The sequence below is a fragment of the Ceratotherium simum genome, chromosome X, assembly GCF_057802395.1.
Source record: "Ceratotherium simum simum isolate JZ-2026a chromosome X, ASM5780239v1, whole genome shotgun sequence".
NCBI classification, from domain to species: Eukaryota; Metazoa; Chordata; class Mammalia; order Perissodactyla; family Rhinocerotidae; genus Ceratotherium; species Ceratotherium simum.
The window spans coordinates 2948817-3020905 of NC_141940.1; the positions used below are offsets into that span (position 1 = coordinate 2948817).

The following is a 72089-nucleotide window of genomic DNA, read 5'->3' on the forward strand; positions in this document are numbered from 1 at the left end:
CTGGTCACCTCTGTCCTTCACTGAATCTGGGAAAGACAATACAGTGCTAGTGAAACGATGACAAGCCACTGACTGTGAACCTGACCTTTCAGCCTGAAATGCCACCTAGGGGTCTGTACCTACTGACTATCCATCCTTTGAGGTCCAACTCACTGCTGTCACCGCCTCCAGGAAAGCCTTTCTGATGGTCTTGGCTGGAGGCCATGTCTCATTCCTCTGAACTTACACCACCTCATCTCAAATGGTGTATCATTTCCTGCCTGGTATTACAAGAGCTTGTGAACATATCTTAACTCCCCTATTCTAAGTGTCTTATGGGCAAAGACTGTGTCTTATTTCTGTTTGAGCCCTCTGCCCCATCAGCTCAGTGCAGTCTTCTCTGGTGGGGGTGATGCTGCATGCACAATACCTGCACTTTATTCCAGTCTCCCCAGGAGCCTTGCCACCCTTGGACAAAGGCAGAGGAGAAAACAGACGTCTGTACAATTACATTTCAATTAGTCTGCGAAGAAACCAGGTTCTGTGGTAGAACATCACCAGAAGATACAGATCGCTGAATCATTATATGTGCTATGCGTTTTGGAAATTGGCCTGAAGGGTCTATGAGCATGAGCTACAGGGAAGTAGCCCTTTCTGCATCATCTTGTGGAGTTTCTGCCCGAACTTCAAGCAGATAAAGGAGGCTCTCTTCTCTCTGACCTCTCCGATGGCTTACTGTGAACCAGCCCGATGTCCCATGTTACGAGGGACTAAAGAGCTGAAATAGCATGCCACTGGGCAGACCAGCACCTTGCCACTAAAAAGGACAACGGGACTCTGTTAATAAAGAGAAACGTGTCCATGAAAGAATGTTTTACGAAAAAACAATGCAGGCAGGTACGCCAGCTGCACCTGAGAGAGAACTTGGAAGGATGTAAGGAGGTGAATGACCAGTAGTCCTTTTCCCCTTGGGATTCAGGGCAGGAGAGGGGGGAGGGCTACAGTTCTTTAAGCTTTTAAAAAGTTTTTGCTCTAAACTCTGTGTCTATTTGACATGTACATTTGAAGTCTCACCATGTGTTTATAACTTCTGCTTTTCTTCTAGGATATTTGTGTTCCCCATCCTCAATTAGCAAATGGGTTGCATCTTCCCTATAGCTTCCTTGATTATGTACAAGGACACTGGAATGTTACAGAACCCAGGAGAGAGGGGTGTGTGGGGGAGAGAGAGAGAGAATACGAAACAGTAGACTGTGAAGCTGCCTAAGAAATCCAAATCCAATCCTCTCAAGGAAGAAATGTCTGCTGTTTTCACCACCCTTGTGGTCACGGAAGGGCTGGGTGTGCTCTCATCTAACTGGCAGGAGGAGACCTAAGCTCAGAAAAAACTTGTTTGAAGGAGGTTAGTTTATTGGTCCACAGGGGAGAGTTACCACCTGGGGAATGCATTGAGAGGGCCCAGTCTCCAGGTGCCTCACTTGACCTTCTGCAGGTGGCGAAAGCTCTGCAGAGTCCTTTCCACGGCGTCATCCATGGTGACCAGGGGCTGGTAGCCCATGACCTTTTTGGCTCTCTCACAGCTGTAGTAGTGGAATGTGCCGGCCAGTGCGACCCGCATTGGTGTGAAAGTGGGCTGGAGCTGGATGAGAGGACTGATTACTGTCACCAGGAGGGACAGCAGGAGGGCCAGCCAGTAGGCCAGCCAGTAGGGGATGTGGTACTTGGGGGCCTCGTAATTGAGGCCTGTCAGGATGCGGGACAGGAACGTCCAGAAAGGGATGGGTTCATCATTGGTGATGTGAAATGCCTGGAGAGAGAACAAGAAGTTAGAAACTATCTCCCAGCTGGAGGGGTGAGCAGGCCATGCTTGGAACTCAGAGCTTAGCCACAAGCTGTGGGCTCAGCCCAGGACCAATATTTTGGGACACCAGCGGCCACTCCCTGCCTGCCCATCTCAGCTCCTGTGCAGGGAAGCTCAAAAATGAGGTGGATATTAAGCCTAGGCAGATCGCAGCATTTCAGGTGGTCCTCAAATCCATCAATGTCAGCTGATGGAAGAGCCACCTTTTTGATGTGCCGCTATGGGCAGCTTTAAGGTATAGAGAGGGAAGGCAAGGAAAGTTTTATCTATGGGCCAGGATTTTAAGTGAAGCTTAGACTGTACTTGGGAAGGCATGTTTGTTAATTTAATTTAATAATTGTGTTAATCATGGTAAAACTCATTTTCTTATCTTCAGATGCAATGAACAGGTCATATTATACTTCTCAAATGTGCTGTGAAATACCCACCCTCCCCCCACCACCCTAAGGGTTGCATGAGAAGGAAAACGGCAGAGGTCCAGGAGAAAAAAATGAGGCCCAAATGGGGGGATCCCAAAGGTAGGAGTGAGAAACAAGGAAGATGGGGGCCCTAGGAGCAGAAGGAAAGGGCGAGGGGGCCCGAGGGTGCTCTCCCATCTCTGTGTTAAGAGCTGACCTCTCCCACATGCCCCCCTGCCCACTGGGCGCCAAACACCAGGAGATTGACACATCTACCCCTCCGGAGGAGTGAGAGGTGTGAGCATGGGTAGGCAATGGGGGAAAAATGGAGACTTCTGGAATGACTGGGAGAACGGGTGAGTAGCAAGCACCCCGCCCAACATACATGGGACCTTGCGGGGAGTAGCCTCGTCCATGGTGGGCAGCCAGGTCATGTGCCACGGAGAACCGAGTCCTGAATCTCTGTTCAATCCCAGCCCACTGGCTCCAGAGTTTGGATGCCCCGAGCGATGGTGGCACTGCGATGACACCACCCTCCCTACGAGAGGGGCTCAACCTCGGCCCATCGGGATTCTAAAGCAGGTCCACCAGGACGCAGGATTGTGAAGGCAATTTGCCAGCCAATCCAATCACAGGGAGAAGAAATACAAAGATGGGCAAACGTGCAGGGGCAGGATGTGGCAAGCCAGCCACTGGTGCACCAGGGAGGCAGGCGCCTTACCTTCCCACCCAAGGCCGTGTCTTGGGAGAGTTGCTCTGCAGCCAAGATGTGTCCATGGACCACGTTCTCCACGAAGGTGAAGTCCACCAAGTTCTTCCCGTTTCTGTGGGCATACAGGGCATGGTTCCACTATGCTGGGAGCACTCAGCTGCACGCCCAGTGGAACCCCCGCACGTGGAACCAGGGCTGCTCCCGAGTCTCAGCATTTGAGAGACCGCTTCCTACAGAATGGCTGCTACTTGCCTTGGCAACGCCAGCCCCTGGAATACCTGGACATCTGCGACAGTTAAAGATGTGCAGGGGGCCAGGGGTCCTGGGGCCCTCGGGCAGTAGGACAGAGGCCAATCAATGAATCTGAAAGCCTGGTGCTCTGCCTGTCCTATCCCAGCATGGCCAACATTGGTGCTGTCTGCTCTGGGCTCTAATCTGAGTAGCAGCTCTTCAACTCCTTCCAGGATACTCTGGGCTCACACCTTGCTCTGGCCTTACATTTTTCTATCATCTCTTGCTAATCCCTCAGAGCAATAGGGCAGGGCAGCAGGGAGGCCGAGCGAGAGGCAGGGAGGCCAGGTGGCAAGGCACAGGGATAAGCGGGGGAAAGAGAGGGAGAAAAGGGAAGGAAGGAAGAGAAGGTGTACTGGGGAGACGGCCACACTCTGTTACCACCTGCAGCGGCCCCTCCATCTGCACTTTCCTCCAGGAGGAGGAAAGGCAGGCCTCCACCTGCCTTTCTAGATGCAAGGAGAGTCAGGGGCTTGGCCCTTGACCTGGGCCACTCTTTCCTCTCTGAGCCTGATTCCTCAATTTCCCAACAGGGACACAAATATTTTACCAGCCTACCTGAGAGGGTGTACTGAGTTGAATAGGGTCCTCCCAAAATTCATGTCCCCCTGTAACCTGCGAATGTGACCTTATTTGGAAATAGGATCTTTACAGATGTAATCAAGTTAAGATGAGGTTATATTGGAGTAGAGTGGGCCCTAAATCCAATGGCTGGTGTCCTTATAAGAAGAGGGAAATTTGGACACAGACACACCGGGAGGAGAAGGCCACGTGAAGATGGAGGCAGAGATGGAGTGATGTGTCTATAAGCCAAGGAACACCAAGGACTGCCGGCAGCACCAGAAGCTGGGAGAGAGGCCTGGGACAGCTTCTCCCTCAGAGTCTCCAGAAAAATCCAATCCTGCCCACACCTTGATCTCGGACTTCCGGCCTCCAGCACTGGGAGAGAATAAATCTCTGTTGTTTTAAGTGCCCCAGTTTGTGGAATATAGAGGACAGTAGAGAAGGCCACATAAGGAAAGAGCTGACAAAGCGCTCTCTGAACGTAACTGATACTTGTTGCAGCGAGGTCAGGGAGGCATGGAGAAGAGCAACCGACCTACCCAATCACAAACTTCATCTTGCCTTTCCGGGCTGCTTCGATGAGGATGGGGACCAACTGGGGGTCCCTTGGGCCGAAAATGCCATGAGGGCGGATGGCGGTGGTTAGGAAATTCCTCTCGGGATCATTGGCACCCAGGACTGCCTGTAGGAGAGAAGGAGCGTGTCCTCTGCAGCTGGCACTGCACCGGCACTGCACCGTGTGAGCAGCACCTCCCACAGGGGACCCGGATGCCGCCCACTGCCCTGGGCTACTTCTCTGCACCATTCCCCATCCCCAACCCCAACAGCTGAAAAGGATAAAGCTGACAGGATAAACAGCTGGGTCAAACCAGTGCAATCTAACAGAAAGGTGGGGGTTTGGGTTCAAAGACTAAAATGCACGAGGGCAGCCAGGGGAATATGCCTTGGCAGTAGTTTGTGGAAAAGACACGAGGGTTCTGGTTAATGAATTAGCCGTGAGCTTCCAGTGAGGCTGCTGCCGCCAAAGGGGCTCCTGATTGAAGCTCCATGTGCAGACTGCACTTTTCTACCAGTCCTGGGCTGTTCAGGTCAGTTCTGACGGACCCAAGTGGGCCAAGAAGAAGGGACTGAGAAGGTGAAGGGTCTGGGAGAAACAGGGCAGCGACTGGGGAGCTAAAGAGATGAGGCGATACAGGGGAAGTGCTCAGAGCAGTGCCTAGTAGCTAGTAAGTGCTCAAGAAGGGGCAGCCACTATTCCCATTATCCACTGTCAGGAAGAGAGGAAAGATGGTTTCCATGTGGCTTAATGGACAAAGTAGAACTTAAGGGCTTGAAGTACAGAGAAACAGGTTTTGCCTCAAAAGTAACAAAACTTCCCAAAGCATTTGTTATGTTATTGGTAAAAACAGGGATCATGACAGTACCTACCCCGATGGGGTCGTGTGCCCATTAAACGAGAAGGCCCATGTCAACTGTTTCGGTAAGTGTACGCTGGATAAGTATAGTTATTATATCACCTCACCTAGGATTTCTACCCTATGGTGGCAAAATTCTTATACATGTTTTGGTCCCAGTGAGTTTAAGCTACTTCTTTACTGAGTTTATAACGATCGGAGCTACCTAACAATGGAGAAGGGGTCTCGCAAGAGATTCCCAGAGCTGCCCCTCCTCTTCCTGCCAGGCCCCTGGTCCCCATGGCAATGGAGGAAATGACTAGATAAGCCTTCGAACGCCCTCTGCCCTCATCTCTGTTACTAAAGAAAAGAGTTGAAGGAGTCCTAGATCCACACCAGACTCTCTTCATTATTGGTCAGGAGGTCTGAAAGGCAACAGCAAGCTGATGTGCACCAACTGTGGCTCACAGGAGGTCCCAGGAGGGTCACAGCTGGAGGCATTTACAGACTTTGCTTATTTCCAGTTGAGCACTCAAAAGTCAATGTAAGCGAGACACTGATGGTCTGAGCCAAGGCTGCCATTTGGAGCCCTTGAGCCCCAGAGGGTTGGAGTCCCAGGAGCCTTAGATGAGAGTGCACAGGGCCCAGCAGAAGCTACAGTGCTCCCTGGGTCAAGTCTAGGAAGGTGGGAGCTCTGTGAGGCTCTCTGTGCTCCAAGGAGCAGGGTAGCAGAGACAGGTCTGGAGCTTGCAAAAGGCCAGGCCTGCAACCCCTGGACTGGGAGGCCCTCGTGTCTCCCCGCAGATGAGCTCTTCTGGGACTTTCTGAGCCAGAGTAATAGCAAAAAAATGGGAGGCAGCTGGCTCTCAGGCAGTACAGGGGGACTTAGGCCGATTCGGCGCTAAGCTCTGGTTCGATGTATAGCGGCTGTGAAAGAAAATCTCAGTGGGTGTGATAAGCTACAAACACCTGGAGCGGTAAACTCACAGCTACCCAGCTAAGGCGAGCTGGCTGCAGCCGATGAGTGTCCTGGCCTTCATTTGAGGATGTCCTCTGGGTAATGTTCTCTCTGGATGGTAGACTTGGAGCTAGCTGCTGTCAGGGGTCCCAGAGACCCAGAGTCTGAAGGCTCGGTGACTGTTACTCAACCCAGACTGCTGCTACAACCAGGCGCTCCCTGGTGAAGGCAGTTTGCCAAGTGGAAAAGTACTTTTCCTTAAAATAAAGCAAGATCCTTCCATTGTTTAACTTAAAAAAAGGGAGGGGGGCAAGAGCGCCACTAGGAAGGAGTGTTCAAATGAAAACACACTCGTGTGTTAAGCCCGAGTTCTGCCTGCATGCTTTGGATCATCATAAATTGCCTCTAATTTCTGATTTCTATAGCAACTGAGTAAGCCTGCATGGCACAGAGGCTGAGTGCAGGCTCTGGAGCTAAACTGCCTGGGTTCAGCCACCTACTAGCTGCACAACCTCAGAAATGTTCTGGATCTTTGTGCATCAACTGACTTCACCTGTAATCTGGTGACGATAATAGTACCCACCTTACGGGGTCATTGTAAAGTTTCAATGAGGCAGTTCCTGTAAAAAACTCAGAGCAGTGTCTGGCCACATTAAGCTGTTCTGTTATTATTTTTATTTTTTATTTAATTTTTAAATTTTTATTTATTTTATGTTTTTTGCTGAGGAAGATTTGCCCTGAGCTAACATCTGCTGCCAATCCTCTTCTTTTTGTTTTTTGCTTGAAGAAGATTAGCCCTGAGCTAACATCCATGCCAATCCTCCTCTATTTTGTATGTGGGACACTGCAACAGCATGGCTGGTGAGTTGAGTAGGTCTGCACTGGGATCTGAACTCGTGAACCTGGGCCGCTGAATCAGAGCACACAGAACTTTAACTACTCGGCCACGGGGCCAGGCCTTGTTACTATTTTTAAAATTGAATTTCATCCACAAATTTTACTTCCCAAGTTAGGTACCTAAGCCTCAGAATACTAACTTCATATGTTCATAAACATTTTTCTTAAGAATCTAAACCCTTCAGATGTTCACGGAACTTGCTTGTCACTCACTCCACCAGTTGTCAGGTACATACTCTCTCCTGTAAGATCTTTGTCTCCGTGTAGTAGTCAATGGGGTTCATGGCATAAGGGAGGTCTTCAGTTCCATTCTTGATGTCGACGCCCTCAAAGATGACACTGGCACTGCTGGTTAAAATGAGTTTCTGGCAGAGGAGAAAGGAAGATTAAAAAAGAAAAAAAAAACAACAACAACAAAAAAAAATGAGCCAGGAATGATCACTATTTAAACATTCTGATTGTCATGTATGAAAGAATATCAAATGGCACCTGTTCACGACACTCACATGCAAGGCACTGTACAAATTATTTGTTGCAATGCCTTCACTTTTCAGGCCTTCCTAAAATAATCCAAAGACCACCATATTTTGCAGCTACATAGATTCGAGACATATTACAGTATTACATTCTAACACAGTGGATTTCACCCTTTTTTTCTCTTCTACACAGCTGAGAAATAGAACAGACTTCCATTATCCACAGTTATCTCACTATGGGAGTGATTCTCCATGGGGGAAGGAGAGCTCACAAACTTCGAGGGAGGGGTCTGTCTGAAAAAGACCCATGGTGATTCTGATACAAACCCTGGCATCATTAGCTCCAATCATATCTTTACCACTTTCATGCAACATTGTACCAGAAGTCCTAGCCAGCGTGGTAGGATAAGAAAAACAACAAGGCATAACAATCTGAAAAGAAGGAACCAAACTATCACCATTCACGGATGTTGGAAATATCTACATAGAAAACACCATGAACATACAGAAAATATTAGAGTTTAGGAAAGTTGTTGAGGACAAAATCAATATACAAAAATTAACTGTGTTCCTATGCAATAGCAACTGAAAATTTAATATGAAAGATATTATTTCAATAACCAAAAATGAGGTACATAGGAATAAATTTAACAAAAGATGTACAAAACCTTTATGAAGTATAAAACTCTATTGAAAGGCATTAAAGAGAGAGAGAGAAATATATATTTACGGATAGGAAAACTCAATATTGGAAAGACATCAACTCTCTCTCAAATTACCTTTAAGTTTGATGCAATTACAGTAACAATTCCAACAGGCTTTATCAAGGAACTTGACAAGCTGATTTTAAAATGTTTATGGATGAGCAAAGGGGTAAGATTAGCCAAGAATTCGAATTCTGAAGAACATGGTTGGGAGGTGACTTGTCCTACCAGATACTGAGATTCATCCTGAGGTTTGCTTAATGGCAGAGCACACTGGCATGGGCATAGACAGAGACCAAGAAAGAGGGAGAGAGCCGGGAACAGACCCATGCAAGGCACAAGCACCTGAGATGTGCTGGCCAGGGTGCTGAACAGCAGGGAAAGGATAGATCACACAATAAATGGTGCTGACCAACAAAAAATTCGATCTCCACCCCATACCATATGCAAACATAAATTCCTGGTGGATTAAAGATTTAAATGTGGGAAGTAACACTTTAAATCTTTGAGGAAAAAACCACATTAAACAATCTTTTTTTGTGTGTGTGTGAGGAAGATCAGCCCTGAGCTAACATCCATGCTAATTCTCCTCTTTTTGCTGAGGAAGACTGGCTCTGAGCTAACATCTATTGCCAATCCTCCTCCTTTTGTTTTTTCCCCCAAAGCCCCAGTAGATAGTTGTATGTCATAGTTGCACATCCTTCTAGTTGCTGTATGCGGGACGCAGCCTCAGCATGGCCGGAGAAGCGGTGCGTCGGTGCGCACCCAGGATCTGAACCCCGGGCCGCCAGTAGCGGAGCGTGTGCACTTAACCGCTAAGCCACGGGGCCAGCCCCACATTAAACAATCTTTTGATCTGAGCGTTGGGAAATGTGCCCTAAATCCAACACAAAAAATCATTTCCGGCACAGTCACCCGCTAAGCTATTCTGCCCCTTCCGTGAATATAGTGGAGCTACATATATCAAGATGGATAAATCTCAAAAACGTAACACTGGGGACAAAAGTAAGTTGCAGGGAGATATATTCAATATGATATCATTTTTATAAAGTTTTATAATATGTACACCAAGACCTTATATTGGCTGCACATGGAGCAAATAGAAATAGACCCACATTCAGAACAGTGTTTCTCGTGGGTGGGGACAGGCAGCAACAGCATCAAGAATGGGTGCACATGGGACTTCAACTCTACCAGTGATACTATCATGTAAATGCTGTGATGAGTGTACTGAGGCTAGATTATTCTTCAATCCTTTTTGGATGCCTGGGATATTCCATTTAGAAAACAGCAGTGGTGTAATTCATAAGCTCCAGTTATACAAGCACGGTAGAGAGTAAGAAGTCTGGCATTTGGCATCAGAGGGTCTGATTTGAATCCTACCTCTTTCATTTACTAGCAAAGAGACATCACTTAGCCTTCAAAATCTGGTTCCTCAACTATTAAATTATATTAGTAATCCCGGTTACCTAATGAGAGGCAAATCATGTGACAAATGCAGGGCAAAGTGTCTTGTCATTTGCAAAGTGTAAGGGGTCCCTATCAGTATAACTGATCCTTTCCAGGGTGCTAAGCCCAGAAGAACTCTTTGCTGGCCTGTTCTTGCTCGGTCAGCTGATGATGCTGGGGCTGGCCAACGGCACCAGGGACTGCTGGGACAGAAACCTCTGGCTCACTTTGCATGCGTCACTGTGAGGGCGGTGTGCCTGGCTGACAGGGAGCTGTTTCGTCCAGTGGCTGGTGCCCTGTAAAGGTGATCCTGAGAACCGCAATTTATAACAACGCAGAAAGCTATGACATGGTAGGAATTCGTATCCCCTTAGGTCTGAGTTATAACAGGTTTCTATTGGCTAAAAGTAAATACAGTTTGTTTTTCTTTAAAAATATAAGAAAGGTCTGGAAAATAGCATGATGGTTCCTTAAAAGGTTAAACAGAATTACCATGTGATCCAGGAATTCTACTTCTGGGTATTTACCCAGAACAATTGAAAGCAGAGACTGGAACAGATATTTGCACACTCATATTCATAGCAGCCTGATTCACAATAGCCAAAAGGTAGAAGCAACTCAAGTGCCCATTGACGGATGAGGAGATAAACAAAATGTGGTCTATCCACACTGGAATGTTATTCCTCCTTAAAAGGAAGGACGTTCTGACATATGCTACAACATGGATGAACCCTGAAGACAATACGCTAAGTGAACTGAGCCAGTCACAAAAGGACAGATGCTGTATGATTCCACCAGTATGAGGTCCTAGAGGAGGCAGATTCATAGAGACAGAAAGTAGGATGGTGGGTGCCAGGGGCTGTGGGAGGCGGAGTGGGGGTTAGTGTTTCATGGGAACAGAGTTTGAGTTTGAGAAGATGAAAAGTTCTGGGGATGGATGGTGGTGATGGTTACACAACCATGTGAATGTACTTAACGCCACTGAACCGTATGCTTAAAAATGGTTAAAATGGTAAATTTGGTGTTATTTCTATATTTTACTACAATAAAAACCATAAGCAATATTTAAATTCTGTAGCTCTTTGATCAAAGATTAATACTAAGCCTTAAGGTCTTCAGATGGTCTACTAAGATGCAGCTAAAATATTACAGGTCAAACTGGCCCAGCAGCTCCTAGGGCTTAATTTCTAAGATCTTTGCAATACTTTAAGAAGCAAGCCTGGCTAGGCCCAGCAAGAGAGCAAGAACCCCGGACCCTACACACTTAGAAAGGGCCACCACACATTCCTGACAGCACTCACTCCAGCTTTCCCCTTACCTGAACCCCAGCCTCTTTACAAGTTTCAATGACATTCTTGGTGCCAATGTAATTCACTCTATAAAAGAGTTCCTTGTTGTCACTGGATGGTGGGGGCGATGCACAGTGGAAAACTGTGCTTACACCTTTCAGAGCTGGGTACAGATCCTGGAAAAGCAAACAGAGACAAAAAGATCACTCCTACTCTAGGCAAGTAAACAGCCTCCTCACATTCCCACTCTCCAATCCATAGGCGTAGCTGTCTCGCCCTTTTATAAGTCTACGATTAACATGGAAATACATTCTCATTGTAAAAGATTCAAACAATACAGAAGTACATGGGATAGAAACCATATTGTCCCTTTAACTGCCCCCTCCCCATTAACTAGTCCCTAATCAAAACTGGTTTGGGGCATTAAGAAGCCTGTGGGATCCAGACAGAGGCAACATCTGTGCCTCTGTACCCCATGGAGAGGGGTTGAGGGGGCACAATTCAGGGCACCTGGGGATAAAGCTCCTGGGGAACAGGAGCTCTCAAATACAAATTATGAATCATATGAACAAGTCCCACAGCATGAAAGACAGTGTAAGTTGCCAACACACAGGAGTATTTCTTTCTGTGAAACTAGACGTAAAACAGCAACCTGAAAAGGACTGAAAACAGGTTTGTTTACTTTACTGTTAAAAGGAACCAGAGCTCATGACAGCAATGGCTTATTGCTGATCCGGGGCAGGAAATGGACAACATGAGCCGGGAACACATTGTCAGAGCAGAAAGTAAGGAACCTAGCCAAGACTCCTGGGGTCCTGTTAAAAGGACTCAAGAGCCGACTTGAAGAGGCTCCCACTGGACAAAGAAGGGACAATTTGATCACGAGTAAGAATAAGAATTCCTTTTGCAAAATGGTAAATAAAGGTTAAGATTCAAGCATTTAATCTGCATAAGGTACAAAGATTTGAGCTAAGAAACAAAGAGAGAATGATACCATTTCACTATTTGCAAGACCTTAATTAAGTGATAAGATCTAGGAATGATCATCAATAGATGCTAATATTACCGAAAGAAAGACAACTGTGAATTATGTGCCTAGATTTACTGATTATTAATATTTTGCCACAATTATATCTATGTAGATAGACATACATAGACATACACACAGACATACGCTTTTTTTTCTGAAACCATTTGAGAGTAAGTTTCAGACATTGTGCCACTTTGCCTCTAAACTCGTCACCCTCTTAAATGACCACAAAATAATGATTACATGCAAAAAAATGTAACAGATGGGGACACTCATCTAATAATTAGTCTATATCCAAATTTACCCAATTGCCCCAATAATGTCCCTTATAGCCATTTTTACATTTGGATCCAGGATCCAACCATGGATCACACATAGTATTTAGTCCTCATATCTCTTCCATCTCTTTGAATCTGGAACAATCTCCCTATCTTTTCTTTTTTGTCTTTTGTAACACTGCCACTTTTCAGGTCAGTTATTTTGATGTCCTCATGATTAGATTCAGGCTTCATACTCTGGCAAGAACACCATAATGGTTACCGACATTATGGCCTTCTCAGGGCATCACCTAAGGAGGTGCAAGATGGCACTTTGTCCCACTGGTGGTCATGTTGACTTTGATCACTCAGTTAAGGTGATGGCTGCCAGATTCTGGCCATCAAGAAGGTACCTTCCTGGGGCCAGCCCAGTGGCTCAGCAGTTAAGTGCGCGCGCTCCGCTTCGGTGGCCCGGGTTTTGTGGGTTTGGATCCCGGGTGCGCACTGACGCACCGTCTGTCAAGCCATGCTGTGGCAGCCTCCCATATAAGGTAGAGGATATGAGCACGGATGTTAGCCCAGGGTCAATCTTCCTCAGCAAAAAGAGGAGGATTGGCACTGGATGTTAGCTCAGGGCTGATCTTCCTTACCAAAAAAAAAAAAAAAAAAGAAGGTACCATCCCCCCTGTAATTAAAAAGTAATCTGTGGGGCAATCATTTGAGACCATGTAAATACCTTACTCCCCAGCAACCTTTCACTGATTGATTTCAGCATTCAGTGATAATCCTTGCCTGGAACATTTATTAACGTACTAGTTGAAAAATGGTGAAATTCTAATTCTAGCATTCTTTTTACTTTTATTTATTTATTTACTTTTGTGAGGGAGATCAGCCCAGAGCTAACATCCATGCCAATCCTCCTGTTTTTTTCGCTGAGGAAGACTGGCCCTGGGCTAACATCTGTGCCTATCTTCCTCCACTTTATGTGGGACGCTGCCACAGCATGGCCTGACAAGCAGTGCATCGGTGTGCACCCAGGATCCAAACCCGGGCTGCCAGCAGCGGAGCGTGTGCACTTAACTGCTACACCATGGGGCCGGCCCTTCTTTTTACTTTTATTAGCTGGCATTTCTCTGTAAGGTAGACTTTCCGCTTCCTCCACCCTAATTTTCCTTTTTAGTATTTCTATGGATGCAGAGATTCTTTTTTTATTCAATGCATTATAATCCACTACTATTATTTTTTGAGGCTCAAAATGTCCCAAATTTGGCCAGTGGAGGCTCTTCAAGTTGGTTTCTGTGTCCTTTTGACATGTTCTCATTAGTTTGGGGGCACTTTCTTAATTTTGTCCTAATAAAATGTCCCAGGCTCACCTTGCACTACCCCTGCCCCAGAGTCCTGAATAGGCTATCTTCCCAAGGAGCCCTGGTTCTTTTTACGGGCAATGGTGTATAGAAATCAAAATCTGAGTAGTAGGTGTGCTTATTGCTATTGGGATATCAATCTATGATGACCCAGAGGGAAAAACTGAACTAGAATCAGATCGAGCCTTTAGTCCTCTAGAAATATTATACCAGGAACAGATGTGGCTTTAAATTTTGTAGAAGGCACATTAAAAAAGTAAAAAGAAACAGGTGAAAATAATTTTAATGTATTTTAATATAATATATCCAAATATTATCATTTCAGCATGTAATCAATATAAAAATTATTAATGAGTTATCTACATTCCCCATTTCTGTACTAAGTCTGCCTTACTGGATAGCTCAATCCAAGATCTACAAGTTTGCAGGAAATACTGGAGGACAGATGGACATGTCAAACAACATCAAGGGGATGCAATCTGCAAAATTCAGACCCATGGGAAATGGTACAGGACAATAAATATGATTTCTAATAAGCATCATTATTCAAAAAACAAACTAAAGTTTAAAAATGTGAGGGGAGGGCCGGCCCCACGGCTTAGCAGTTAAGTGCGCATGCTCCACTACTGGCGGCCCAGGTTCGGATCCCGGGCGCGCATGGACGCACCGCTTCCCTGGCCATGCTGAGGCCGCGTCCCACATATAGCAACTAGAAGGATGTGTAACTATGACATACAACTATCTACTGGGGCTTCGGGGGGAAAAAAAAACGAGGAGGATTGGCAATAGACGTTAGCTCAGAGCCGGTCTTCCTCAGCAAAAAGAGGAGGATTGGCATGGATGTTAGCTCAGGGCTGATCTTCCTCACAAAAAAAAAAAAAATGTGAGAGGAACTTACAAAGTAAAAGAGACAAACATTTCAATTAACTGCAATGTCTTCACTTTTTTGGTTCCTTATTTGGGATGACAACTATACAAAAACATCTATGAGACATTCAGGGATATTTGAACACTGGCTGGAAATTAAGGAATTGTCAGTATGTTTTAGGTATGGTCATGGAATTGCAATTTTTAAAAGGATCCTCATCTTTTAGAGACAAATACTGAAATATTTAGAGAAAAAGATAATATGATATGTAGAACTGGCTTCAAAATAGCCTGAGGCTGGGTGGGGATATAGACAAAACAAGACTGGCCGTGAGTGGATACAGAACAGAGGAAATCTATAAAATATTACAAAGACAGAAAGAGAAAGAACACATGGAGAAGGACTAAAAGACATGTAGAATATAATGAAAGACTCTACTGTATGTCCAGTAAGGCTTCCAGAAAGACAGAAAAAAGAAAATGGGGGTAGAGTCAATATTTGAAGAATTTTCCAGAAATGAGAAAAGACACGAGTCCTCAGATTTCAAAGGCCCACTAGGTGTTCAGTAGGATTTAAAAAGAAAACTGAAACTCAGACATAGACATATTCTCTACAGACCACAAAGGAAAAAAAAAAAATCCTAAAGCCACGAGAAGAAAACCAGCTGACCTACAAAGGAATGAGAACCAGATTGAGTGTTGGGGTGAATAAGTGTGAACCTGAAATTCCACGCTCAGCCAAACTAGCATTTATGAGTGAGGGTGAAATAAAGACATTTTCAGACATACAAGGACTCAGAAAGTTTATTGGCCCTAGATATTCGCTGGGGGGAATGCTACAGGAGATACTTCAGCAAGAAGAGGAAAGAACCTGGAAGAAACAAATGAGATACAAGAAGTACTGATGACTGAAGAATTCAGGAATACATGGCACAAAATCTAAGGATTGACATTAAAACACATTTCTAAAGTCCATCCCTGCCTTATCCTTCACCCTTTTCACATCCTCCTTAGCTTGGATTTCATGATCCATAGGTAGAATCTTTGCCTTGTCCCTCTCTCCCTTTATCAAATTGGTCTGGCGGACTCTTGCCCTGGTTAAATGCAACTCTCACTTCTCCCTGCTGCTGACTGAGCACCTGAGTGCAGCTGGAGAACAACACAGCATGCTGGTGGGTCTTGCTTTAACTTCACGTTCAAGAAAATCTGGATGTTAAAATACTAGCAACAATAGCTTGGGAGTTGGGGTGCAGTTTGGAGGGCAGCTGATGTTTGCAAAGGACTCTCATCTCCTTTGAGGGGACACCGTGGTGATCAAAAGAGACAATATCTGGGGGCCGGCCCCGTGGTGTAGTGGTTAAGTGCGCACGTTCCGCTGCTGGCGGCCCAGGTTCGGATCCTGGGTGTGCACTGACACACCGCTTGTCAGGCCATGCTGTGGCGGCGTCCCACATAAAGTGGAGGAAGATGGGCATGGATGTTAGCTCAGGGCCAAGTCTTCCTCAGCAAAAAGATGAGGATTGGTGTGGATGTTAGCTCAGGGCTGATGTTGCTCACAAAAAAAAAAAAAAAAAAAAAAAAGAGACAATATCCTTGCCTTCACGGAGCTTGCATTCTCCAGGGACAGTGGGGGGACAGACAAACAAGTAAACACAGAGGACATTAGCGAGTGCCAAGTGTTACGCAGAAACAGAAAGCAGACTAAAGGAGATGTAGAGAGGCTTTCTACTTAGCATGGTAGCCAGAAACTTACAGAATTTAGGGAGCAAGTTCTGTCATTCACGAAGAGCATTCCTGGCAGAAAGAGCAGTGAGTACAAAGGTCCCAAGGCAGAAACTCAGTTGATGAGTTTGAGGAGCAGTAAGGAGGCCCGTGTGCCTGGAGCAGAGCAATGATGGGGAGTGTGGGAGTCGCTGAGGCCAGAGCGGTAGTGAGGACAAACCATGCAGGGCCTTGTGGGTGACTGTATGGCCTTTGCGTTTCCTCTAAACAGGACCGGATACCACTGGAGGCTTCTGAACAGAGGAGCACTGTGATCTGATTTATGTGTTACAAGGGTGGTGGCTTGGACCAGAGTGGTGACAACAGAAGGGGCGAGAAGTTGCTGGACTGGGGATCTATTTGAGAGTGGAATCAACAAGATCTGCTGATGGATGGGATGGAGGGTATGAGAGAGAAAGGAATCAAGGATGAATCTATGGTTTATAGCCAAAGCAATCGGAAAGATGGGGTGGGCCATTTATGGAGATGGAGAGAACTTCAGTAAGTGTAGGTTTGTTGTCGGGGGGCAGGGGGCAGGGAACCATGAGCTGAATTTTGGATGTGGCAAGTTTGAAATGTCTATTAGGTATCCAAATAGAGATGTCCAGCAGGCATCTGGATAGATACAGGGCCAGGAGAGCTACAGGCTGGAGATAGCAAGCTGGGAGCTTGTCAGCTTCTAGACTGTATTTAATCTGTGAGTCGGGGTGGGTTCACCAGGACAATGAGTGTGCTTTGAGAAGAAAAGAGATCCAAGAAGCAGCCACGGATCCTGCCAAGTTTAGAAATTATAGAGATAAGGAGATGGAGAAGGGGAAATTGGTGAGGTAGGAGAAACGAGCTAGTGGGGCATCCTAGATGGCAAGTGAAGAAACTATAAGATGCTGTTGAAGGGTCCAATCAGATGAGAACTGAGGCTTGGCCACTGGATCTGGTCCCCTTTGTCCCTGGCAGCTGTGACAGGAGCTGTTTGGTGAAGACCTAGCTGGAGTGCTTCTATGAGACAATGGAAGGAAGCAATCCAAGATGGTGAGCCCAAATGGCTCTTTGATCTCTGCTACAAAGTGGAGAGAGAAGTGCGGCAGCAGCTGGAGTGGGATCTCGCATCAGGGCGTTTTGCTTTCTTAAGATGGGTGATACTGCAACATGTCTGTGTATTGATGGCTGTGATCCGGTAGAGAAGGATAAACTGCTGATGTGGAAGAGAAGAGGGGAGAATCCCTAGTGGAACTGTTGAGTAGGGAAGAAGAGAGGGGCTCCAGCTGGCGCCTGCAGCATTGGCAGGGATGAGACACCTGCAGGGCGTGGACACAGGCAGGTCTGTGGATACAGGGCTGGGAGGCACCACGGGGCCGCTGGAAGGCCATGCCATGAAGAGGCAACAAGCTTGCATCTTCTTTTCCAGCCTCGCTCAGCAGCCCAGACACCCTCAGGGAGGAGGTAGAATTGGATTTAACCAGGGCCAGGGTTATACCCAGGAAGTACAACATGATGGGGAGGTTTGTGTGTCCACTTGGCTAGGTTCCAGTTCTGCTACTCCATCAGACACTAGTCTAGGGGTTGCTCTGAAGATATTTTGTAGCTGTGGTTAACATCTACAATCAGTTGACTTGAAGTAAAGGAGATTATCCTTGATAATTTGGGTGGGCTACATCCAATCAGTTGAAAGGCCTTAAGAGTGAAAACTGACGAGGTTTCTGTAAGAAGAAATTCTGCCTCAGGACTGCAGCATCAGCTCCTGCCTGAGGTTCCAGCCTGCCCTGCAAATTTCAGGCTTGCTAGCGCCCACAATCACGTGAGCCAAGTCCTTGAACTAAATGTCATTCTCTCTCTCTCTTTCTCTGTCTTTCTCTTTCCCTGTACATACACACACACCCCTACTGGTTGTTTCTCTGGAGGACCCTGACTGATACATATACCGAGAAGAAAGGGGCAAGAGGGCTGAGGATTATGCAAGAGAACAAGTGGGCAATGGAGTCAATGCAGTGAGGACATGCATGGGGTGACGGTGGTGGGAAATGGCTGGGTGTATGGATGGGCCAAAGCGTTGGTACAGTGGAGATCTTAGGGGGCATGAACTGCAAAGACAGGAGGTGATGCTCAGACCAGAGTGCTTGCACGTGAGATCACGGAGAGGACACATTTACTGGTAATGAGAAGGTCCGGGTCTAGGGAATGACAATAGGCGTAGAGGCCAAGATGGGTGGGTGAGAGGAGGCCAAGGTAAGGGTATCGGCAGGGTCATCTGTGTGAATACTGAACTCACCTACTGAACTCACCAACAATTATGACGAGGCTGACCTTGGCCAGGAGCTAAAATCATCAAGAAATGAAATGGAGTCACCTGGGAAAGGGAGCGGGTAGCTCTGGATGACTGCCACAAGGAAGGGTATTGAGGTACGTACAGTCTGCTGGTATTGTCTTCAAAGTTGGGGGGAACTTAGGGCAAAGGGAAGTGACAATGACGAACAAGGAAGACTTCTACCCCATCTCCAGGCCAGAGGTGTGGAGAGAAAACAGCCTGAACTTTGACAGGGCTGCAAGGGAAGCCACGTCTTTAAAATTCAGATAAAAAAATCTATGGCAAATGATGTCAAAGCCAAGAATAGGAGCCCACAGACAGGCTGACAGAAGCCATCTGCAATATATACAACACGCAAAGGATTGGCATCCCAAATAGAAAGGGATTACAGATCCATAAGCGGACGGTAGGCCCAGAGACAAATGGGCAAAGGTCACTGACAGGCATTTCACAGAGGAGGATCAACAATGGAACGTGACTCTAAGCCTTGCTCAGGTACCATTTCACACCCTTCAGAATGGCAACACCAAAAAGTCTGACTATACCAAGTGTCGGCAAAGATGTGGAGCAATGGGGATCCTGCCCCACTGCTGGTGTGAACGGAAAATTGACATAGCAGTTTTGTCGAGCAATTTGGCAACATCTAATAAAATGCAAAATATTAGGACCCTTATGACATGGGTAAAGCTGGAAAACATTATGTTAAGTGAAAGAAACCAGTCACAAAAGGACAAATATTATATGATTCCACCTATACAAAATGTCCAGAATAGGCACCTTCACAGAGACAGGAGGTGAGTGGTTGCCAAGGGCTGGGAGTGGGGAGAACAAAGGGGGAACAACTGCTAATGGGCCTGGGGTTTCCTTTTGGGTGATGAAAATGTTCTGGAATTAGATAGAGGTGATGGTGCACAATTTTGTGAATGTACTAACAACCACTGAATTGTGTACTTTAAAAATGTGAAATCTATGGAGTGTGAATTATATCTCAATTACAAAAAATGAAACCCGGCAATTGTACTTTTTTTTTTTGTGAGGAAGATCAGCCCTGAGCTAACATCCATGCTAATCCTCCTCCTTTTGCTGAGGAAGACTGGCTCTGAGCTAACATCTATTGCCAATCCTCCTCCTTTTTTTTCCCCAAAGCCCCATTAGATAGTTGTATGTCATAGTTGCACACCCTTCTAGTTGCTGCATGTGGGACGCAGCCTCAGCATGGCCGGAGAAGCAGTGCATCGGTGCGCACCCAGGATCCGAACCAGGGCTGCCAGTAGCAGAGCGCGCGCACTTAACCGCTAAGCTAGGGGGCCGGCCCAGGCAATTGCACTTTTGAGTACAGCCCTAGAGCAGCAGTTGGCACGCTACAGCTGGTGGACAACTTTGTAAATAAAGTTTTATTGGCACATATCCATGCCCATTCATTTATCTACTGACCGGACCATGGCTGCTTTCACACTAGCATAGCAGGGTAGAGTAGCAGTGACAAAGATGACAATTAGTCATCCAGAGGAGTAAGAATGTGGGTGTGTGTTAAATTCTTTCCTATAACTTCAAAATTTTACAAAATAAAAAAAAAATGTTTTTTTGAAACAACAATTTGGCTGGGCAGGGGAAGTCTGGTGGTTTCCCTTCGGGGGCCTGTGGGAAATTGGCAAGGCTGGGCCGTCTTTACCTGTCGGCTGCAGAGGTCGCCCAGAAAGAACTGCACTTGGGGACTGTCGAACCCTTGCCGCATATCGAATACATTGACAGTGTAGCCTCTTGCCAGCAACTGCTCCACCATGTGCTGTCCCAGGAACCCAGAGCCCCCGATCACGGTGCATTTCTTGGCCTGTGGACAGAGAGGGATAGCAGGGGGACCAGTGTGATGAGAACTGGAAGCTATAAAAAGCCTGGACTCACACGTCGCGAGCCACTGTAATGGCAGGTCCCTCTCTGTTCATTTGTTCAAAACTCTTCTCGAGCCAAGTTGGAAGCTTTATATGATTCTGATGTTCTATGGACTCCTCTCCTGGGATCAGTAAGGAGGGAGGAGAGATAGCAAATGATACTGAGACAGACTTCGGCTGGATTGAATGATCCAATACATACTGTGTGTTTAGTGAAAGGAAAAGGAGACATCTCTAAAAGAAATTAAACCACCTATGATCAAAACTGGACAATCTAAAAACAAAAGAACTGAAAGTGATACCATCTGGCTCCCAAACCAAAACAAAACACGCCACCCACTCAACTGACAGTGTGCACTTAAAACATCAGAAAGAAGAAAGCATAGTTTCCATACTTGCCAGAGAAAGTCAGCGCCCTTTCCTCCCCGACTGCTACGGGGCTGGGCTGTGCGGCTTCGGGCTTGTTGCCTTAGTTTATCCATCTAAGACCATGTAGCCATCTGATGGGGTCTCCGAGCGGGGCTGCAGTGAGGACCGACCGGTGAGCTGTTATACAGCTGGCCTAGGGCTTTGCTTTCCCTTCTCTGAGCTCTGAGGAAGTTGATGAATCAGGGGAGAGCTATGGTGCTTCCATTCCAGCTTCTATAATGTGTGCACTTTCTTGGTTAACTTCCAACTCTGGTCACTGGGGCTAATGGAAGGACAGCACACCATATGCAGGCACTTAAATAGTCAGACTCCAGGGAGTCAATGCAAACTTGTGGCTGCTGCATGCAGATTAAGCTGGCTCCAAGTGGCCCCAAAGGAGGACCTGTGATCTCCCTTCTCCCTGGGATCTTTCTAAAACCATATCTGGGCTACCTTAAGATGACAAATCCCCATTTTTCCTAAGCTCATGAATAATAAATCAAAGTTGGGGTGTGTGGAAACTAAATATCTTAAAGAAATTCTGTTCCTGATTAAAAAACCAACCAACCAACCAACCAACCAATCCCTGACTTATTCCTCAAATACCTATACGATTAAGATATACAGGAGATGCAAGGGGCGCCAGGGCCCCTTCTGCAGATCTGCCCCTCCCAACCTGGTGTCCCATCTGGAAAGGCATTTTTACTGGAGTCCACTGGACCTGCAGTTGTAGCATCATCTGTTCAGGCACGCGTAATCTACTGACCTAATTGGCCCCACTATTCCACCTCCTGTAAATGATCTTCTCAACCCCTTCTCGTCCACACTTTGTTTTGCTTGTTCCCACATACACATCATCAGACCATGCTAAATCATTTGTACTTTGACTGAAACTCCTAAGATCTCCCCAGGGCACAGGCAACTTAAATGCCCAAATCCCATTTGATCCTCTTGTCAGCAATACCCTCTCCTGTCCTTCTCCCAAGTCAGCAGTCCAGACACATGCGGTTTTTCAGAATAACTCCGAGCCTCCCTGCTTTCCAACCTGATTTTTCTTGGCTTACCAAAAGTCTGCCTGAGCTCAAAGAGGGTCAGAACTAGAGATGTTTTGATAGCATCCCAAAGGATTTCAGATTCTCTTGTTTATATTATCTATCTCTAGTTACAGTTGTTTAAAAAGGTTGATAGTCTAATATTTTAAAAAAATCAAATAACTTTACTATTATGTCCAGTGCAATTTCATTTCATGATTTTAAATGTGAGCAATCTGTATTTCTCTCTTGGACAGAGCGACGTGGATTCTTTATTTATACTGAAATGTTGTGCCAATATTGCTTGGAACGACTGGGGCAATGGTTGTTCCACAGTTTTGTAATGATGAGAACTGAATCAGCATCTACCCCAGAGAAATCAGATGTGTGAAGGGGCAATGTCTTGAATCACACCTATAATGCTATGCGGTTAGCGGAGCTCATGGGAAATAACCACTTAATTTTCATGCCCATAAAGGATGATGCAGGGGAAGTGGGCACAGTGGACAAGAAGGAATACATGCTAACAAGTAAGAATGAAACTCCAGACTGGAAACAGGGAGCAAGACTCAAAAATGGGTTACTGAAGGGAGCTATAAAATCAACATCTTGGAGAGAGTTTTAATAGGAAAGAAAGCATCTAGACAAACTATCTTAATTGCAAAATGATCTTGAGTTAAGAAATTGGTCTAGGTCACTGAGTTTCCTCCAACCTTTTCTGTTTTCCTTTGTCTTGAGCAGTGGGCCTCCTTTTTCAGAGAAGTCTTATACAGAACGTATATATAAGTTAAGATGAAAGTGTTCTTTCTATTTTAGTAATTTAAATTTATAACTTTTACTTCCTATAAAGTCAATCAATGAGAAAGAACAACCATTGATACAACCACTGGAATCTAGATTTTTTTTGGTTGCTGAGTATCAGTAAAATCCTAATTTACACAAATAAGGAACTACAGATGGCAGGTGGCTCTGCTGGTTTGTCTGAACACTAGAATCTCAGATTAACCTTCACCTGCAGAGGCACAGAGGACGCTTTACTCTGAGCTCTACACCAAAACCACGGTGACCTGGTGGCCCACGGCAACCTCCTGGGGATTTTGATATAAACACCTTTTACCTTGGCATGATTAAATTTCTGAAGCATTAGCATTTATTAAAAGTGAACCAGAGCCAGCCCTGATAGCCTAGTGGTTAAAGTTTGGCACTCTCTGCTTCAGCGGCCTGGGTTCAGTTCCCAGGCATGGAACTACATCACTCTTCTGTCAGTAGCCATGCGGTGGCGGTAGCTCACATAGAAGAACTAGAAGGACTTACGGCCATAATATACAATTACATACTGGGACTTTAGGGAGGGGGAAAAAAAAGGAGGAAGATTGGCAACAGACATTAGCTCAGGGAAAATCTTGCCCAGCAAAAAAAAAAAAAAGTGACTCAAACCAAACCTTTGAAGATCTATGTGAAGAATCTCCAGGAGGCCTGACAATTCCTTAAAGTCCCTTCTGTCACTTGTGATGCTAGACCTGAGGACGCCTTGCTACTGCCTTTGTTGCCCCTGGGGAAGGCTTCTGCCATTCTGCCTGGAAACTCAGTCTAGCCTGCTGGAGGCCACGTGAAGGCAAACTGAGACACCGAGCTGCCAGCCAGCAGTTACAGCAGGAAGTGAGTGAGGCCACCTGGAACATACACCTCAGGGGGTCCCCATGGCCGCAGCTGCGTGAGTGAGCCCAGGGGAGACCAGCCAAGGCCCAGCCCAAACTGCAGAATCGTGAACAAAGAAATGGGTGTTGTTTTAAACCACTACATTCTGATATTATTTGTTACACAGCAATAAGTAACTGATACCTTAAATAAAGATATATACCTTATACATATAAAAAATATTTGACATTGATTGATTTAATAAATGTACCAAATACAATTTTTAACCCACAGCTAAGTATTAAGGGCTTGCTGGTATGTATGTGCTCGACTTTCCTCTTCCTTGGTTTCGGTTGACATTTTCAGTGTCAATACTCACTTTTGGAATGTCTTCTGTCAGATGTGTCCGTGTGACCTGGTCTCTCACTGGCTCACCAGCTGCTTGTTCCATTTCAGCTCCAAATATGGTCCTATTTGCGATCTACTTTTCTCTTCTTAAAGACAGATTTAGAGACAGACATTTATGTTGTATAAACCAAAATATCTTTTAGCCGTTAGAATTTTGCGTGGATGCCACCTCCCTGTCAAGTTTTCACAAAGAGCTGAACCCCGGCTGTGGCTGTTGAATGAAGCACTTGGCTAGCATTCCTGTGAAGCAGGTTGCTCTCTCAGAGAAGGGCATAACTGGGCCCACAGCTCACCATATACTTGCATATACTCTATACTTAGAGGTGGAATGGAGAGCCAGTTAAATAACCTCATTCATCGGTTACAATAAAAAGAACATCTCTGGCACTGTAGCTTTTCCCATGGCACTCACGTGGTTTGATTATTTTCTGTTTCTCTTGTGTTGATCATTAGACTGTGGCAGGGCAGAGGGAAAAGGCACAGACCTAGGGGCTCCAGGGCTCCAGTCCCAGCCCTATCACAAACTGTGTAAATCTGCTCAAGTCATGTCTCTTTGCTGCAGCTCAGTTTCTCCATCAATAAAATGGACTTAGTACTCATCCTCTTGTGCCAGGGCACAGGACGCTGGGAGGGGGAAGAGTGTGAGAGGAGACAGCGCTCTCCTTGGTAAAATTAAAGCCACCCTGACTATGGGTGGAAGAACTCAGAGTGTCTGGGGCCATCAGAAACCCTTGGGAAGTGGTCAGAGTACAGTGGGGACTGAGTGGTTCACAACCAGGAGACAGTCGCGAAGCACACAAGCTGACAAAGTCCCATAATGATACCAAACAGAAGAGTAGTTTAAAGAGAAGCTTTAGTGACAGCCCTTGGGAGGCTATGCTCTCTTCATTCAGCAATAATACTGAATTGCAAAGAGAAGCTGTTCAATTTCGGGTTATGATGTATTTGGTCTTGCATCTGTTTTCTTGCTAGTGGTCAATTTACTCAAGTCATAGATCCCCTGACATCTGAAGACAGCAAAATCCATGATAAAGAAAACAGTCTAACTGCCTACAAAAGACTAGATTCAGACAATACTCTTTGGTGAGGAGGTATCAGGCAGGCAGACAGCCAGCACTGGGGTCTCAAACACTGTGACTGCTCCAACCCAATTCCACACCTCGAGTTACACACACACAGTCATGTGTCCTTGTAGGAACCAAAATGGCCTTGAAATAGACGTCCTCAATCTCTGATGGGGCAATTTTGGGGAAACATATTTCTGAAACCATAATGGAAGCTATCAGGAAATATATTTCAAAACTTCTTTTCATGGACCTTTTCAGAATGCATATAATGAATAAGCAAAGTTGACCTGGAGTTCTATGCCTATCCCCTCCCTCTCTCTATCCCATAATCCTCCTTGTGTTGACAGGGGGCCCTGTCATCTGTTCACCCTAAACAGATGTGACTGGTGAGCTCTGACTCACTGGGCTCAGTGTGTACCAGCTGGGGAACAAGAATTTCGGCGCTTGCACCGAGGTCCAGCAAACAGAGTGCGCTAGGAGTTCTGTCTGCCTTGTTCACCACTGTATCTCATCATGAACACAGTGCCTGGCACAAACTGAGCACCCACATCTCCACTGGCCCCATGAGTACATGGCGTGTGCACATGCCAGGCAGACTCCCTTCTGCTCTCCACCACATACACACAGACGCCTGTCTAAGATGCTACATTCATGAATACCCACTGCCGGCTTCTCACTCAATTTCTCCAGATACTCAGGGAAGCATGATGAAATGAGAGGGCAGACAGCATTTGGAGTGATGCAGTCACAAGCCAAGGACACCCTGACTTCAGACTTCTGGTCTCCAGAACTGTAAGAGGATAAGTTTCTGTTGTTTTTAGCTACCAAGTTTGTGGTCATTTGTTACAGCAGTCACATGAAATCAACACAAGTTTTCTTTGCAGTCCTGAACTCCAAATAGCACAGCTGCCACTTCCATAGCCCCCCTGTACTAGTAGAAAAGCAAGAAGCCTTAAAGCCTGCTCTCCCCCAGTCTCTCGGGGATGATCCGGGAGGTGAAAGAAGAACCCATCCTGCCCCTGTGGATCCATACTGTTCAAACAATGCTCACGCGATCCTCAGCAAAGCAGCCTCTTGTAAGAACAAAATCAAATCTGCTTTATCTCGAGTTATACACACATTATAGTAAAGTTTGTAAATACTATAAGCCAGATAAGAATTTTGGTGATACTTAGCCATCTCTAAGGAACAAGGCAGATCCCACTGGCACCCCTCAACCTAAATCCCCCATGTGCTACACGGTAGGGGTAAAATGCACATCAAGAAGAGCTCTGATTGAATAGACATTTCTCCAAAAAACATATACTTTACACATGGCCAACGAGCACATGAAAAGATGCTTAACATCACTAATCATTAGGGAAATGTAAATCAAAACCACAATGAGATATCACTTCATACCCATTAGGATGGCTATTATCAAAAAAACCCAGAAAATAGAAAATAACAAGTGTTGACAAGGATATAGAGAAACTGGAACCCTTGTTCACTGCTGGTGGGAATGTAGAATGGTGCAGCTGCTGTGGGAAACAGTACGGTGGTCCCTCAAAAAATTAAATATAGAATAATCATAGGATCAAACAATCCACCAAACAATATCCCCCAAAATTGAAAGCAAGGATTTGAACAGATATTTTTACACCCATGTTCACGGCAGCACTATTCACAGAAGCCAAAAGGTGGAAGCAACCCAAGTGTCCATCGACGGATGAATGGATAAGATGTGGTACACACACACACACACACACACACACACACACACACACACACACAATGGAATACTACTTAGCCATAAAAAAGATGAAATCATACCATTTGTGACAACATAGATAGACCTTGAGGATATTATGCTAAGCAAAATAAGTCAGATGGAGAAGGTCAAACACTGTATGATTTCACTCATACGTGGAAGATAAACAAACACATAGATAAGGAGAATAGATTGGTGGTTACCAGAGGGTAAGGTGGTAGGGGGAGGGTGAAAGGGGTAAAGGGACATAAATGTATGGGTGACAGATGGAGATCAGACTTGGTGGTGAACACGATGCAATCTATACAGAAGCTGAAATATAATGATGTACACAATGTTATAAACCAATGTGACCTCAATAAAATAATAAAAAGTAAAAAAAAAGCAAATGTGGTATATACATATAATAGAATACTATTCAGCCTCAAAAAAGAAGGGAATTCTGCAATATGCAACAGCATGGATGAACCTCAAGGACATTATGTTTAGTGAAATAAGAACCTTGGGGACATTATGCTAAGTGGAAGAAGCCAGTCATGAAAGGACAGATACTGTATGATTTCACTTGTATGAGGTCCCTAGAGTAGTCAACTGAGAGATAGAATGTAGGATGGTGGGTCCCAGGGGCTGGGGGAGAGGGAGGAGGAGTTAGTGTTTAGCAGGTATAGAGTTTCAGTTCTACAAGATGAAAGAGTTTTAGGGATGGATGCACAGCAATGTAATTGTACTTGACGCCCCTGAACTGTATACCTACAAATGGTTCAGATGGTCAATTTTCAGTTCTGTCTATTTTACCACACATACACACATAGCTCTGAATGGGAAAATAAGACCTCAAAGAGCATGTTCTAGGGGCTGGGATCGTTAAGGTTCACACATCGGAAGCCTCAAGTCTTTTTCCTTTAAAACAGTAGGTCTTTGAATCCATTAGAAACCAGTATGTATGCCCTCTATACACACTGGGACAAAGTCTTAGGCTAAAAATGACCTAGGAAAAGAGACCCACATTCTAATGGTGAAATCCAAGTGCCTCGCTCAACTTCTGGGCAAGGGGAAGAGGGCTGCTGATAGGATTCGATGAATAGAGAAGTGAGTGAGCCCAACTCCTCCTTCCTGCTGGGGAAAGTTCCCTGCCACTGAGTCCTGGAGACAAAAGGAAGGGATAGTCTGTCCATTTCAAACCAGATAGAGAGAGAGAGAGACACTCAAGTGTTCTCTTCTTCAAAAACATGGGAGATCAGCCTCTTTGTAAATGGAAATGCAGAGCAATTCAGAGGGGTGTGTTGGGGTAGCTGGGGTCCTGCCTGCTGCCTTCCATGGAGTCAGTGCGGGAAGCTAAAATGTGGCTACTGCAAGCTCATCACTTTAGTCCATGGACAGACAACATCTGCCTGTGCAAGAAAAATGCAAAGAGGACTTAAGACAAAACGCACTTCCCCCAGGACTCAATCAGCTCAACCTTGTCTTTTCATGGACCTGTGGGGCCTCTCTGCTTGTCTGTTTACTTTTAGGACACAGAAAGGCCCTGGCTTTGAATTTGTGCTGGCCACTGAGAAACTCATCGGCATCCTGCGAGCTTTAGCTAATGCTGTTCCCTCTGCCTGGAATATCTTCCCCTCCTCTCCATGGTGAGTTTCTCCTCATCCTTCAAGGCCTAGCTCAACTGTCACCTCTGCGAGACCTTGTCCCCCTCCCCAGGCAAGGTTAGCTGCCTCCTTAGCACTCATTTCTGCTCCCATTCTGACACTTAGCACGCTGGTTTATACTTTTTTTCCACGTCTGTCTTGGCTCACTAGGCTGTGAGCTCCTGGAGGGCCAGCAAAGAGCCTGGAACGGAGTACAGGTTGAATTGTGCTACTGCAGCTGGCCTAAGAGGCCTCATCTGTAGAGCAGCAATCCTTCCTGCTGACCTCACAGCCACTGTAGGGCTCAAAGAAGAGACGTCCAGTGACTTTCCCAAAGTCACACTGCTGGTACACGGTCAAGGCAGAATTTGTGGTTGTTCCTTCTACTCTGGCAGGATGCCACCCCGCAGACTGACTGGGAAGTAGGGTGTGAAGGGACATGACGTTAGAAGGACTAGGAGGGGCAAAACTGGGCAGAAGGCTCAGATGCCAGGCTGAGTGTGGACTTTATTCTGCAGTCACGGGAAGCCTCCGAAGGTTTCAGAGCATGGGGGTGACCTCAGCAGAGCTGTGAGAAGCAGGAAACAGGGGGCCTACTTGCCAGTTGCTCAGCAGAGATTTACCAAGCACCCACCATGTGCCCCTCCCTACTCCAGGTACTGGAGGGCCAGCTGTGAACAAAACAGAGCTGCCTGCTATCCTGGAGCTCACCTCCTAATGGATGGGTAATAAAGAACAAAATAAAGAAGTAAAATACACAGTAGGTTAGAAGGTGATACATACTATGGGAAAAGAGTAGAGCAAGGTGCAGGGCTTGGGGGTACTGGGGGCTGCAGTGCTAAATAGGGTGCTTAGGGTGGCTCACTGAGAAGGTGACAGTTGAGCAAAGACCTGGAGGAGGGAAAGAAGTGAACCAGTAGGCAGAAGGAACAGTAGGAGCAAAAGTTCTAAGGCAGGAAGGAGCCTGTGCATTTGAGGCCAGCAAGGAAGTGTCCCGGGGCCACAGCGAGCCAGAGGAGGGGTGGGGGTGGGGGGAGTCATGCCAGACCTTGCAGACCATGGTGAGAACTCTGGCTTCTGCTAGGTGGGAGGCTGCTGCTGAAGGCCTGAATTGGAAGAGGAGCCACAGAGGTGGAAAAGAGAAAAGAAATGGCATTCGAGGGGGAGAACTGATAGAACTTGGAGGCTGGTTAATGGGGACGGGACAGGAAAAGAAAGAGTCAAATATGACCAAAAGGTTTTCGACCTGGTTCATGCTCAAAGGGGAAGAGGGCAAAGGGCAGAAGGTCAGTGAACACTTTAATTTAACGGACACTAATAAATCTCAGGCTTTTCTCAGCCTGAGAAACTTATGCTCTGTCCCCTGCCTCCCTAAATGCTGCCCCAATGCCCAGAGGAGATGCAGGTAAGGGCTGAGAGCCACGGAGCGCTCTTACACTGAGCTGGCTGAGGAGGGCAACCCTGGACCTCCAGCTCCACTGCTGCAGCTCCATTTCAGCCACACCCTTGCACATGCCCCCTTGTAGTTCTCCAAGCACGCCTCACACTTCCAAAACTCCTCAGGGTGTCTCGACCTGGAATGCTCCTCCCTATCGGCCTTGAGTGTTTGGGTGTCAAAAAGAGTATATCTTGATGACTTCTCCCCCTCATGCTCGCTCATATTTCCTTCACTCTCTTCAAAGTCCGTTCCCCGCTCCCAGCTCACCTGCCTGGGCTGCTTTTAGCCAGGTGAGAACTAAAGTGATCCTCTCTTGGAATCTGGTCTGGGGGACGGGGCTGCTTTCGACGAGACACCCTCAAAGATCCTCTGCTGGATTCAGCTTCTAAGGCACAGCCGTCTGAACCTCTGCGACAATGCTCGGCCTGTCCCTTTCCTTCTCTGGATCTCAGTTGCTCTGTCAGTACAGTTTCCACTCCAATACCCAAGGTCAGGGTCTTCTCTGGCCCCTCTGACCCTAATTCAGTCTTAGGCCGGACCAGAAAGCACCCGACCCGGATCGTCCACCCAGCCCCTGGCCCTCCCGCCCTGTCGCCGACTCAAGGCAGCCTCCAAGAGCGAGGTGGCAACCCTTACTTGTCCGTAGGCGCCCTCCTGGCCGGCCTCTGACAGCACGCCCGCAGACAGCACCCACACACCTCCAGCCGCCGGCGACCACCCTTTTCGCTCTGCCGCATGAGCTGAGGATCAGCCGAGCCTCCTCCACTAAGGGGATTGGCTCGGCTTGGAGCAGGCTCAGCCAATCGGCGCTCGCGGCGTGATCCTGCCCAATGAGGCCAGGTCTTGGCCGCGAGCGCACCGCCCCCCGCCCCGGCCCTGGCCTTTGTCGGGTTAGCCCCACCCACTCCAGCCCTGCGCCAATGGGGAGCGGGGGCCGCGCGCGCGAGACAGTGGGATCGGCGCCGAGTCAGTGTGTACGTCGGTTGCCGTAACAACAGGCAGCGGAGTCGGTCGGAGATGGTGAGTGCCGGCAGCCCTGTCGCGCCTGGCGGGCAGAGGCTGAGCCCTTCCTAGGCCTCGGCCTGGCCCCGCTGCCTTTGCTGCGCCGTTCTTGGCTTTGGCGCGGCCCTCCTTCCTCTGAACTCTTTCCCGGAAGAGTAGGGTAGAGACGCCGGGCGCCCTGCTGGGCCTGTGATTCGCCGCTGCCTCCCCTTCACCCACAGCCGGCCTCAACCCGCCCCTTGGGCTCCACTGGCCTTCCCCGGCCCCCTCGGTGACCGTCAGTGGGCAAAGAAGACTCGGATTCCCCGCAGGTCTCAACGCTTCTCAGACGCTGGCCTCCTGACCGCCTCGCTCTACCAAAGTTTCCGCACAGAGCTGGGGGGAGGTTTATTATGTTTGATTGTTAACGTGCATTTTACAATGTAAATATAGGGACATTTGCGAGACGCTTTGAGCTTCTTGGAGAAGGCACAAATGTACCGAGTGGATTGAGTTTTATTATTCGATATTGACAGGCTATACATCTTAACTTAGTAATATTTGGCCAAATCTAGAAGTAATCAGAAAGTACTTAGAGGGAACTGGAGTACCGCAAGTGGGTGTTGTAAGGACGTTTCTATAATTAGGATCCCCCAATTCAAGGAGAGCTGATCATCTGTACAGTTATCCACAGTCAGCTCCTTGGCTAGCTCTCTTTGGGGGTGATTTTCAACAAGAGATATCCAAAAGAACAATTCTTGGAAACCATAGTAAAGAAGAGAGAGGGATAGAGGTGCATGGAAAGACTCATTATTCTTTCCAGTAAACTCTATTATCTCTTCTGTTAAGCAAAGCTTTGGAATTGGTTGGTATAAACTATTTTTAAAATAGATATGGTTGTCTGTAACTTTTATGTAAAGTATGGACTAAATTGCATAATATTGTGCTTATGTGTTTGTAAAATGTCTGAAGGCCTCCAGCTTTAAGAAGGCAAACATGGCATCAACTGCCCAGCGAAAAAGGATGAGTCCTAAGCCAGAGCTTACTGAAGAGCAGAAACAGGAAATCCGAGAAGCTTTTGATCTCTTCGATGCTGATGGAACTGGGACTATAGATGTTAAGGAACTTAAGGCAAGCCCTGTGCATTCCTGCTCTGCTGCCTTGCCTTTCCTCTGCCTCTTTATCTTCTTTCCGCTCTACCCCTTTTGCCCTCTTCTCCCTCCAAAAAATAACAGGGGAGGATGCACTGTGCTCTGTTTTCCTGTTTTTACTTACTTCAAGTATTATTAAATAAAATTGAGCACAAATATCGATTTGCTTAATGTTATAGTGTTTCCTAATCATTTTAACATGATTGTGTCTGATGCTGGCTCAATAGTCTCAATGCTGTCATTTTTTCTCCCTCTAGGTTTAGATGTGCTTATTGAGATGATCCTGTTTTCGTTGTAGGTGGCAATGAGGGCACTGGGATTTGAACCCAAGAAAGAGGAGATCAAGAAAATGATCAGCGAAATTGATAAGGAAGGGACAGGAAAAATGAACTTTAGTGACTTTTTGACTGTGATGACTCAGAAAATGGTAAGTTAGCTAAAATAATCAGCATATTTTCCACCCATAATGCTGCATACATTTGAATCATGTAAGTGTCTTCACTGAAGAAAAGTTAATACAAACTGGAGAGTTCAGCTGATAAAGGATAGTATTTGTAACTGAAAATTAGGATGCTTCGGTTCTACTTAGCTTTCTTCAAGGCCACAAAGTCACAAGGAAAGTCATTTTACCCTTTGTAAAGTAGTAAAAGTACTACTGCTGTCATTTTTTGCTATTATCTTTCTCCAACTGATTTGTCGGTGTGATAACCACAAGCAGTAAAGCCTATAAACATCAACAATATTACAGTGCCTTGCATTTTGACAAGATGAAGTCCCTATACCTTGAAGTTTGAAATTCTTCTCTCCCCCATTCGTTGTTTTTTTTTTTTTTTAGAGATTTTATTTATTTATTTATTTATTCCCCCAAAGCCCCGGTAGATAGTTGTATGTCATAGCTGCACATCCTTCTAGTTGCTGTATGTGGGACGCGGCCTCAGCATGGCCGGAGAAGCAGTGCATCGGTGCACACCCGGTGTCCGAACCTGGGCTGCCAGCAGTGGAGCGCGTGCACTTAACTGCTAAGCCACGGGGCTGGCCCCTCCATTCGTTCTTCTGGTCAGCATTAACCTGAGGGCCAGTTACTTCAGCAGCTGTGCTTTTTGCTTTTCTTCGCTCTTCGCTGCACTGGGGGGTTGGTCTTTCAGCACTTCTGAGGTTGAATTTACCCATTCTCCAGTCTCTTAGGTGTCACTCTTTTAAAGGGTCTGAAGGGTCAAGAGAGACTGTAAGATGTCACCCCACCAGTCCACCTCACTCCCCTGAGTGTCATCCCATCCAGGAAGAATGTTCCCATTGGGCCATTGCTCTTTTATTGGCCTCCTAGCTCCTCTTTAGTGTGGCTCATCTATGCTGTACTGGTCTGTGGAAAAGTAACTCCATCAGTGCCTCAGGTGTGTTTCCCAGGGCACAGGTCAGTTCCTATTCTAATAATTCTGTTGCTTTGAAAGCATCTAATCATACCTATATTTTTCTTTGTGGACTAATTTAAGAGCTCAGGAAGCTTGACATTCTGTGACCACGTAGTAAAGCTGTCCCACATTCAAGGTTGGTTCCCAAATTGGTCTTATGAGGGCTTCTCTCTATCTTTAACCACCTTGCAGGAATATTGGGAGTTTGAGCTCTTGGAGATTTTGCTCTTTTCCCCTGTTGGAGTACTTGGGATCTCAGTAACTCTCTGTGATCTCATAACAAGTAAAATAGCCCTTTCTTTCCTCCCTGCCCACCAAGAGAATCCCTCTTCCACCAACTTAAGCAGTATGTTTCCCCTAATTTTAACTCCATCCTCTGCTCCTATATTTTAAAAACAAATCCAGTTTCTCTTTGGTTTGTACAGAATGTTTTAAGTGCAATCCTTTATATTTCCTTTTGAGCCTCTGGGTTTGTAATAATTTCATTGAGTTTGTCCTCTTTTTCTACACTGGGTGATGTGTGATCTCCTGTGACCTGGGCCCTATGTCATGAAGGCCGTCACCAGGACCGTGTGGTGCTGTATGGGCAGGGCAGAGGAACAGCAAGCAGTGTTTCCCTACTCATGTGTTTTATGTTCTACTTGTTCAGTCTGAGAAAGATACCAAAGAAGAAATCCTGAAAGCTTTCAAGCTCTTCGATGATGATGAAACTGGGAAGATATCATTCAAAAATCTCAAACGCGTGGCCAAGGAGTTGGGTGAGAACCTCACTGATGAGGAGCTGCAGGTTTGTAATGTGGCAGACTGGAACTCAGAATTCCTGCTTGGAGCCCTGTTTTACTTTTCTGAGTTACAGTTTCTCTGATGTGAGCACAGCTTTGAAGGAAAACTAGTGTTCTCTTGTCCGTCTGCTGACCACTTAATTTCTCTTTTGATAATGTGACAAACCTCTGGGCCCTGCTCTCAGAAAGATGCACATGTATACAATTTTACTATTTTAGGTTTTAGGGATCCCCCTAGTCAAGATGGTTTTCGAGCTCCCTTCTAGGTGATATGTGTGACAAAGTATGACTGGTTTTCAAATAACTTTTCAGGAACCAAGCTATTATAAAAAGCACACTTCCATTGAGTGGACTCAAGCTGTCTATTCATGTAGCATTATAAAAGCCTATTGCTTAGTAATATTTTAGTTTCGTTTATGAATTAATCTAAGTGGAATCCTTACTGGCATGCAGGAGATGATTGATGAAGCTGACCGAGATGGAGATGGAGAAGTCAATGAGCAAGAGTTCCTGCGCATCATGAAAAAGACCAGCCTTTATTAAGATCGGTCTCTTCTTTTCTACTGCAAGCACATGTATCTCGATTTAGTGCCTGCCATTGTGTGAAACCTGCTTTTTGAGAACACAACCTCTTTTTCCCCCATTGACCTCCCTGTATAACTTTAGTAACAACCTCGCATCTTAGACTCTTGAAACTGTTCTTTGACATTGAAATTCTTTGTAAGGTGACCTGCTGATTACTTTAATTCCCCAAAGCAGAATGAGAGCACATTAGAGTGGAGAAAAGCTTTTACCCACCTACCTTTCTGCCTTTTATCGCTTTGCTCTTATCATGCGTTCCCACATTTGTATCACCACAGAACGACTTCTTAGAAAAGCACATGTACCCGTGTCACCACAAGCAGGGAGCATCTCTTCAATGGTTCCAGTTTTAATTGTCACCTGAGTGCAGGTTTCCCTTTTATAAAACCCAGTGATCTCTCTCACTTGCATTTGGATGTGTGTTTATGCTATTTGTTTTGTCTTAAAAATAAAGCCTTTCTTATTTTGAGCTTTTGTTCGCTAAGGATGAGTTCTTTAGCCTTCACTATGAGTTCATCTTCTAAAGCACTGTGTGGAAGGCAGCCTGGTAGATCCCAGACTCCTTACCGGCCCGTGGACAGAAAACGAAATAATCTTTTGCTACTGGCATGAATTGTTTCTTGCCCTGGGAACCCGTCGGTGTGTAAAACTAGTAGACTTTCTATTTTGCCAAAGCCTAAATGATGCCCTAAAAATAGTTTTGGCAAAGTGTAAGGCTGAAAAAGAGGCTTATTGGTAATTTGTGCTTGGACAAATCGGAGAAAGCCTGGTTATTATGACATTAGGTTGAATTCAGCCAACCTCTGGTCAGTTTATTGGCTGGATAGTGTGTCAGAATCTCGATATCAGGTTGGCTGAGTGACCTTGTCCAGCCCCATCTTGGCCCTACACGGAATGACCTATAAGAGAAGCTCTGGCAGATAGCATTTAAATCTCTGCCCCAGGCTGAGAGTGGGGAGCAAGAAGGGGTGAGGGGGAATGGAAACACACAACAACAATGGAATGCTCATTCAAGCATAGGAGGGGAGGGAGGGAATGGGTTTCACACTTCCGGGGGCATCCTAATCCTGGGATAGGGTTGCCTGATTTAACTAATAAAAAGAGAACACCTGGGTCAATTTGAATTTCAGATCAACCACAAACTTTTTTAGTATAAGTATATCCCATTTGGACTTGTTTATTTATTCATTGTTGGTCTGAAATTCAACTTGACCTGAGTGTTTTGTATTTCAACTTGCAACCCTAGGTGACCCTGGGCCTCATCCTAGGGGACTTGGGGCCCCTCAGACACGTCTCCTGCATGAGTGACTGCTCCTTGAAAAACATGGGGATGTAGGGGAGCCCAGAGTACCCTCAGACTCGGGTTCTCACACAGGCTACACCACTTCCTGGCTGCGTAATCTGGGGCAAACTACTTCTCCGAGTGCCTCAGGTTCCTTGTCTGTGCAATGGGGAGAAGAGTTGTGCTTAACTCAGGATCTCTGGGGGTCCAATGAAAACTGACATCAAGGACCTGGCTTTACCATGTCCAAGAAGGAGGCATTTCAGAAGTGTTTGTTCTCGCTCTCAGTCCTTTGGTATGCTTGTCACATAAGCTTTCTTGTTAAAAGTGGGTCCATGAAGCTTTATGATTACTGTCGCCAAAATCGAGTTGACAGCATTTGCTGGGAGGATTTGACCTTTGTCACACTGCATTTTCTAATAAAAGGCATATTATCTGATAAAAGACATACACTATTGGAAAGGAGTGAGAAGACTGGGCCCTACTTCCCGTTTTACTGTTAACTATCACCCTGGAAACATTCTTATCTCCTCCTGCTTAATGTTCTCATAAATGAAATAAAGTCAGGAATCTTGTGGGGGAAGGAAGAGTGGCAAGTAACGTGTTATCCCTAAGGATAAAAGCAAGCATAAGTTGCTCGCCATCCGTGCCTGGCAGCCATTCTAAGATAGGCTTGCAGTTGCTTGGTGGAGGGGATGGGGACAGACCAGTGGATGTGGGATGGGAGCAGAGAGTCGCAGGGGCGTCAGGAAGATGGGGACTGAGAGGGAACTGGGGCCAGTTCATATGGAGGCAAACAAGAGAGCTGCAAGGGGGTGGGGGGATGTTGATGGAGAAGGGGCCGGGGTCAGTGCATGTGGGGCTGGACCAGATAGATGGAGGGGGTGGGAGGGATGGGGAGGGAATGGTAGGAAGGCCAGTGCAGGTGCAGAGGAGGCAGAGAGTTGTAGAGTGAGTGGAGGGGGAGGGGGAGGGAGGAGAGCAGAGGTCAGCTCACAGGGGGCTGGACCAAGAGATCTAGGGGATATGGCGGATTGTGGGGTGGGGACAGAGAAGTAGAGGTTAGTTTCTGTGGGGCTGGATCAGGGAGATGTATGGGGAGTGGTTAGGTAAGATCTTGAGTGTGTGGGGGTAGATAGAGAGGGAGAGGCAGGGTAGGTCAGCTCATGAGGGTAGTCTATAGACCTGGAGGGGGATGAAGGGAGATGGGCAGGGAGAGAGAGGGAAGAGGAGTCAGCCCTTGCGGGTGGACCAGAGAGATGTAGGGGGAATGGCGAGGGGGTGGATTTGGGGAGGTAGTAGAAGTCAGTTAAATTGTGGATGGACCAGAAAGTTATTGGGGAGTAGGAGGGGACTGAAAAGTAGTGGGACCAAGGTCAGTGCATATGGGCAGGAAAGAGTGAGTGAGGGGAACGGGAAAGGGGAGGGAAAGGGAGCAAGGGTTAGTTCATATGCAGATGGACCAAAGCTGTGGGGGCTTGGAGGTGATGGGGAGGGGAAGGGAGCTGGTGTTAGTTCATGTTCAGCCCTGCAGAGAGCTGTAGTGAGATCAGGGGCGATGGGGAGGGAAGGGATACAGAGGTCAGTTCATGTTGGACTGTACCAGAAAGCTATAGGGGAGTTGCGGTGGGATTTTGACATAGAGAATGCAGAGATTGGTTCATGTGAGGATGAACCCAAGAGCTCTATGGGAGTTGAGGGGAAGGGAGAGGAGGAGGGAGCAGAAGTTCCTTCATATGATGCTTGACCAGAAGTATGCAGGTGGAGTGAGGGGAATGGGAGCAGAGGTTAGTTCATGTGCGGGTGTAATGGAGAAGTGTAGGGGTGTGGAGGGATAGAGAGTGAGAGAGGGCGTTCCATGTTGGGCTGGGTATTGGGAAGGAGAGGGAGTTGAAGTTAATTGATGTAAGATGGTCCAGAGAGAACCACAGGGAGGGAAGGTGATACACATTATGGGAAAAGAGTAGAGCAAGGTGCAGGGCTTGGGGGTACTGGGGGCTGCAGTGCTAAATAGCGTGCTTAGGGTGGCTCACTGAGAAGTGACAGTTGAGCAAATACCTGGAGGAGGGAAAGAAGTGAACATTCTGAGTCCACAGGCCCAACAGGAACTGACTTTTTCTCCCACCCCATCCTACCCACCTTCCCTCCTCTAAAGTCTTTTCTTTGCTAGAAACAGCTGGATTCACCGGTAGCCATACTCAGGCTTGATATAAACAGAATCTATCTACTAGGAATTTTGGCAGCACACTCAAAGGGAGTTATACGCTCAAAACAAGACTTTACCCACAATTACCACTCAGTCACCCCTCCACAGAAAACAGCCAGCAAGCATCCCACCACACACTTAGTCACTCTTTGGTTTGGCAAGAACTGCTTGCTACCTGATGGTGCTCCCTCACGAAGCCAAGTTCCCCTACAGTCCAGGAACTACCCTTTTTTGAGCCCTCCATGGCTGTTGTGATAAGTGTCTTAACAGCAAGTGGCTCCCTCCTCCACTCCATGTCTCATGACCTGCTCAAATCAACATCCTGTATTCTAGAAGTTGCTGGAATATCGTGCATCTTCAACTGTAGCAAAAGAACGTCTGCATTGATTGCAGCTGTGAAGCAGTGACACCACCGTAGTGTGTCATGCTGTGACATATCGGACACATTTGGTGACCCAAATGTGCATCAGCAGCACCCAAAACTCTCACAGGGGGTCCAGGCCTGTTTCTAGACACATCACCGTCAGAACTTGATGTGTCTGGAAGCCAAGTCACCTCTTCTCTAGCTTCTCTCCGCTGACCCAGTTAACTACCACCTTCTCCCTTTTTCTTTCTGATTGTTATGGTTTAGAGGCCCGTCATGTTCATTTCCTTTTTCCTCTTTACCCTGAACATCTAGTATGTCGCCAAGATTTCCCTACAGTAGTAACTCTGATCCACCCCTTCCTTTTTCATTTCTGAAGCTACTACCTCAACCCAAATTTGGATTGCTGTAAGGTCCTCCAAGCTGCTTTCTCTGTCCTGTCTTTTCCCAAGATGATTTGCACTACCATCTTTCTCATGCCACTATCTTGCTCAGGGTAATAACTTGGCCTTTAGACTCAGTCATCCCTGGTTTAAATCTAAACTCTTCTACTCAGCAGCTGTGGCCTTAGGGGGATGTGACTTAACTGTCTTGAGCCTCAGTTTCCTCATCTAGAACACAGGGGTACTGTAAGATAGTGTTGACACCTGGCGGGCATGCAGTGGCTGATGCTCCCACCCACAGCCTCATGGAGAGCCAATCCACTCCTCTTGGCCACTGACGATCACTGTCCATTAGCCTGTTTTTCTTTTTATCTTAACTTGGACTGTTCTGTCCTTAATAAGCGCCTACGTGTGTTACCCTTGGTATAGAATTAATTTCTATCCATGTGCTTAGGCCTCTGCCATTGTCCCTATTGAAATGTTGCCCCCATCTTTTCCCTAAATCTGTGTTCTTCTCTTCATATGAAACTCCCTCTCAGAGCTCCCTCCTTCCGAGAAAACTTTTGTTTGAGAGTAGAGAGGACTTGTGGACTGCTTCCCAGCTGGAATTCTGAGACAGCAGCCTTGCAGATGTGTCTTTTGCCACTAGGTGGGGTGCCAGGACAGATAGGGAAGACAGCCATCTACAAGCCAAGGAGAGAGGCCTGGAATACATCCTTCCCTCAGCCCTCAGAAGGAACCAACCCTGCCCACACCTGGATCTTGCACTTCTGGCCTCCAGAACTAAGAGACAATACATTTCCGTTGTTGAAGCCACTCAGTGTGGTACTTTGTTTCGTCAGCCCCAGCAAACTTGTACCTCTCTCTCTCTTACTGAAAAACTTGCCCTGTTACCCCAAGTGTCCTGACCAGAAGTGCACATGGTGATGTCAAGGAAACAAAACCTGGACTTGGAATCTCTGCTGCAGACCTCATTGCCCCATGGACGCTGGATGTGGCCTCTCCTGAGACATCCATGATCACACTGGGGTCTGCAGCACTGCCGCCTGAAAGCTTTTTTCTCAATTTGGAGTGTAAGATTGTACATGGATGTGAGGCCATCTCCTTAGGAGATGTACGTGGGAAAATACTTGTGCAATCTCTCATACAAATAGGTCCAAAAGGTACACTGATGATTACAAACTGAGTCGGAAAAGCATGGGAAAGATGAGTAAGTAGAGTCAGGGTGACAGAGCCTCTGAGGTCGTTATTGGTGAGGTTGTTGTTTCTAACCTGCTATGCACAGTTTAAGAGAAATGCTTTCAGGGTGAACTCAGCTATCTGAAAGAGCAGACACCCATGTCATGAGGGGCACCATGGAGTAGCGGTGAAATGTGTCCAGAGCTAGACTAGTGAAGTTCCATTATGTGACCTCTGGCAAGTTACCTAAAGCCTTAGTACCTCATTGGTTTCATCTGTCAAAGGGGAGTTATTAATAGAGCCCACCCTGAGGGTAGTTGTGAGGATTAAATAAGCTAATTATAGCTAAAGAGCTTAGAACAGAGCCTGACACATGGTAGACATACAATAAACATTTGTTGAGTGAATAAATTCAGAATTTGGCTGCAATTGTCAAATCTAGGGTTCGGGAGTTACATCATTCATCCGACTGGTGCAATTTAGGGGTAAGCCTTTAAAACAGGGATTCCTAACCCAGACACTTATATTTCAGGAGTTACACTTGCACTTAACACCCTGAGGAGGTTCTTAAATCTCCTGAAATGACCTGCACAATTTGTGGGTACAAGCAGGCGGGCAATTTTTGTCAGATATGTTTGACGAGTCCATGAGCCAAAAACATTCAGACCCACTGCCCTGGAATTGGACATTGCCGTTTGGGGCAGGCGGAGAATTATGCAAACCCATAGCATCGTGTTGTAGTGTGTGTGTGTGTGTGTCACCTGGTGTTGACGTCCTCTGTCCACACAGGTCTTCCCTGAGATCTGCCTGTTTCCTGGCCCTGCTGAGGTATTTCCTGTGGGGCAGCTCTAGTGCCATTTCCAGGCCATGCCTGACGGCCTGAGGCTGCTGCTTCCTTGCTCCCCTGGGGTCTGGGGGTCTACACAGCACTGTCGCTGTCCCTGTCTAGACCTCCTTGCAACCACTTGCCTCCTGGAGCCTCTGGGATCCAGCCTCACCACTCGCCTTGATTTCCTGCCATCTTCCTTCCCTCCCCTCCACCCCTTTTTAGCTTGAAAAATTAATCTTCTTGAAGAAAAATGTCAACAAAAGAGGATTTATTTTCTTCTAAGGAGCTGCTCTTTCCCCTCCTTACACTGACTAAAAGGCCTTTTACTTATCTGTCTTCAGCAGTTTTTGAAAGCCTCAATCCATTTTCAGCTTTAGCCTCCCTGAAATTATTCTTTGGGATCCACACCTTTCCTTTTTTTTTTTTTTTGAATCCATCATTAGATCTGTTCTTGCCTTCTATCTTTTGTATTTATTTCTTCATGCATTCACCAAATACCTAATGAGCACCTATTCTGACCCAGGCCCTGAAGTGAATGAAATACAGTCCTTGGCCTCATGGGATTTACATTCTTGCGAAGGAGACAGACAGAAAAAAATCTCAAGAAAATAAAGCAGGATAAGGAGATAGAAAATGATGGAGGGGTGCTATTTTACACAGGGAGGTCAGGGAAATCCTCTCTGTGGATGTAATATTTGAGCAAGGAATTGAAGCCATGCAGAGGTCGAGAGAAGAGTACACAGAGAGAGGGAACAACAAGTGCAAAAGCCCTGAGGCAGCAGCGGGTTAGGTGTGAGTGAGGAACAATGAGGCCCATGTGGCCACAGCAAAGTGAACAAAGTGAAAAACGGAAGGTTGCTGAAGGAGGCAGAGGTCGGGTAAGGTAAGGCCTCGCAAGCCCCATAAGTAAGGGTTATGTTCTGTGGGTAATGGCACGTCATCACTGGCCTCTGTGTAGGAAAGTAATCTGCCTTGCACTGGTGACTGTGTTGAGTTGCTTATGGGAGCAAGGGTGGAAGCATGTATCTTTTCACAGTATGAGCTCATTTAGAGGTCTTCCTGCACAACCGCATGGCTGACTTTTGTAAAAATGTCATTTGGATTATTTGAGATTGGGAAATTTCTGGAGCAAATTTTGCTCTGGAATTTGAAGTGATAGAGGCAGATTTTCCCCCTTTAGAATCTCCATCTTTCAGCAGCCACCTTCCCTTCTAGAGTCTCTAGCAATGGGACCACAAATTGTGTTGTGTGCTATTTTGCTTACTGCCCTTTTCCTCCCAGAGTCTGCCTTCTCATGTCTTCTACTTGTAAGCTCGTGGCTGATGTCCATGCAAGCTTGTCTATTATTATTATGAACTTCAAAATATCATTATTATTTTATCCCAAGTTCTGGTCATTTCCTCATCCACAGCCAATTCTCTCTTGCCAGTCAGGTTTCATAGATCATTCTAGGGACAGTGGTGTATAACTCCCAGACCCAGGGTTTCCCAAACTCTCGGTGGTTGAGAAGGGACTTGATACCTGCATTAGCAGGGTTTGGAGCAGCTGAGGCTCAGGGAGGTCAAGCATGGAAGCTGAGACTCAGGCTCAGAGTTTCTGACTATAAAGTTCATGCTCTTTCTACTCCATCACTCTGCTCTCTAAGTAAGACAATGTGCTCCTCATTTCAGTTAGTTGAAATACTTTTAAGTGAAAACTGGATGGTTTGTCTTATTCTCTTTCTCTCCAGTTTGGCTTACATGATTTCTATTTTTAATTTCTTACTTAGAATTTTGATTGCCTACGATACCAATCAGGGCAACTGCTTAAATACACCACGGCTTCCTGCTCTGGGTTTAGGTCCCCAAAGAGGCTCACATGACAAGTGTCATGGTTAATTTTATGCATCAACTTGACTGGGCCATGAGACATCTAACATTATTCTGGGTGTTTCGGTGAGGGTGTTTTTGGATGAGATTAACATTTAAATCTATAGACTGAGAAAAACAGACTGCCCTCCCTAATATGGGTGGGCCTCATTCAATCAGTGGAAGGCCCAAAGAGAACAAGAAGGCTGACCCTTTTGCTGAGTAAGAGAGAAAGAATTCTTCCTTTGAACTGGAACATCAGCTTTTTCCTGCCTTCTGACTCAAATTGAAACATTGGCTCTTTCTGGATCTTGGCTGTGCCAGCCTTCGGACTGGAACTACACCATTGGCTCTACTGGGTCTCAGACCTTCGCATTAGGACTGAAACTTACACCATTGGCTCTCCTGGGTCTCCAGCTTGCTGACTCACCCTGCAGATCTTGAGACTTGTCAGCCTCCATAATCATGTGACCCCATTCCTTATAATACATCTCTCTCTCTCACTCTCTCTGTCTCTCTCTACACACACACACACACACACACACACAATTATATATATATATATTCTAATGGTTCTGTTTCTCTGGAGGACCCTGACTAATACAGCCAGCAGAGGGCGATCTCCCATCAAACACTGTCCATTTCCCATTTGGAACTGTTGGGCAGTTGTTTCCTTCAAAAGTGAGAAAATCTTTCTAATTCTTTTTTTTTTCCAGACAAAAGAAGGTAATTTTGGAGAGAGAAAGGAGCATGAAGAGTTTCTGGTATGACTGATAGGAGAAGATCATCCCAGTCCAGGCCTGAGGCCTCCTAGGAAATACATTCTGCATGAGATAGACACCAAAATTCTGCTCTTAGTGACAAAACGACCCAACACAGAAGATCACATTATAGCCAGTGGGATAAGCTATAGGGCGAGATTTCAGAGGTGGAACTTCTCTAAAAGGAAGAACAGTGGAATGAGTGCAAAGAAGGATGGAGCCTGACATTACTGACATAATGTATGCATATCCATTATGCATAACCTGACATACTTGCCTCTGTAAGAATATAAAGGCAGAGGAAAAGGTCTGGAAGGATGCACACCAAAGTTTTAACAGTGTTTTTTTCTGGAGAGAGGAAGGTGCCTGGAGGAGGCTACAGTGAAATGACTTCCTCCTTTTATTCTGGTCTGGGTTTGAATTTCTTAAAACAAGATTCATGTATAACTTTTTATGTTTAAAAATATTATTAAATAACACTTCACACATACTAGGATGGCTATAATAAAAAACAACAGAAAATAACAACTGCTGGTGATGATGTGGAGACATTAGAACTCTTATACATTGCTGGTAGGAATGTAAAATGGTGCAGCCACTTTAAGAAACAGTTTGTAGTTTCTCAGAAGGGTAAACATTGAATTACCATATGACCCAACAATTCTACTCTTAGATATATTACCAAAAGAATTGAAAGTAGGGACTTGAAAGGATATTTGTACACCCATATTCAAAGCCACATTATTTATAATAGCAAAATGGTGGAAATGCAAGTGTCCATTGACAGATGAGTGGATAAACAAAATGTGGTCTATATACACAATGGAATATTATTCAGCTATAAAAAGGAATTAAATTTTGATATATGCTATAACATGGATGGACCCTGAAAACATTATGCTCAGTGAAAAAGCCAGGCACAGAAAGACAAATAGTGTATCGTTCCACTTATATGAGGTACCTAGAACAGGCAAATCCATAGAGACAGAAAGTAAAATAGAGGTTACCAGGGGCTGAGGGAGGGGGTAGGGGAGCTATTATTTCATAAGGACAGAGCATTTGCTGGGGGTGATGAAAAAGTTTTGAGTATACATAGTAGTGATGGTTATACAACATTGTGAATATATTTAATGTCACTGAATTGTACACTTACAAATGGTTAAAATGATAAATATTATGTTATGTATATTTTACCACAATAAAAACACCTGAAAAATTCTTAAGAGAAAGGGATGTTGTGCTATTAGATCCAGTTGTATCCTTTCACAAAGGGGAAATGAGTGGCTTCTAGGGACTACAGGGGGCAGCCTCAGTTTTGTGGATGGTTTGTTTATGTGAAGCAGCAAGTGCTGAGGAAGTTTCTGACAGTTGAAATATAATAAGGAGATGTGAGGATCTACTGTCATCCAGTTCATACTAAACTCCGTGAGAGCAAGGACTGGATCTCTCTGCTCATCATTGCAACCTTAGAGCCTAGCATAGTGTCAGGTGCCCAGTAGGCACTCAATAAATATTTGTTGAGTGAATGAATGAATTTCTGTGACTTGCTTAAAAAAATTCTCTATCCTACCATTTTGGGCACCATTGTCAATTATTTGATGCACAATGAGAAGTACAAGCCTGGAATTCATATATTTGGTTGTCATTAGCATATGATAGTCTATCAGCTGGCGTGGGCTAACTGCTGTATCAAACAATTTCTGTATCTCAGTGAGCTGACTCAAAAAAGAATTATTTTTCATTCATGTTATAGTTCAAAGTCAGTGGGGGTGGGTTGGAGTAGGGATTGGGCTCTGCTGCACGCTATTGGGGACCCAGCTTCCTTCTTTCCAGTAGCTCCAGAGGCCCCTAGGCATGCTGAGGTCTCCACTGGCTTCTGTGCACGTGGATGGCGGATGAGTGAAGAGAGAGAACTTGGAGGACCACATGTGAGGTTTGAGTGGCCAGATGTGCAAGTGTCATACATCTCTTTTCCCCACATCCCATTGGTCAGAACACAGTCACATGACTACACTGAATCAGAAGGGATTCTGGGAAATATGGTCTAGTTACAAGTAAAGGAGGAAAAGTGCTAAGAGAAGGCCACTCAGGACCGAAGTCACAGGAGGAGAAGAAAGCAAAAGAAAGCAAAGAGACTGAAAATAAAGAAAGTCACTACAAGAAACCCAAGGGAATGAAATGTCACAGAAGCAAGGGGAGAGTGTGTCAAGAGACAGACCTTAGCAAGAGCAATCTCTGTGGAAATCAGATTGTGAGGACTTAGGGGTGAAGTGTGGGTGAGAAAGTAAAGGAATATATGTAGAACATTTCTGAGAAATTTGACTGTAAAAGAGTAAGAAGAGAAGGATAGTAGCTAGTGGTCATGAGGAAGTGGCATGGGGGACAATTCTTTTTTTTAATGAGAGAGACTTGAGAATGTTTGAGTGTTTAAAGGGAAAGAACCACGGTAAATAAAAAGTGTGGTATAGCGCCAGGAACAAATAAATGACTATTGGAACAGAAGAAATGGTCTCGAAACAGACTTAAGTGTATATAGCAATTTGGTTTATGTCAGGGATGGTGGGAAATGATGGGCTGGTTTTGATGCATCTATGTATGTGGTCATCTATATGTATACTTTTCTATTTTTCAGAAAGGATTTAAAAAGACTTCTTAAAAAGATACATTCTAGAGACAAAATAAAACAAATGTTTAAAGAGGGAGAAAATGACATGTTGGGACAATGAAGTGATACATGCATTTAGGTTTTATAACTTGAGACATCTCTTTGATACTGACTGCTTTAAACATCAGTGCTAAGCTGATTTTAGATGCCTTGATCAGTTTGTGCTGTGATCTATTAGAGAACTCTGTTTATGTAAGCAGCTATGCAATGTCACTTTTCAGGCAGAGACCCTTGCATTTATTCTGGACGTTGCTATGAGAATCGTGCAGTCTCTGCTCTTTGCCCCATGTATTTTGCAACAGCCTTTGACCACAAGCAATAAAACCTGACGTGAACATTAGACTGGCACTGACTGTTCTGGCCTCAGAAATAGCTTCTAAGTCAGACAAGAAGCACTGTTTCATTTCTCTATAATCATATCTTGTTCCTGACCCCCAGTGGCACTCTACAAACCATCCTATGCTGTATTTACTCTGAACTCTTTCTCCTAAGCTGTTTGATACCCCTAAGCCTTTGCACGTCCTTATGTCCACGATATCCCTTTATTTCTCCTCTACCTCCAGCAGACTTATTCTTATCCTACAAGATCCAGCTTATCTGTCACATGCTCTAGGGGAATTTTTCGTGACTGGCCTGGGCTGGAGCCATACTATTCTCTGTGCTCCTGCAGCCCCTGTCCTCTCCACCATAGCTCTGGTCCTGCTAGGTCAGCAAGGTCATCTATTCCACTCACCGTGCACTTCAACTCTGCATACTCAGGGCCCAATACCTGGCCTGGCCAGAGTTGGCACACCATGCATGGAAACCTTGAAGCGGCGAGCTGAGGGTTTCTGTTTAAAACTACAACTAGCATTTTGACCTGCATGATGATTACATGGGAGGGTACATTTATCAAATTTCTCATCAAGCTTTACACTTATGATCTGTGTGACTTATTGTATGTATATTATACCTTGATAAAGCACTGTTAATCTAAACATTTTTTTAAAAAGAGAAAAGAAGAAAAATCCCCTTAACTACCTGCCATTGCTTTTGCTCTCCAGGGGAGTGACATGGTTTTCTCGGTAGATAGCTCTTTGCTTAGGGAGATACTTGGCTGCCTCAGGGATGAAAGGAGAGAGTTGAAGAGAGAGCTGAATTGCTCCTCTGCATGAAGACAGTAGAACTGGGGTTTCCTGGTACAGCCACTTTAATGCCAAAGGAAGGTGTCCCCCTAGTGCTGAAGGGCTTAGGGACCCCATGCAGCTGCCACTTTGCCTCGTGACACTTTTCAAAGGCTTTTCATATCCACTCTTTTGTTTGGTCTTCAGGACAATAAATGTCAACATGGCCTCAGAGTCCTGTGAGAGGATCCAGTCAGGGCGATCATCTCAGGAAGCATACCACCAAGAAGCTTTGAGGCACTGGAATCCCAGGCAGAAATGTGCTGGGCAGGGGCCCAGGGGCAGGCGAGCTGTGCCAGAAGACGGATGGGCATGTCTGGGAAAGGGCTCTGGATGTTAGGAATCAGGTGAGCTAGGGTGCAATCCACCCAGGCTGGCTGAGTTGTAAACACAGACTTGGGGGTCAGACTAAGCTGACTCTGAGTCCTGGCATAGCTGTGTTGTAGCTTGTGTGACCCTGAGCAAGATACTTAACCCCTCAGAGTTCAGCAAGATACAGACCCCTCAGGGTCATAGTCCTTATCTACCAGGAATGGGAGCAGTGAAGGATATTATATTATTCTGCTAGGGCTGCCATAACAAAGTACCACAGGCTGGGTGGCTTAAACAACAGGAAATTAATTTTCTCCCAGTTCTGGAGGCTGAAAGTCTGAGATCAAGGTGTCCACAGGGTTGGTTCCTTCTGAGCCTCTCTTCTTGGCTTGTAGATGCATCTTCTCCCTGTGTCCTCACATGGTCTTCTCTGTATGTGTGTCTGTGTCTTAATCTCCTCTTCCTATAAGGAGATTACTCACATTGGATTAGGGCCCACCTCAATGACCTCATTTAACTTTAATTACCTCTTTAAAGACCCTGTCTCGAAATACAGTCACATTCTGAGGTTACTGGTATTGGGACTTCAACATGTGAATTTTAGGAGTACACAATTCAGCCCAGAACAGTTATCATTCCCGAGTCTGACATTCAGGAAGTTTCACTAAACATGCATATAATATTGAATGGGGCTTTTCCTGTTGCCATAGAATTAGTGCCTAGGGGACAAAGGGATGGGAACGTCCACTGACTAAAGAATCCAGGGCAGTAGGAAGCAGACATCCTCTTCAGGGCTTTCTAAAACATGGGCAGAACCAGCGCCGATACCACCTGCCACGGACTCGCCGCTGCCTCAGCCCGTATTCCAATTGTATCTCCTTAATGCTGGCAGTCTCCTCTACTAGACAGGGAGCTCCCTGAAGCCTTGCTTCCTCCAGTTCTTTGTTTAACTAGAACAAATGAGGAGACTGTGACTCTGGCCATCCCAGTCTTCCTGCCATGGGGATCCCAGGAGTGCCTTCTCATGCTGAAGGCCTGTTTGGGTCAAGCCCCTCAAGCTGCTGGTGTCTGAAAGTAGCTAAGGGCAAATACAGTGGCCCCTAAGGTGTGCTTTCTGGTATGTGAACTCAGGCTAATTACATCTGCTCCCTATGGGTCAGTTTTCTCCTTTGTAAAATGGGTTATAACTAGGACCGGCTGCATAATTAGTGGAGCCCAGTGCAAAATAAAAATTCAGGGCTGCTTGTTCAAAAATTGAATTTCAAGATGGTGACAACAGAGCACTACACTAAGCATGGGGCCCTGTTGGAATGCCTAGGTTGCACACCCATGAGGCTGGCCTTAGTTCTAACCTTGGGCCTTCTCTTGAAACCAAGCGGGTGTGTGCATGTGATAATCTTGGGGAAAGTGCTTTACAAACAGCCGAGTGCTGGAATTAAAGATTGAAGAGCCTCCCAAAGCCCAGGTGTCTTCCACTTCCTGGCATCTGTTGGGCTCATTTGGACTTTTCTGATTAGTTTGCTTGCCCCACAGCACTACCTCCTTATCCCCCTCTCAAGACATCTCATCCAGTGTGCAGCCCCCTTTCACATGGCTGTTGGCCAGGGTGCCCTGAAAGGATCGGAGTCAAAGAGGACCATTCATTCCCGGGGGCTCGGACTTACAGCTGTGCTCACTCCTCTGCCCTCTAGCTAGAGCAGTCTTGTTCATGTGGCAACCTGGGAAATCCCAGTGTTCCCTAGCAACAAGGCCAAACCAGAGCTGTTGCTAGGGAAACCCTGGGATTTCCATAGCTACCAAGCATCTCTGCTTCCACAGCTGAATGAATATATCTGGTGTCAGCAGAAGAGGGGGAAAGAGAGCTGATGTTCTGCTGCCAAGGGGGGCAGGGCTGGTTCCTCTGAGTCTCATTACCTGCACAAAAAGGGGCGAACAGGTCACCAGGGGCAGGACCACTCCTCAAGGCTGACAAGTGGATGGTCTTTCCTCATACATAGACCTCCAAAAAAATGGCTGGTCAACGTGGAGTTTTGTAGTCTGCTGGGTTCTCACAGTGCCTGATGCCCCTGGTACAGAAATCATCTTACTATATTGAATCTACACATCTGTGTGCCCTCCCACTCCCAGTGGCTGGGATCTTCCCGAGGCTGTGTTGTGGACTGCTGTTCCCAGTGCCCAACGTAGGGCAGGGCTTCTTAACCTCCTTGCTCATCTGGGGAAGCCTGTGGGGCTCTTTTCAGAATAGTGTTTCTGAATGCATGAAACAAAATAGATAGTATTACAAAGGAAAACAATTTTATTGAAATTCAGTTATCAAAATATTTAAAAAGTCACAATTATGATTATAAAATATATATGCATCTTCATTGATGCATTACATAATAAGACAGAGTGGCGGGTCTAATAATTACTGTAATTTGGAAGTAGTAACAAGTGTAAAGGATATCTGGAGAGAGCTGCAGCTGCAGTAACAGAATTTCCAAGTATCAGGGATTTCTCTTGATGACAAAGTCACAGGTATTGCTAATCTGTTTGTGGTCGTTTGCCTGCATTCATTATCTATATGGCTAAATTTCAGTTAGAGGTTAGTGAAAATAATGAATATTCTTCCCCCATCTAATTTCACAGACCCCTAAATTCTACATAGGTTGTGGGCTCTGAGTTTGGACATTGCATGCTGTATGAATTAATGAATGAATGGCAAATGAATAAATGAACAAATGATGAACGAGTAGGAGCTGAATAACTTGCCTAGGTTCCTTGAGCAAGTGAGTGGCTCGGCGAGAGAAAAGGCCTTGTTCACAGTCACCCGGTCACCTTCAGTCACCCTGCTCCTTGTCCTTTTTTCCTTTAAGAGCTGAAGAATTGGGGGCCGGCCCGGTGGCGTAGCAGTTAAGTTTGCACACTCCGCTTCGGCAGCGCGGGGTTTGCCTGTTTGGATCCTGGGCACGGAGCTATGCACTGCTCATCAAGCCATGCTGAGGCGGCGTCCCACATAGAGCAACTAAAAGGATGTACAACTATGACATACAACTATCTACTGGGGCTTTGGGGAGAAAAAAGGAAAAAAAGGAGGAAGATGGGCAACAGATGTTAGTTCAGGGCCAATCTTCCTCAGAAAAAAAAAAGAGCTGAGGTATTTCAACAAATGGTCTTGGAACAACTGAGTATCTACATGGAAAAGAATGAAGTTGGACCCTCATCGTATACCATATACAAAAATTAACTCAAAATGGATCAAAGACCTAAATGTAAGTGCTAAAACTGTAAAACTCTTAGAAGAAAGTATAGGGGGAAAACGTCATGACATTGGATACAGCAACATTTTCTTGGATATGACATCAAAAGCACAGGCAACAAAAGGATAAATTGATAAATTGGACTACATCAAAATTAAAAACTTCTGTGCATCAAAGGAAACAACCAACAGAGTGAAAAGGCAACCCATGGAATGGGAGAAAATATTTGCAAATCATATATCTGATAAGGGGTTAATATTCATAATATATAAGGAACTTTTACAACTGAACAGCAAAGAAAACAAACAACTCGATTGAAAAAAGGGCAAAGGACTTGAGTAGACATTTCTCCAAAGAAGATATAGAAATGGCCAATAAATACATGAAAAGATGTTCAACATCACTATTAGGGAAATGCAAATCAAAACCACAATGAGATATCACCCCACACCCATTAGGATGGCTACTATCAAAAAAAAAAAAAGAAACAGAAAATAATAAGTGTTGGCGAGAATGTGGAGAACTATCATATTGATCCAGCAATTCTACTTCTGGGTATCTACCCAAAGAATTGAAAGCAAGGTCTTAAAGAGATATTTGCACACCCGCATTCCTAGCAGCATTATTCACAATAACCAAGAGGTGAAAGCAACCCAAATATCCATCAATGGATGAATGGATAAACAAAATATGATACACACACACACACACACACAAACACACACACACACACACGGAATATTATTCAGTCTTTAAAAGGAAGGAAATTCTGACACGTGCTACAACATGGATGAACCTTGAGGACATTATGCTAAGTGAGCTAAGCCAGACACAAAAGGACAGATATTGTATGATTCCATCAGTATGAGGTCCCTAGAAGAGTCAGATTCATAGGGACAGAAAGTAGGATGGTGGGTGCCAGGGCATGGGGGAGGGGATTGGGAGTTAGTGTTTAATGGGGACAGAGTTTCCGTTTGGGAAGATGAAACAGTTCTGGGGATGAAAATGCCTTGTCAGGGAAAAAGCTGCCCATGAATCCTAGCAGAGGACTAGCAGGGAATCAACAGCCTCCCTGCATGGTTCTGAAACCTGATGAGGAGTGGGCTAGTATTTGAGACAAATGACATGCACAACCCAACTGCCTCATGGGATATCAGAGAAGGATGCCTGCTACAAGGAATCCTGCCACAAGGAACTCTTTGGAGGGCTCTGAGGGATCTGCCAACAGCTCCCAGCTCTCAGGCTTTTCAGCTCTCTCACTTCCCAGCTCCTCATGTCCAGCAGGCTGGGCTGAGACCCATGAAGCCTTAGTGGCTTCTTAGCTAACCACCTGAGGAAGTGAAGCCAGAGGAAGCATTGCCCTATAATCCCACAATTGAGTCATCTGAGGGGTAGGGGCCTGGTAAGCCTGAGCCCCTGCACAGGGTGGTCCTCACAGGCCACAGAAGCTCAAGGGCACAAAGAGAGTGTCCATAGGGGCCCTCAGCATGGCAGGTAAGATGCAGGCTGCAGGTGTTGGGCTCTCGCACAGTCCTCCCCTCTAGTGGCCTGTCCTCACACCTGCTGAGGCACAGTGGTCAGAGGCTGGGGCCTGCTGTCCCCTTCCTGTATTGGCTTGTGCTCCTGGATTTGGAAGTTGGGACTCTGGGTCCAGGCATCAGCTGCAAACTAGTAAAGTGAGTGAGGGCAAGGGGCCCCCCGTAGGCTTGGGGAAGCTGGGGCAGCTGGGAGGGCCAGTCGGGAAAGCTGTCAGCAGGGACTCCTCCTTGGGATTCCTTCCTTGGCAAGACTTCTGGAGGGCAGAGGTGCTGGCTGGCAGCATGTGCTCACGGCTCTCTGCAGAGAGGCAATCAGGCTGCTAAAGTGGGGAGGCGGCAGGGGCAGATACAAACGCCACCACTTCTCTCTGCTAAGCTGGCCTCACCCTCAGGCAGAGGATCCCTCTTCCCAGGACCTTTGCCTCATGTATCTTCCCAGGCTCCACTGCCAAAACCCTGCTGCCCTTCTCCAGCACTGCAGGCTCAAATCACGGTACAAATCATGCATTTCTAGGGATACCATCTGCCAGGTTTTGTGATTTTGGCCATCATCATTGTCACATTCTGCAGAGTTATCCAATGAGGAAAGGACTGCAAACTATCCACTGTATTTAGTAACAAAGAGACAGTGGAGACTGAGATGAAATTCATTCATTCAACTAAAATGTATTGAACACCTGCTATGTGACAGGCACTGTGTTAAGGAAAACAGAAAATAAAGAACAATAAGAACAGGGAAGGAGCCACGTTTCAAAGAAGGGAGAAAGTCCAGGGCCGAACCTATGTCCCTTCTGCCCCCTCAATTCCTAAAAAAGGCTCTAGTAGCCATAAACGCTACCAAAGGGGCCCATATTACCCAATCTACACGACTTCTCACAGGTAGGTTTGGCCAGGTGGCAGGACCCTGGGAGACTCTGGGCCAGAGCAGGCTTAACCCAGAGCTGGGGAGTGGAATGTCCTCCTACCCACTCTTGCTGGTGGGAATGGGGGTGAGATTTCAGGCATCTTCGGGGATCAAGTCCCACAGCTTGACCTATCCATTACAGGCACCTGCAGAGCATGCAGCAGTGTCTACAGACCTTGACTTGGGACTTACAGCACCAGAAGATGACAGACCAGGGCTGGGGTGGCATGGGCTTTGCCCAGGGAGAACACATCACTCTCTGCTTTCCTCTGTTTCTATTTCTTGTAATTATTGTTATATTTGGATTTATTTCTACCATCTTTCTACCATTTATTTCTACCATCTTATTTTGTCCTTTCTGTTTCTATGCTTCTTTTTTCTTCTTTTTTGCCATCTATTAGATCAATTGAGTTATTTTTTTTAATTCCTTCTTTTTGTCTCTACTGGTTTGGAAGTTATACATTCTATTTTTCTTAATGGTTTACCCTTGAGTATTCAACATGCACAATTGACTAAATAAAATCTAAAATTAATCACTATGTGCACACTCCTCTCAAACTGTATAAGGATCCTAGAACATTTTAATGTTTGCTGTCCTTTCCCATCTTATATGTGAACGCTGTCCAGTTATTTTGCCTTGTTTCTATTCTCATCAAATTAAGCATTTTCTTCATCATCATGGTTATTGTCATTGTCATCATCGTTCTTGTTGTTTTATATGTACAAATATAAAATATATTATATTATAAATATAATATATTTTATTGAATTTATATAATACCATAAGTATGATTTATATAAATTAATAAATATAATTTATAATATAACTAAAATTCATATAAATATGAATTGATAAATATACCAATAAGTAAGCACCTTTGGTGACCCCACCATCACTGCTGTTCAGGGAATTGCAGGCTGTGGCAGTAGTGAGGAGCTGCCCTGTCCTGGCTTCCCTGGACACAGATGGGCACAGTGGGGGCAGGAATGGCAAAGGAAGAGCATGTCTTGTGTTCCAGGTGAAGTGGAAGTGAGGGACTTGCTTGTGAGCTCCTGTGCATCACACTCTGGAAATCCCAGAGATCCCTGGGTGAAGCTTTGATGTTACTGACAGGTTTGTACTACCAGCTGGAAGCCATTTAAGGGGCATGGACTCAATGTAACGTACTTCTATGGTCAGATTCTATACGTCCTGAAATATTTACCAAAATCTGTATGTCAAAACCAAGAAATTGTGTAGCCAAAATCCATCACCTCACAAAAGAAAAAAGGCCCAGAAATGGGCAGTGGCCTGATCAGAGTCATGCGGGAAAGACAGGGCTATAACCCAGTTTTTCTGCCTTCTACTTCCATGCTCTTTTCACTACAACATGTCATTCTCCTCCAGTCATTTGTGGCCTCCCATCCTACTCTGCTTCCAGTGTTCTATATCTCTGTTATTGACATCACCAACCACTGAATGGCCCAAACCAGAAATCTGGGAGTGATCCATGACACATCCCTCTCCTTCAATTCCCAAAACCTATCTATCTCCAGATCTTAGAAATTCCTTAAATCAATTTGCTTCTCTCAACCTCCATTAACTTCACCCCAGTCAGTTAACAAATATTTATTGAAGACCTACTATTCTGAGTCACCATTCTAGATATTAGAACACAGCAAGTGAATAAGACAAAGTCCTTGCCCTCAAGGATCTTACATTCTGGGGTGTGTGTGTGTGTGTGTGTGTGTATGTGTTAGAGAGAGAGAGAGAGAGAAAGAGAAAGAGAATGAGAGAGGAGTGATGGATAACAAGTAAATAAATACATGACTAAAAATATTGAATTGTACAGTTTAAATGGATGAGTTATATGATATGTGAATTATATCTCAATAAAACTGTTTTAAAATGCCTCTGGGCCTTTTTTGCTTCTTTTTCTGTGAAACTCCTGTTTATTTTGCCCATTTTTATAGCAGGTTGTCTTTTTCTTTTTAGTTTTTAGGATTTCCTTATATATTCTGGATACCAATCCTTTGTTAAATATATTTGTTTTGAGTATATATTTATAAGTGTGAAATATACATACAGAAAACTGCGTATACACACAATTTAACAGTGATTGTGAATCTAATACTCATTTAATCACCACACAAGTCTAGATATAGAATATTACCAGCAATGCAGAAGTCCCCCCATGTGAATTATAACCAATATCCTCCACCCTAAAGAGGAGGGGGTTTGTGATAATCATTTCCATTTCTCTTTCAGTTTTACCAACTTCCAATACGTTTACTAATATTGTTTAGTTTCACTTGTTTAGTTTCAATATTGTTCCACTTTTAAACTTTTTATTCAAGTTTAATTTTTAAAAATAACTTGCATAGATTTTAAGTTCACAGTTATATGAGTTTGGCAAGTGCATACGCTCGTTTGTCCACCGCCAAAATCAAGGCATAGAACTTTTCCATGACCTCAGGCAGTTCCTCCATTCCATTTCCCATTCAATCTTCCCTCATCCAAGGAGATAGCTATTCTGATTTCTATCACTATAGATTAGTTTTGCATGTTTTCAAAGTTTATTTCATTGGAATCATATAGTATGCACTCTTTTGTGTAAGAATTCTTTCCCTTAACATAATGCTTTTGAGATTCAGTCACTGTATTGCATATATCAGTATTGTATTCATTTTTATTGCTGAATTCCATTTTAAGGGTATATCAAAGTTTGTTTAACCATTTACCTGTTATAAGACATTTGGGTTGTTTCCATGTTGGGCTGTTATGACCCTGCTATGAACATTCTTATACAAATATTCTTATACAGCTATTGCTTTAGACATGCGACCTCGTTTATTTTGGAGAAAATACCCAGAACTAGAATTTCTGGGACATAGGGTTGGTGTGTGTTCAACTCTGTTTAAAAACTGCCTGTGTTTGGTCAGATTCCCAGGAGATTTGTATACAAGAAGATTATTGGAAATATTTTCTGGAACAGCACCTCTGAGTGAGTGAAGGAAGTAGGGAGGGAGAAGTAGCAGAGGGGAAGTTGAACTGTGGCTCAGTCACAATAGAGACTTCATCCAATCCCATGGGGAACTCTGGAGCTGGTGTGGCCCTTCAGACTTGTCCTGAATTGAGGCAAAGGAGCCCAGTCTTTATACACCTGCATTGACCAGTCATTGGATGTAGTTTTCTCCAGAGGAGATTACATAGTGTTTGGTTAGGTTAAATCTTCTAATTAAAAAGCAAAGTTTGTCATATTGGACAAAAAAGCACGATCCAATTATATTTTCTCTATAAAATTCTATTTTAAATATGAAGAAACAGATAAATCAAAAATAAAAGAATAGTAAATAATATATCATGGATTAGCTATATTACTACCAGATAAAATAGATATCAGAACAAGGAATATTATTAGGGATGAAAAATAGTGATAAAGAGGGCAATCTACCAAGAAGACATATTAATTTTAAATGTGCATGCACCTAATAACCGAGCTTTAAAATAAACAAAGCAGAAATTTATAGGAGAAATAGATAAATCCACAACTCTATTTGGAGATTCCAATACCTCTCTTTCAATAATTGATAGAACTAGTACATGAAAATCAGTAAAGATATGGAAAACCTGAACAACATTATCAACCAACATGACACAATTGGCATTTACAGAACACTCCACCCAACATTATCAATATACACATTCTTTAAAGAATATATATATATTTTAAGGTGCACCTGGAACATTCACCAAGATAGACCATGTCCTGGGCCACAAAACAAATCTGAAAAAATTTAAAGATCAAAGCATAAAAGTATGTTCCTGTACAACAATGGAATTAAATTAGAAATCAATAAAAGAAATCTGGAAAATCCTAAACTATTTGGAAATTTAAAATTACACTTCTAAGTAACCCATAGATCAAATATGAAATCCCAAGGGAAATTAGAAAATTTTTGCAATTGAATTAAAATGAAAATGTAACACATCAAAACTTGTCAGATGCAAATAAAGCAGTACTTAAAAGGAAATTTACATGTTTATATTAGAAAACAAGAAAGGTTTTCTTTTTTCCAACTTTAAGTAGGTATAGTTGACAATTAAAAATTGTATATATTTAAGGTGTACAACTTGAAGGTTTGATATACATATACATTGTGAAATATTCTCCACGATCTAATTAATATATCCATCACCTCACATAGTTACCATTTCTTTGTGGTAAGAACATTTAAGATCTAACTTTTTAGCAAATTTCAAGTATACAATACAATATTGTTAACTATATAGTCACATTGCTATACATTAGGTCTCCAGAATTTATTTATCTTGCATAACTGAAATCAATGATCTAAGATTTTGCCTTATGAAACTAGAAAAAGGAAAGCAAATTAAAATCAATGTAAGCTAGAAAACAGAAAAAACTGTAGAGAAAAGCAATGACACTAAAAACTGGGTCTTTAAAAAGATCGATCAACTACTAATCAAACTGCTCAGAACAAAATGCAAGAAGACACACATTATCAATATCAGCAATGAGATAGGTGACATAACCACAGACCCTATAGCCATTAAAGAGATAAGAAAATATTGTTGTTGATAGTGCAGTCGAATCTACTCTGACTCCTAGTGACCCTGTGTACAGCATTGTGGAACCCTGCCGGGTCTTTTTGTGCCATCTTTGCACCTTCCGGTACTATATCAGAGTAGACACTCCACTGCTATTCATAGAGTTTCCATGGTCAATTTTTTTGGAAGTGAGTGGCTGGGTCCTTCTTCCTAGTCTGTCCTAGTCTGGAAGTTCCACTGAAACCTGTTCACCATGGGTGACCCTGCTGGTTTTTGAAATACCAGTGGCATAGCTTTCAGCATCACAGCCACACGCAGCTGCCACAGTATGACAACCAACAGACCAGTGATGTGGTTCCCTGACAGTGAAATGAATCCAAGCTGTGGCAGTGAGAGCCCTGAATCTTAACCAGTAGACCAGCAAGACCGGCCACAGAATATTATGAACAAGCCTATGCCAATAAATTCAACAACTTATAAGAAATGGGAAAATTCCTTATAAGACAAACTACCAAGAAGGCAGTAAATAATATGAACAGTCCTATATCTATTAAGGAAATTGAATTAGTGGTTAAAATCTCCCCACCATTAAAACTGTAGGCTCAGATGGCTTCACAGGTGAATTCTTAAAATTTTTAAGGAAAGAATAATACAATTCTATACAAACTTTTGGAGAATATTGAAGAGGAACAAATACTTCCCAACTCATTTTATGGGGCTCTTATTACTCTGATACCAAAGGCATACACGGATAATACCAAAAGAAAAAGAAAGAAAACTACATACCAATATGGTTCATTTACTTAGACGTAAAAATGCCCAACGAAATATTAGTAAACCAAATACAGAAATATATAAAAAGAATTATACACCATGACCAAGTGGTATTTATTCCAGGTATGCAAGCCTGGTTTAACATTTGAAAATCAATCATTATAACCCACCATTTCGATAGGCTAAAGAAAAATCATATAAACATAGCAATTTGAGGCAGAAAAATCATTTGACAAAACCCGGCACGCATTTAAGATAAAAACTCTCAGCAAATTAGTAACAGAGGGAAATTACTGTAACTTGATAAAGAACATCTCCAAAACCCCTACAGCTAGCATCATACTGAAAAGTGAAAGACTGAGTGCTTTTCCCCTAAGATCAAGAACAAGGTGAAGACATCTTCTCTCACCACTCTTATTCAACATTGTACTAGAAGCTCTAGTCACTGCAAAGAGGCAAAGAGAAGCCACAGATGGCAAATAAGCACATGAAAAGATGTTCAACATCATTGGCTATTAGGGAAATGCACACTAAAACTATAATGACATACCACTATACACTTATCATAACAGCTAAAATAAACAGTGACAACACCAAATGCCAGTGAGGATGTGGAGAAACTGTATCCGTCATATATTGCTTGTGGGAATATAAAATGGTACAGCTACTCTGAAAGACAGTTTGGCAATTTCTAACAAAACCAAACATGCAATTTACTTCCCAAAATTGTGCTATTGGGCATTTATCACAGAGAAATAAAAACTTAAGGAGGAGATTTGACTTCAGTAATCAGTCTTCACCCAGTCTTTGTACCTAATGTCTGGCTAACTGTGGACCTGATAGTCTGACCACAACCCTGCAGGACTCAACTCCCTCCCCCCTCACACATCTGCTTCTTTCTTTCCTTCCCTGCTCCCACCATGAGAGAACTCGCAGAGACACACACGTTTTCACAAAGAGGTCCATTTTATTTAAACCACATCAGTGCACCCTGTTGCTGTAAAATGACTTCTACACAGTTGGCCATTTCTCAGGGGCCAGACCTCAGAGACTTCTCAGATAATTCCGGCGTCTCTGGCCTTGCTCTGAAGTTACTGGCTGGCCAGGTATCAGGTGAAGTGGTGGGCTCCTCCACGCTCTCTGGCTCATTTTGACTCAGCTCTTCATTCAGCCTGTGATAGTGACCAAATACCGTTGTTCCTCTAGCTATCTTAGATTTAATTGAAGAGGTGGGATTTTTTGGAGAGGCTTTTTTTTTGTCAAAATCCTTTGAAGCCGTCTTTTTGCCCCCATGGTTTTCTTGGCCACCTGGAAAAACAACAGGGTGAGAACAGAGGGGCATTGGTTTGGGTGAGGAGGGTGGGGGATGGTGGGAATAGGGGCTTCATGAGAAGGGATGTCGGCTGAGGGGGGGCGGTGTGTGCCAGGCAAGGACAGGAGAGGAGTCCTGGTCGGGGGAGTCAAAGGGGAAGAGGGGGAGTTTGGGTGGGATCATCTCACCTTGACACTGCCTCTGGACCTGGGTTGACAGGAGGCCTTCCTCTTCTTCCTCTCTTTGGTGTTTGGAGTGCGTTGTCCTGGTTGTTCCGTAACTGTGCTAGAATCTTGAGGTTTCCTGGTCACCTTTACCATGTCAGCACCTCCCAGTGGTGTGCCCCAGATCTCCTGAACTCCCTATATATACCCCTCCCCGGGGGTATATACAGGACCATGAGGGGTCACACCCTTCAATCTTGATTGGTCAGCAAGGCATTACTCCCCTAGCCAATGGTAGCCTTAGGGTTGGCTTAGACATCACGAAGCACTGTCCTGTATTGCCCATAGCAGGAGGGGAGATGCTGGGGAGGCCAAGGTGCAGCTTAGACATCTCACAATGTACCATCCTGACACCTCCATGGTGGTGGTGGTGGGGATGCTAGAGAGTCTAAGTACTTTGGTTGGAGAAAGGGAATATTTGTTTAGTATACCTAAAGAACTCCCCAAACTGACCTTCCACCCCTCATCTTCTTTCCATGTTCAGTTCTAGTGGGTTACATGGCAAGGAGAAGGTGTTTCCTCCTAGTCTTTCCTCATGGCCACCCTATTCAGTGGTTCATTCTGTTTTCTCCCACCCTTCATCATTACCTAGTGTTTGTATGTCTTACCTAAAATCCCTCCAAGGTAATGTGGATGTATTTAAGTCTACAAGGAGTTGTGAATCATCTTACTTCCCACTTACAAATTGCTCTTATGCACTATGGAGACCATCCATCCACGTTTTGGCTACTACCAGGGAGATTTTCCATCCACCTCCTTTCCCCACTGTCCACATAGCTCTCTGCAGTTTTCTGTTTTCCAGTCGGAAATCACTGATTTCGGCTGTCAAAACTTCAGTGAATAAACTTGTTCTGCTAAGTATGCTAGTCTTGTTTCAAATCTGGGGATCATGTTCATCTCCATAGGTGTGGTATCCAGGCTTGGGTTTTAACAGTGTAGAGGAGATGAAGGAGATATTTCCAAATGGAAGTTGTGCTGGATGTTTGCATTTAGGAGACTAAAGCCTAAGACTAATAGTATTACAGTGGGGGGTTGGGAGGAGTTGTTCAACATTGTACTTGAAGTTTTTTCTAGTGCAACTGTAGGATCCCAAAAAGGGAACCCCAACTCCAGCCTCGGGAAGGCGCGGACCCACAGACACAGAAGACCGAGCTTGATGCAAACGCAAGAGGTAAGAGGTTTATTAAGCGGAGCTCCGGGTCGACACATATCTCTACTTGGGAGACAGAGGAGTCGACCCGAACCTTAAGGGGCAAGCTCTTTTATAGGATTCGGAAGCATAAAGCGGGAAAAGGTTGGCGCGGTCTTACATGATTGGCTAATTTAAAACATTTAAACAGTTACATTTTATGGCGCGAATTGCTATGGCGCGAAGCGATTATCAGGTTACACACACGCGTCCCCATCTGGACCCCCTCCACCCCGACCCTCCCAAACTTATCCCTCTGGAGCACTCTCTTGTTCTCAATTTTCCCCGAACAATTTAGGGCGAGTCTTCTATGAATAGAGTCAGTCAGAATCGATAAACGTTCCCCCTTATACCAGGAATCCTTAGGGTGTGGAGGTGCCTGTCTCTAAGGTATTAACTTTCAAATTTTTAATATAATTTACTTCCTTCACAACAAGGGAAAGAAAGACCTCTCAATTGAGAGGGAAGAATAAAACTGTCTTTATTCAAAGACCACAAGACTGTCTTTGCAGGAAAATCTCTCAATCAAAAAAAATGCTTCTAGAGAGTTATGTCAGCATCATGGCAGAGTGAGCTCTTCCCTTAGCCTCTTCCCCCTAAGATACAATGAAAAGGACATTCATTAATCAACAGAGGACATCCACACAGCACAACAGATGTCTGAGAGGTCCACGCAGCCATATGTCTGAAGGTGGGTGTATGGATCTCCTGGGAAACAGTGGAAGAAGGTAAGCAGATCTTCTCCCCCTCCCCAGTGGCAGCAATCTAGGGCTTGGGACCTTATGCAGCAGCCAGCATGTGACTCTGAGAGGAGATGAGGGAAAAGGCAGCCCTCCACAGGAATGCTTTCACTCTTGGAGCTGCTTCTAAGTCCATAGGAACACTCCACACTGAGGTGGGTCAGTCACTGTGAGAGCACACCCACCAAGCCAAGGAGCCCAGGTGGACTGCCAGTGAGTGCAGAGTGGGAGTGCAAGTAGGAAAGAAAGCGCCCCCTCCCCCCATCCAGTCTGGTGTACCAGCTTGGCTGATTGGCCAGGGCAGGGGATCCCTGCCAGCACACTTGCACCTGTGTGTGTGAAGCAGTGGCAGCCAGCCACAGAGAACTCTATCGGCACAACTTCCAGTGAATGGGCACAACTGCCAGGGGATGCAGTGGGCTCAGAAAACACAGCTGCTGCCCCTCACCTCCAGTGGTGGCAGGTGGAATCTGTGACCAGGTACTACCACTATGCACTGGCAAAGGTCCACCCCATAAAACAGCATGAAGAAATACATTAACACTCCAGACCAGAAGGAAAATTACAAGTGTCCAGAAATCAATCCTGATGTCACAGAAATTTACAATCTAAATCATAGAGAATCCAAAATAGCTATCATAAAGAAACTCAATGAGTTACAAGAAAACTCAGAAAGACAGTTCAATGAACTCAGGTATAAAATTAATGAGCAGAGGGAATTCTTCACAAAAGAGATTGAAGCTCTAAAAAAAAAAACAGAAATGCTGAGATGAAGAAAACAACGAATGAGATAAAAAACAATCTAGAATACTTGAAAAATAGAGCTGACATTATGGAGGATAGAAGTAGTAATTTAGAGGACAGAAATATAGAAATACTTCAGGTGGAGGAGGAGAGAGAACTAAGACTAAAAAGAAATGAAGAAATTCTCTGAGAGATATCCAACTCAATTAGGAAATGCAACATAAGGATTATAGGTATTCCAGAGGGAGAAGAGAGGGGGAATGGAGCAGACAGCTTGTTCAAAGAAATAATAGCTGAAAACTTCCCAAACCTGGAGAAGGAGCTGGAATTACATGTAAATGAAGCTAATAGAACTCATAATTACATCAATGTAAGAAGACATTCTCAAAAGCACATATTAGTAAAATTGGCAAAAGTCAATAACAAAGAAAAAATATTAAAAGGGCAGCAAAGCAGAAGAAAATAACCTACAAAGGAACCCCTATCAGGCTTTCAGCAGATTTCTCAGTAGAAATCTTACAGGCGAGGAGAGAGTGGAATGATGTATTCAAAATATTGAAAGACAAAAACTTTCAGCCAAGAATACTCTATCCAGTGAAATTATTCTTCAGGTATGATGGAGAAAGAAAAACTTTCCCAGATAAACAAAAGCTGAGGTAGTTCATTGCCACAAGACCCCCCTTACAAGAATGATCAAGAAGGCCCTCATACCTGAAAAAAAAAGGTTTACAAATCCTTTAGCAAGGAGATAAATAGACAGACAAAATCAGAAAACTGCAGCTCTCTATCAGAAAAGGTTAGCAAGCACTTAATTATAACATTAAAGATGAAAGGAAGGAAAGCATCAAAAATAACTATAATCACTTCATTTTAATCACAAACACACAACACGAAACAGAATAAGTTGTGACTACAATAACTTAGATGAGGAATAGGAAAGGGATGGAATCTGCTTAGATAAGGAAATAAGAGGCTATCAGAAAATGGACTATCTCATCTAGGAGATCTTTTATACAAACCTCATGGTAACCACTAAACAAAAAATCAGAACACAGACACAAATGATAATGAGAAAACCATCACAGAAAATCACCAAACTGAAATGGCAGTCAGAAATACATGGGACGAGAAACAAGGAAAATACAGAACAACCAGAAAACAAGAGATAAGATGGCAGTATTAAGCCCTCATATATCAATAATGACTCTAAATGTAAATAGATTGCATTCTCCAGTCAAAAGACCTAGAGTGGCTGGGTGGATTAAAAAACAAGACCCAACAATATGCTGCCTCCAGGAAACACATCTCAGCTCTAAAGACAAACACAGGTTCAGAGTGAAGGGATGGAAGATAATACTCCAAGAAAATGGCAAACAAAATAAAGCAGGTGTTGCTAGCCTTGTATCAGACAAAGTAGACTTCAAAACAAAAAAAAGCAAGGAGAGACAAAGAGGGGCAGCATTTATTGATAAAAGGGACATTCCACCAAGAGGATGTAACGCTTATAAATATATATGCACCTAACACAGGAGCACCAAAGTACATAAAGCAACTATTAACAGACCTAAAGTGAGAAATTAACAGCAATGCAACAATAGTAGAGGACCTCAACACTCCACTTACATCAATGGATAGATATTCCAGACAGAAAGTTAACAAGGAAATAGCAGAAATAAATGAAAAATTAGACCAGATGGACTTAATAGATATATATAGAGCACTCCATCCCAAAACACCACAATACACGTTATTCTCAAGTGCACATGGAATATTCTCAAAGATAGACCATATGTTGTGAAACAAGGCAAGCCTCAATAAATTTAAGAAGATTGAAATCATAGCAAGCATCTTTTCTGACCATGATGCTATGAAACTAGAAATCAACTACAGGAAAAAAGTTGTGAAAGTGACAAATATGTGGACACTAAACAACATGCTACTGAACAACAAATGGATCATTGAAGAAATTAAAGGAGAAATCAAAAATATCTAGGGACAAATGAAAATGACAATACACCATACCAACTCATATGGGATGTGGCAAAGGAAGTCCTAAGAGGGAAATTCATAGCAAGGCAAGCCCACCTTAACGAATAAAAAAAATCTTAAATAAGTACTCTTAAACTACACCTAACAGAACTATAAAAGAAGAACAAAGCACAAAATGAGCAGAAGGAGAGAAATAACAAAAATTAGAGCAGAAATAAATGAAACAGAAACAAAAATACAGTGGAAAGGATCAATGAAACTAAGAGCTGGCTTTTTGAGAAGATAAAATTGACAAACCCTTAGCCAGACTCACTAAGAAAAAAAGAGAAGGCTCAAATAAATAAAATTAGAAAATAAAGAGGAGAAATTACAATAGATACCACAGAAATACAAAAGATTACAAGGGAATACTATGGAAAACTATACGCCAAAAAAATGGACAATCTAGAAGAAATGGATAAATTCTTAGACTCATACAACCTCCCAAAACTGGATCAAGAAGAAATAAATAGAGAATCTGAATAGACTAATCATAAATAAAGAGATTGAAATAGTAATAAAAAACCTCCCCCCGAATAAAAGTCCAGGACCAGATGGCTTCCCTGGAGAATTCTACCAAACATTCAAAGAAGATTTAATACCTATACTTCTCAAAATATTCCAAAAAATTGAAGAAGGCAGAACACTTCCTGACTCATTCTATGAGGCCAACATCACCCTGATACCAAAGCCAGACAAGGACAACACAAAGAAGGGAAATTACAGGCAAATATCGCTGATGAACATAGGTGCAAAAATCCTGAACAAAATATTGGCAAACCAAATACAGCAATGCATTAAAAGGATCATACACTATGATCAAGTGGGATTTATACCAGGGATGCAGGGATGGTTCAACATCTGCAAATCAATCAATGCGATACACCACATTAACAAAAGGAGGAATAAAAATCACATGATTATCTTGATAGATGCAGAGAAAGCACTTGACAAGATATAACATCCATTTGTGATAAAAATTCTCAATAAATGGGTATAGAAGGAAAGTACCTCAACACAATAAAGGCCATATATGAGAAACCCACAGCCAACATCATACTCAACAGTGAAAACCTGAAAGCCATCCCTCTGAGAACAGAAACCAGACAAGGGTGCCCACTCTCACCACTCTTATTCAACATAGTACTGTAGGTTTTGGCAAGGGCAATTAGGCAAGAAAAATAACTAAATGTTATACACATTGGTAAGGAAGAAGTGAAACTCTCATTGTTTGCAGATGACATAATTCTATTTATAGAAAACTCTAAGGAATCCATCAGCAAACTATTAGAAATAATCAACAACTACAGCAAAGTTGTGGGGTACAAAATAAACTTACAAAAATCAGTTGTATTTCTATACACTAATAATGAACTATCAGAAAGAGAACTCAAGAATACAATCTCATTTACAATTGGAACAAAAAGAATAAAATATCTAGGAATAAATTTAACCAAGGATGTGAAAGACCTATATGATGAAAACTGTAAGACACTATTGAAAGAAATCAATGATTGCATAAATAAACGGAAAGATATTCCATGCACATGGATTGGAAGAATAAACACAGTTAAAACGTCCATATTGTAGATTATGTCCAATTGTAGATTGTCCTAAAGCAATCTACAGGTTCAATGCAATCACTGTCAGAATCCCAATGAAATTCTTCATGGAAATAGAACAAAGAATCCTAAATTCATATGGAATAACAAAAGACCCCAAATAGCTAAAGTAATCCTGACAAAAAACAAAGCTGGAGGCATCACAATCCGTGACTTCAAATTATACTACAAAGCTATAGTAATCAAAACAACATGGTACTGGTACAAAAAAAGACACACAGATCAATGGAACAGAATTGAAAGCCCAGAAATAAAACCACATATCTACAGACAGCTAATCTTCAACAAAGGAGCGAGGAACATACAATGGAGAAAGGAAAGTCTCTTCAAGAAATGGTGTTGGGAAAACTGGACAGCCACATGCAGAAGAATGAAGTAGACCATTATTTTTTGCCATACACAAAAATTAACTCAAAATTGATTAAAGACTTGAAGGCAAGACGTGAAACCATAAAACTCCTAGAAGAAAATATAGGCAGTACACTCTTTGACATCAGTCTTAGCAGCATCTTTTTGAATACCATGTCTACTCAGGCAGGGGGAACAAAAGAAAAAATTAACACATGGGACCACATCAGACCAAAGTGCTTCTGCAAGACAAAGGAAACCAGGAACAATATGAAAAGACAACCCTCCAACTGGTAGAAAATATTTGCAAATCATATGTCTGTCACGGGGTTAATCTCCAAAATATATAAAGAACTCATACAACTCGACAACAAAACCACAAACAACCAGATCAAAAAATGGGCAGAGGTTATGAACAGACATTTCTCCAAAGAAGATATGCAAATGGCCAACAGGCATGTGAAAAGATGTTCAAAATCACTAATCATTAGGGAAATTCAAATCAAAACTACAACCAGATATCACCTTACACCTGTCAGAATGGCTATAATTACCAAGACAAAAAATGACAAATGTTAGGGGCCCGCCACGTGGCGTAGCAGTTAAGTGCACACCCTCTGCTGCTGGTGGCCCGGGTTCGGATCCCGGGCGCGAACCGATGCACTGCTTGTCAGGCCATGCTATGGCGGCGTCCCATATAAAGTGGTGGAAGATAGGCACAGATGTTAGCCCAGGGCCAGCCTTCCTCAGCAAAAAAGAGGAGGATTGGCATGGATGTTAGCTAAGGGCTGATCTTCCTCACACACACAAAAAATAAAACAAATGTTGGAGAGGATGTGAAGAAAAGGGAACCCTCATACACTGCTGGTGGGAATGCAAACTGGTGCAGCCACTATGGAAAACAGTATGGAAATTTCTCAAAAAATTAAAAATGGAAATACCATATGACCCAGATATCCCACTACTGGGTGTTTATCCAAAGAACTTGAAATCAACAATTCACAGAGACTTATGCACCCCCATGTTCATTGCAGCATTATTCACAATAGCCAAGATGTGGAAGCAACCCAAGTGCCCCTCAACTTATGAATGGATAAAGAATATGTGGTATGTATATACAATGGAATACTACTCAGCCATAACAAAAGACAAAATTGTCCCATTTGCAACAACATGGACGGACCTTGAGGTTATTATGTTAAGCGAAATAAGCCAGATGGAGAAAGACAAACACTGCACGATTTCACTCATATGTGGAAGGTAAACAAACACATGGAAAAAGAGAACAGATTAGTGGTTACCAGAGGGGAGAGGGGTGGCGGGTGGGCATAAGGGGTAAAGGGGCACATATATATGGTTACCGACAAATAATAACGTACATCTGAAATCTCACAATGTTATAAACTATTATGATCTCAATAAAATAAAAAAGAATGCTCCTAGAACTAATAATTGGTTTTAGTAAGGTTGTAGAATACAAGATGAATATAAAAAATCAATTTTATTTTCAATATTATAGCAATGAATATTTGTAAATTGAAATAAACAGCAGTGCAATTTAAAATAGCTTTAGAAAATATGAAATGTTTAGAGATAAATCTAAGAAAAAATGTAGAAGATCTGTACACTGAACACTACAAAACATTGCATAGAGAAATTAATTGTGATCTAAATATATGGAGATAGCTATCGTGTTCAAGGGTTGAAAGATTCAATATTGTTAAGATGTCAATTATTTCCATATTAATTGATAGACTTATTGCAATCCCAACTAAAATCCAGAAAACATTTCAGTAGAAATTGGCAGTTTGATGCCAACATTCACATGGAAATGGATAGGACCCACATAGCTAAAAGAACTGTAAAAGGGGAACAAAGATGGAGGAGTTACACTACTTGATTTTAAGGTTCATTATAAAGTGGGAATAATCAGTACAGTGTAATATTGGCATGATGATAGGAATACATGGATAGAACAGGATAGAGAGTGAAGAAATAGACTCAAACATATACTCATATATGGACAACCAATTTTTGATAAAGATGCAAAGAAAGATTAGAGAAGAAAGGAGAAATTGTCTTTTCAATAGTTGGGTCTGGAACAATTGGATATCCATATGCAAAAAATAATTTCAATTGATATCTCAAACTATATAAAAGAGTAACTCAAAATGGATCACAGATATAAATGTAAAACTAAATCTATAAATCTTCTAGAATAAAACACAGATGAACGTATTTATTGCCTTTGGCTAGTCAACAATTTCTTAAATATAGCAAAAAAGCCCAGTCCTTTATTAAAAATACTGATAAATTTGAGTTGATCCAAATTCAGATCTTCTGCTCTTGAAAGACTTTGTTAAGAGAGTATAAAGACAACCTATAGATTGGGATAAAATATTCTAAAATCAGATATTTGATAAAATTCTTGTATCCAGAATATATAAAGAACTCCCAACATTCAATAGGAGGGAATAAAGCAACCCAATCATAAATGGACAGAAGATTTAAATGCTCCTCCAAAAGACATACAGGTGGCAGATATTCACATGATTAGAGACTCAACGTTATTAGTCACTAGGGAAATACAAATCAGAACCACAATAAGATACAATTATAGAACTATTAGAAGGTCTAAAATTGCAAATTTAGACCTGAGTGTTAGCCAGGATGTGGAACACTGAACTCCCATTATACACCTGTTAAGAATGTATAATGGTACAATCATTTTTGCAACAGTTTGGCAGTTTCTTAAAATGTTACACATACACTTACCATGTGATATAGATATCCCACTCCTAGGTAATTATATAGAACTTTTAAAAATGCAAAATAATTTATTGTGACAGAAAGCAGATCAGTGGTTACTTGGGGATGCGTGTGCAGGTGGGGGGCAGGGGGAGGGAAGAATTACAAAAGGCTATGAGGAACCTTTAGGAATGATGGATATGTTCCCTATCTTTACTGTGGTGATGGCCTCCTGGGTGTATACGTGTGTCAAAACTTATCACATTTACATTTTATGCAGTTTTTTTGTATGCCAAATACACTTCAATAAAACTTTATAAAAAAAATTATAGTCTCTGCAGGAAAAAATAAAACAACTTTTGAAAAGAATAAAGGTAAAATATTTGGTGAGAGAATTTAATCACTGGAATTATTCAGAAATGTGGATTATGTTGTTGATAAAATAAGAATTGCTTTTTTGGGCCCAGCCCTGTGGCGTAGTGGTTAAGTGCACGCGCTCCACTGCTGGTGGCCCAGGCCCGGGCCCAGATCCCAGGCACGCACCCATGCACTGCTTGTCAGGCCATGCTGTGGTAGTGTCCCATATAAAGTGGAGGAAGATGGGCATGGATGTTGGCCCAGGGCCAGTCTTCCTCAGGGAAAAAAAAAAAAGAGGAGGATTGGCATGGATGTTAGCTCAGGGCTGATCTTCCTCACACACAAAAAAGAATTGCTTTTTTACAAAGACTTTATTTTTTAGAGTAGTATTAGGTTCACAGAAAAATTGCCTGGAAAGTACAGAGATTTCCCATGTACTCCTTGTCTCCACACATGCACAAGCTCCCCCACCATTAATATCCCACACCACATAGTACATTTGTTACAATTAATTAATAACCTTCCCAAACTGGAAGCACCAGGCCCAGATGGGTTCACTGGTAAATTCTTCCAAGCAATTAAGGAAGAAATTATATCTCTACAATCTCTTTCAGATGATAGAAGCGGAGGGAATACTTCCTAACTCATTCTATGAGGCCAGCATTTCCCTAATACCAAAATGAGATAAAGACATCATAAGAAAAGAAAACTACAGACCAATATCTCTCATGAACATAGATGTAAACATCCTCAACAAAATATTAGCAAATCAAATCCAACAGTGTGTGAAAATAATCATACACCACAAGCAAGTGGGATTTATCCCAGGTATGCAAGGCTGATTCAACATTCAAAAATCAATTAATGTAACCCATCACATCAACAAGCTAAAGAAAAGAAATCACATGATAATGTCAATAGATGTAGAAAAGGCATTTGACAAAATCCAACACTCACTCATGATAAAAAAAAATATCAGTAAAGTAGGACTAGAGGGGAACTTCCTCAACTTGATAAAGAATATCTACAAAAAAATCTACAGCTAACATTATACTTAATGGTGATAAATTCAAAGCTTTCTCATTAAGATCAGGAAAAAGGCATGAATGTCCCCTCTCACCACTGCTTTTCAACATCATACTGGAACTCACAGCTAATGCAATAAGACAAGAAAAGGAAATAAAAGATATAAAGATTGGGAAGGAAGAACTGTCTTTGTTCACAGATGACATGTTCATCTATGTAGAAAATATGAAAGATTCAACAAAAAATTCTGAAACTAATAAGTGATTTTAGCAAGGCACAGGATACAAGGTCAATATACAAAAGTGAATCACTTTCCTATATACCAGCAATAAACAAATGGAGTTAGAAATTAAAAACACAATCCTATTTACATTAACACCACCAAAAATAAAATGTTTAGGTAGAAATCTAACAAAATATCTACAAGGTCTATATGAGGAAAACTGCAAAACTCCAATGAACGAAATCAAAGAACTAAATAAATGGAGAGATATTCCATGTTCATGGGTAGGAAGACTCAATCTTGTCAAGATAGCAGTTCTTCCTAACTTGATCTATAGATTCAATGCAATCCCAATCAAAATCTCAGAATGTTATTTTGTGGATATGATAAAAACTGATTCTAAAGTTTATATGGAGAGGAAAAAGACCCATAGTAGTCAACGCAATATTGAAGGAGATGCACAAAGTTGGAGGTCTGACACTACCTGACTTCAAAACTTATAGAACCACTATCAAGACAGTATGGTATTGGTGAAAGAATAGACAAATGGAATAATGGAACAGAATACAGAACCCAGAAATAGACCCACATAAATACAGTCAACTGATCTTTGGCAAAGGAGCAAAGGCAATACAATGAAGAAAAGACAATATCTTCAACAAATGGTGATTGGAAAACTGGACACGCACATGCAAGAATGAATCTAGACACAGACCTTACACTTTTCAGCACAATTAACTCAAAGTAGATCATAGACCTAAATGTAAAGCACAGGAGCATAAAATTCCTGGAAGATAACACAAGAGAAAATCTAGATG

The 72089-nt window shown here is 43.8% G+C and overlaps 2 protein-coding genes across 5 annotated transcripts; one reads left to right on the forward strand and one right to left on the reverse strand.

Annotated features, from left to right (window-relative positions):
* Positions 1-1368: 1368 nt before the first annotated feature.
* Positions 1369-30577, reverse strand: NSDHL (NAD(P) dependent 3-beta-hydroxysteroid dehydrogenase NSDHL). 3 transcript variants are annotated; one of them, XM_087426856.1, is made up of 8 exons: positions 30444-30577; positions 23899-24013; positions 20226-20384; positions 11002-11148; positions 7291-7419; positions 4345-4487; positions 2960-3062; positions 1369-1786 (listed from the first exon to the last, which is right to left on the reverse strand). In XM_087426856.1, the coding sequence occupies exons 2-8, from the start codon at positions 23968-23970 to the stop codon at positions 1454-1456; spliced, it is 1086 nt and encodes a 361-aa protein (XP_087282982.1). In that variant the 5' UTR covers positions 23971-24013; positions 30444-30577; the 3' UTR covers positions 1369-1453. The 3 variants fall into 3 exon arrangements, with proteins under 3 accessions (XP_087282982.1, XP_087282983.1, XP_087282984.1); XM_087426857.1 differs by lacking the exon at positions 30444-30577 and adding an exon at positions 30075-30342; XM_087426858.1 differs by lacking the exon at positions 20226-20384.
* Positions 30578-30726: 149 nt separating this feature from the next.
* On the forward strand, positions 30727-35181 carry CETN2 (centrin 2). 2 transcript variants are annotated; one of them, XM_004443436.3, is made up of 5 exons: positions 30727-30827; positions 31761-31919; positions 32238-32366; positions 33998-34135; positions 34584-35181. In XM_004443436.3, the coding sequence occupies exons 1-5, from the start codon at positions 30825-30827 to the stop codon at positions 34671-34673; spliced, it is 519 nt and encodes a 172-aa protein (XP_004443493.1). In that variant the 5' UTR covers positions 30727-30824; the 3' UTR covers positions 34674-35181. The 2 variants fall into 2 exon arrangements, with proteins under 2 accessions (XP_004443493.1, XP_014653144.1); XM_014797658.2 differs by lacking the exon at positions 30727-30827 and adding an exon at positions 30887-31120.
* The last annotated feature ends 36908 nt before the right edge of the window (positions 35182-72089 follow it).

Coding starts and splice junctions, on each gene's coding strand:
- CETN2 (XM_004443436.3), top strand. Junction 31,920..32,237: donor TAGATGTTAAGGAACTTAAG/GCAAGCCCTGTG, acceptor TTTTCGTTGTAG/GTGGCAATGAGGGCACTGGG. Junction 34,136..34,583: donor TCACTGATGAGGAGCTGCAG/GTTTGTAATGTG, acceptor ACTGGCATGCAG/GAGATGATTGATGAAGCTGA.
- NSDHL (XM_087426856.1), bottom strand. CDS start 23,970: ATGGAACAAGCAGCTGGTGAGCCAGTGAGAGACCAGGTCACACGGACA. Junction 4,488..7,290: donor CAAAGATCTTACAGGAGAGA/GTATGTACCTGA, acceptor TCTCTCCTACAG/GCAGTCCTGGGTGCCAATGA. Junction 3,063..4,344: donor AAGATGAAGTTTGTGATTGG/GTAGGTCGGTTG, acceptor GTATGCCCACAG/AAACGGGAAGAACTTGGTGG.